The sequence below is a fragment of the Eulemur rufifrons genome, chromosome 8, assembly GCF_041146395.1.
Source record: "Eulemur rufifrons isolate Redbay chromosome 8, OSU_ERuf_1, whole genome shotgun sequence".
In the NCBI taxonomy this organism is placed as follows: Eukaryota; Metazoa; Chordata; class Mammalia; order Primates; family Lemuridae; genus Eulemur; species Eulemur rufifrons.
Window position 1 is genome coordinate 35,010,346 of NC_090990.1, and position 72,089 is coordinate 35,082,434.

Here is a 72,089-nt window from a genome sequence, read left to right on the forward strand (position 1 = left end):
GTGAGTGTGCAAGGGTCTGGGCCAGGTGTGGGTTCACATCCCAGCTCTGAGGTTGTGGGCCTGTCAATTCTCTGAGCTTCAGCTTCTCATCCGTAAAATGGGATTGATAACTTCTAGGTGTAAAGTGATATCGTTCTTATAAAGGTGCTTACATTGGTGTCCTGTGTATAGCAAGCCCTTTGCAAGTGGAGGATCTCAGTGCGGTGATAAAATGCAGTCTGACTGCCTGGGTCCAAGTGCCAGCTCTGTCTTCTCTAGCTGTGTGACTCTGGGAAAGTTTAATTCCGTGCTTTGGTCTCTTCTATACAATGAGGGTGGTTGTGAGGATGACACCGGTTAATTCCTATAAAGTGCCGAGGACAGCGTCTGGCACGGCGGCGAGTACCACGTGAGAACCGGTTGTTTATTCTTAGTGCTGGCCTCTGATTCGCCTTCTGCTTGCTGATTTGGGCACCCCAGCCTCCCTCTCCTGGCCCCTCCCTGCTCTGGGAAGCCTCAGGTTTTCTCCCTCTCTTTCTCTTCCCCTGGGCAGACCTCCTGTCTCACACCCACATCCTCTCCCAGGTCTCAGGAGGACGGGTGCTCTGTGCATCCCTCTGCAGCCTGTGTGGAGGGATTTGAAGCTGACGGGGGACACAGCCTTTCTGGCCCAGCTCAGATGAGACCATGTAGGCTGCGCTCACTCTGTCTCCCGCTCCCTCTGCCTGGCGCTGGAGAATGGACCGTTCTCCTGATCCTACAGACCAAATGTCATTTCAGTGATGCATCGACTCAGGATTCCAGAAAGTCTGGGCTGAAAGGGGTCTCAGAGGGCACCCTGCCTGCTCTGTGCCCTGCCCCTTGCCCCTAGCCCCCTGTAGAAGGAACCAGACCTCAATATGGGACTCAGGATGGCAAGGCTGACGCAGTTTCCCCCTGCTGTGGGAACGATGCCCAAGGACCAGCAGGTGTGGGTCTCACGGCTCCAGGCCTGGAGAGGAGCCTGCTTGTCCAGCCACAGATCCCGGTTGGGCGAGCCGGTTCTGAGCCCTTGCTATTTGGAGGGATGTTTTGATAACCTCTTACCACTCCTCCCCCAGCCTGCAAAGCCTCACCTGATCACCCCACACTCGGGGCCTCCTCTTATCTCCTCGCTCTAAGCTCCCATCCATTACTGTCGGCTGGCAACACTAGTTTTATCTGAGCCTCCATGGAATGAAATTGATTTCTATGAATAATTGGAATAGCTGGCTGGTGACCCAGTATTGCTGCCACCAAAGTGGTTGGGACTTCAAAGCCCACGTCCAACTCCTCTCTCTCTCCATTCCTGTGGCTGTTGTCTGGTGCAGACCACCCTGACCTTCTGCCTGGGTCACGGGAGCAGCTTTCTAACTGCTTACCCTGCCGGGCTTCTCTGACCCTTCCCCACTACCCCTACTTCTGCCCCGCCATCTACTCCAATCCATCCTCCCCATAGCAGCTAAATTGATCTTTAAAAGCTCCAACCTTCCTTCCCTTGGCCTGTCATTCAGGGGCCTTTCTGGTTGAATTCCAACTTAATTTTCCATCCCTGTAGGTAGAGATTCATCTTCATGTTTCCTGAGCACAAATCAAAGGAGGCCTTTGCCCAAGCTGCTCCCTGGGTGTGTGCTCATTCGTCTGTCAACTGCTGTCGAGCACCTACCTGCCCAGGCCCTCTGCGGGGCACTCGGAATGCAGACGGGGATGAGGTGCAGACCTTGTCCTTAGGGAGCACATGGACGGGTGGGTGAGGCAGATTCATAAGCAGATCATTTGAGATGGAGTGAAATTTGTTTCTAGAGAAGCACAGGACTGGAGGGGGTGGAGAGTGGGCTGTGAGAGCCCAGAGGGTCCTCACCCAGCTTGAGGTTGGTGGGGAAGGCTTCCTGGAGGAGGGGGCATAGAGTAAGGCCTCGAAGGATGAGAAAACTGGCCAGACAGGAAAGGAGACTTTACCTATAAACAAAACTGACCTCTTGAGCCATACCAATTCAAATGCTGCTTCCTCCAAGAATTCTTCCCTAACTGGCAAGACCCACACTGCCCTCCCTCCAGGGCTGGCTTCAGGGGTGTGCAGCTTGTGGAGTTGTGCAGGGCTCTGTACTTGGTTTAATCCTCTACTGTAACTGTCTTGAAATTTTTAGCCATTTTTGACCAAGGGTCCCACATTTCCATTTTTCACTAGGCTCTTCTCAGTTATGTAGCTGGTCCTGCCTCCCTTCCTTAGCTCTTAGTCACTTTTGACCTTGTATTCCATTTGTCCACCCAATGCCTTATCTTTTCCCTGGGGAGCACCTGCAATTCCAGGTGGGTCTGACTCATCTCTATCCTCAGGGTCCACCCAGCACACAGGCAGGCACCAGAGAGGCATCTGTGACGTGTTGGTGAGTGCAATGAGACTCTGCTGGAACACGGCCTTTTAATCAAAGCCAGGAGAGCATCCCGTGGGAGGGGGCGTGGCCCAGCCTGCACAGGCTCCAGGAATTCAGGGAGGAGAGATGGCTCTAGCTGGAGGCAGCAGGAAGTGTTCCTTGGAGGACCCTCCACTGCTCTTCTCTTGTCAAAGGGCCCTGTCAGCCCAAAGCCCTTTCAGACGTCTACTCCCAATTCCTCTAGCTTCAGGGATCCCCTCCCCTTCCTGCTGGGCTCCTCCCCAGGCCTCTGGGCATAGTGGAGAGAAGCTGGGAGGTAGGATGACAGCATCTTAATTTCCCTGCTAATTACAAGTGCTGGGAAGAGGGGTGCTAAATGCCAGATAATTACCCAGGAGGAGACACGTGCCAGAATCCTGGCTGCTCCCAGCCCCAGGAATTCCACTTTAATGGTTTTCTTTTCTTCTTTCTTTAAAAAAAGAAGAAGAAATAAAAAAAGTTAAGAACCGTGGCCTTCTCTCTCCTTAGACTTAGAAGGTAAAGAAAGTGTCCTTTGCCTAAACTTCTTCCTGCTCTTTCCTTATCACGGACCTAGATCCAGACCCTCAGCACTGGGTCTGGGGAGAGGGTCTGAGCAGTGGCAACCTCATTTGCACTTGAGTTAGGCTGAGGGTGTGGGTGGGGCAGGAGTGGGTGAGGGGGCAGCAGAGCCCCATCCCTAGACACACGTGCTCACACACACACACACACACACACACACGCACCCCCACAGCTCCACTTCTGAGAATGGGAAACTGGTCTTGTTCAGGACTGCAAGGCAGGAGGAGGCAGGGAGGGGTCCCCTCTGTGGGCTCTGCTCCCCATCCTGAGGGGCAGGGGCAGGGGAGGGGACAATGTCACCCAGTTGCTTGGCCTCACTCCCGTACCCTGATGCCTGCCAGCTTCAGGCACAGCTTGAAAGGCTCCCAACAGGAAGCTATTAAGTTGATGAGCATTCTTGTGGTCCCGGATTGATACAGCCACGCTGTGTTTCGTAAAGCTGTTGTAATTTCCATAATAACATTTTCCTCTTCTTAAATAAACTTGGACTCCAGCCTGAAGAATGTGGCTGGCTTTGCCTGGGGAATTCAGGACCTGAGACTACGGAGGGAACACCCCCTGGAAAGGTGGGCAAAGGAGGGAGAGTCGCAGCTCCCTCAGCCCCAGGGCTGGGGCTCAGACGGATCAGTGGAGTCTGGATGAGCAAGAACCCCAGTGGGCTCGGTAACTTAGCTCTGGGCCTGGCCAGGGCACCTCCATCCTCCTGGATATATCCCTTTTATAGCACAGCCGGGCAGCCCGGGACAGTCGTTGAGATTATGGACTCTATGTTTTGATTGCAGGACCATTGTGAGCTACTTGTGTGATCTTAGATAAGTCACGTTACCTCTCTGTGCCTCAGTTTCCTCATCTGAACAATGGGGCTAGTAACAGTGCATAACTTACAGGTGCACTGTGAGGACTAAATGAGATAATATATGTAAAGCAGCTCATGCAAAGCATCTGTTTAACACGTCTTTAAAAGAAATATACACAGATGACTACATCTCAGAGAATTTTATAATTCTAAGTCTCTTAGTTTCTAGAATCAAGGAATAATAAAATCTTAGCATTTTTGAACCACTGAGTTAAAAAAAGTCTTAAGATCATGGAGTAATGGAATCAGATAATAATTAGCATCATGGAATCTTAGACTATGAAACAAAATGATACGTACAGGTTAAGGCCTTAAAGGTCAGCCCAACACTGGCCGCCCGGCATCTGCTCCCACATCTCCACGACCGAGAGTCCTCTACCTCCTAGGGTGGCTCCTGGGAAGTTCCCGAACACAGAACCCACATCTGCCTCCGTAGGCAGCCCCTGTTGGGCTTGTCTGTCTCTGGGCCACCAGAGTGCACCTGCTGCCTCCTCCTGTGAGAGACGGGGGAGAGCTGGGGCCAGCACCTGCTCTTCTCCAAGCTGTATTCTCCCAGAACTAGGCTTTCCATCGCGCCCCTGTGAGCTGCCTGGGTTTGGCCAAGACCTACCTGTGAATGTCCCAGAGTGAACATGACATAAATCCACCCATGGTGGGGCCCAGAGGGATTTTCTGTCATTCTCTGTGTCTTTTAACCTGATCCGAGACCATACTCTTCCCGGCAGGTCGTCTTCCCTGGGACTCAACTCCTAGAGCCATTTCAGCAAACTGCTCCAGGAGTGTGCATGTGTGTGTATGAGCGTACATGCGTGCGAGTACCCATGTGCCTTGTGTAGAAGGTTGGGAAGGGAGTGTTGAGGCTGAATCTCAGAAGAGTACCTCGTCTAAACAGGGAACAGGAAGGAAATGAAACGGCTGAAGCTCTCCCGATGGGAGACCGGCCCCGCCCTCACCGTGAGGACACCTGCTAAAGTGGCGAGGCGGGCAGCAGCTGGCAAGGCCCCTGTCCTACATACCCCCCAGCTGGTCTGCAGGTCACCTGCAATCCCCAGTGTTGTCTCATCATGTCCCACAACACTTCCTTTTAGAAGAAGCAAACAGCCTGCAGGTGGGAGGCCTGTTAACCCCTGATGCAAGTGTGCCAGGGAGTTGAGGCCGTTTCTTCCACATATAGCTGGCTGGGCATCTGGCTGGAGGTCGGGAAGGGTCCCTATGGCTGTGTGGGTGTGTCCTGCACAAAGGTGCCCGGCTGAGGGGCAAGTTGGGGCTGAGATCCAGCCAGAGCTCTGCTCCAGATGTATGCCCTGGCCAGGGGCTGCCTCTAACCAGAGGAAGGGGCACTGTTTTATAATGCACACGTAGATGTCCCAAGGTCTAGTAGCAGGCAGGAGGGTGGAGTAGGTGATAAAACGAGGGAAAACGCCAGCCCAGGGATATAGGAAGTAGGAAGGGAGGGATCTAGCTGGCCTTTTCCTGAAGGGTCCTGTGCTTTAGGACTCTTCTGGGCGACAGAGGCACAGGACAGACTTCAGAGCTCTGGTCTGATCCAGGAGACAGACACCTGACAGCCCATGATGAGAGACTGTGGGGGCCCTGGATGGCGAGGTGCTCCAGGGGCTCCCCAACTCTGGGTTGTGAAGGATGAGCAGGAGTACATCAGGCAGGAGGCTGGGAGGGGAGACCTGGGCAGCACGGTGGTGCCAGGGGACGGGGAGCGAGTCTCGCCACCCCGCACAGGGCTCGGCTGAAGCAGGCCACACACACTCTTGATGAGTGCATGGGGGCCGGGTGGCGGCGGGGAACTGGAGGGAGGTGGGCAGGCCCCGGGCTCTATATGGAGATGCTCAGACTGTTCTCTGTTGGTGACAGGGAGCTACTGAGCGAGTGTTCAGATTGCTGGAATGACCACTCTGGCACAGTTGTGGAGACGGCTCAGAGGGGTGAGACGGCAGCCTGGCTTCTGCCGAGTATGTTGCTGTGGCTCTGAGGGGAGCCCTGCACCCTGAGCAGGGCGAGTGCGCCTGGGCAGAGGAAGGCAGAGCTATATGGACGCAGAGGCACCCCGGGTGTTCCCCGGGATTTCCTGCCCAGCCCGTGAGCCTGCAGGGCAGGGGCAGCATCTGAAGTCTCTCCCAGGGTGAACATGAGCTTGGAATCCGGGGGCCATCTGAGTCTCCACGTCAGCAGCTCTGGACCCCAATCTGAGAGGGAGGGCAACGTCACGCTTGCCGGGTTCTGTGGAGGCAGAGCTGGAGGCCATGGGGGCACCTGGAACAGAGCCCAGGTGGCAGAGCCAGCAGTGGGGTGAGGCAGGGATGGGTGCTGGGGTCTGAGGAACAAGAGGATGTTGTATGAGCCCAGCTCTGCTGTGTAACCGTGGCCAGGGCAGCACCTCCAGCCCCCAAATTGGGAGAACTCAAAGAACAACCCAAGGAAGGGGCCCAAGAAGCCCTGCAGCCCTTTCATTTGTCTGATGGGGTCTCTGAGGTTTCTAGCCTGCTTTGGAAAAAACATGCCTGGAAAAGGAGAGTGTCTGAAGCCCACAGAGGGCTGTGCACACCGCGAGTGAGGAGGGGGCCTGCAGTGTACAAAGGGGGCAGGAGCCAGTGTGTGTTCTCTCCTCTGTCTTTCCTGCAGCCTGGCATTCAAGACCCTCCATGATTCGCCCTCACCTGTGTCTGTGGCCACCTCTCTGCCCCAAGCTCCCCTCCCCACCCCGCCCAGACTGCAGCTCCCGCTCTTCTCTGAGCAATTCCCTCCCTCTTCTGCTGCTGCCTGCTGTGCTTCCTGAGTCCCCTCCTGTATGGTCTCCCACCCGTCTCCAGCTCAGGTGCCTCTGCCCTGTCCAGCATCCCTTGCCTCTTTGCCACCTCACTTCCTGCTTCAACTTCCAGCCTGAAGCCATGTCTCCCTCCATCTTTTAGAAAACATTGCGTCACCTTGAATCTTCCTTACCTGTGCCCCTGTGATTGGGGTCAGAGGGCCTGGTCTGAAGAGTGCTGTCAGTTTGGGTGTGGTCCTTAGCTTCCCAAAGCCTCCATTTCCTCATGTCTAAAATAAGAATATATACCTTCTAGACAGGGTACCCGTTTGCCCTGGCTTGCCTGGGACAGCCAGGTTTATGCCTGCTGCCACCGTGTCATTACTAATAGTGCCCCCTTCCACTCCCAGAAGTGTCTCAGTTTGTATGATAAATCACTTGTTCACTCTACTCCTAAAGCTCTTATGAAGATCAAATTAGATGATCCCATGAGATAATCCACATCAAGTTACCCAGCAGAGTGCCCGGCATAGAGTAAGCGTTCATTAAATAGTCACTTCTGTTATTTCTTTCCCCCACAACAGGAGCTCCTTGAGAGAGGGCCTGTGTCTGATTCAGTTACAGTTACCAGATGAAAATGGCCAATTATGGAGAACTGAGATACAAGCAAGGGCAAGTGACAGTGCAGTTGAGGGCGACTAGATCTCTCACGACTCAAAAGCACGACAGCAACATTATCACTCACCTCCTCTTTGCCCTGTGCCTTGGCTAAGGGCGATGAGCGAGGCAGCCATGTTTCTGTGCACCTACTATGTGCCACTGAGTCCTCACACTCACCCAGTGAGTTAGGTCTGGTGCTAAAGGACTATGGCCATTAAAGAGTAGTTCTGCTTTAGAATTATTAGAAACAGGGCTGGGAGTAATGGGAGATGAGGCTGAGGAGTTAGCAAGGAGCAGATGGCCCAGGGCTGGAGGGCACAGGGAAGGAGAGTGTGCTGCACTCCGGGGGTGAAAGCCAGGCAGTGACACGGGTGTAGCCAGATCTGCGTTGCAGGACGATCTCTGGTGATGGAGTAGGGGAGGGATGTTAGACCAGATGGGAGATGACCACAGCAGTGATCCAGGTGGGAGATGAAGGGGACAAGGGGAGCGAACCAGAGAACTGTCTAAGACAGTGTTCTCATAGGGCAGTGGTCCCCAACCTTTTTGGCACCAGGGACAGGTTTCATGGAAGACAATTTTTCCACAGATGGGGGGCAGGGGCTGGGGGGGATGACAAGCTATGGGGAGAGGCTGTAAATACAGATGAAGCTTCGCTGGCCCACAGCTCACCTCCTGCTGTGGAGCCTGGTTCCTAATAGGCCATGGACTGGTCCTTGGCCTGGGGGTTGGGGACCTCAGTCATAGAGAGAGCTTAGCACAATGCCTGACACACATTTGTTACTACTATTGTTTAACAGCAGCATTCACCATGAAGATATTAATAGCAAGAGTATTACAGTGCCTGTTTACCAATCACTATGACATGTGGTAGAAAGCACCTTGCCCACATTATTTCACTCAATCCTCATAACTATCCTATGGGGTAGGTGCTGTTACTATCCCCACCTTACAAACAAGGAAACTGAGGCCCATTGGAATTAGTGTTATGCTCAAGGTCACACACAACTAGAGAGAGACAAGCTTTCAAGGCACAACTGTCCAAGTCAGAGCCTGTGCTCTATTGAAGCCACCACACTAAGTGCCTTGGAGGAATTTCTCGACATCCTGGACACTGAGGAGAGACCCAGCAGGAGAAGCCCGTGTCGGGCTGGCCCAGGAGGGGAGAAGGTGGGGGTGGGTTTATCGTGGCATGGGGTCTCTGAGTGACAAGAGCTCCCACGGAGGCTCCAGTGCAGTCTCTGTCCCTGGAAGTTCCCTTCCACTGATACGAGCCAGGGCTGACCTGGGGGAGGCAGAAGCAGGTAGGATAGGGCACCTGGCACCCGCCACCCCAGGTCTCAGTTCCCCGGTGCTCCTGGGATCATCTCTCTTCCGGTCCCAGCTCCTTGCGGTGGAGCCATCCTGTTTCCTCTAGAGACCACCATCTCTCTTCTAATTGGTGGAAAATTGGTTGCTAACTGTCAGGAAATTGCCGATTTTCCATCCATTACTGGGGGACCAGGGCTGTGTAGCTGTGGGGGACTCTGGGTGGGAAGCAGATGCTGATTAGGCCTTGCAGTTAACGATCAGGTTCGTGGACCTCCTCAGGCAGTCCTCCCAGACTGCTTATTAACTCCCTGTGAAGACGGTGGGTAGGAGATATCGGTTAAATGGCACGCAGAGCCACAGAGTTACTATTCATCGGGCCTCGGTTGTGGGGAGGGGGGACATGGGGAACAAACTGTGGCCTCAATCCAGGAATGTTAAACAGCCTCATAAGTTGGCAGAGAGCTTTATAATTGCTGCTATTAAAATATATGTATTTATATAGGTGATTTGTTGGAGGAAAGAATTTCGGCATTCGGGTGAGATCCCTGCTCTGATTTCACCCAGGATTAACTTGTTAGGGACTAGATATTAATTAAGTCTGAGGGCCCCAATCCCTTCCTAATTAGCTCATGCAGTGTAATTTGCCCGCAAATGCTACTGTTAAGATTGCCTTGGAGCTGTCTGGAGCTGTCCTCTGGCTGCTTTGGGTGGGCAGAGGGGAGAGGGCGGGAGGCCAGGATTCCACTCCCAGCCCTCTCCTGACTCTGGAGGAGGGGTCTGTCTGCCTCTGGTTTCCTCACCTGCAACGAAGGGGTCGTTAAGGGAAAGTGATGCCATGTGTCTATGCAGCCCGTCTCAGGTGGGCCGTGCTGAGACCCACAGAGCTGGTGAGCAGTCAGCGCAGGCCTGAGCACGGAGGCACACTGATGCCTGAGTTCTTCTGGGTTCTTCACAACCCGAGAAATCCAAAGGCCTTGCCCAGGGGAGACCAGAGAGTGCTCTTCCTGGGCTCAAACTCTGGCTGTCAATAGGGCTCCTTTCAGAAGAGCAGGAGAGGAGGGCATTTTTCAGTCTCTGTGACAGGCAGAAACGTGTACCCAGCAGTTCTTGCCTGCTAGCGGACCACACAGGTGAGCCCCTCGGTCCTCTGACCAGTCCACCTCTTTTCCTTGAACACTATGTGGCCATCTCGATTTGTTCATGCTTGCCACCTGCTCCAGAAATTCTTCTCTTCTGCTCACCAGCTTCTCTGCCTAGCAAACTCCTAGCCATCCTTTAGCCCTTGGTCCCAATGCCCCTTCTTTGTCGATCCCTTCCAGATTGTCCCAGGCAGGGCTAATTAGGTCCTTCCCTAAACTGCTTTTCATGTGTCCTCTGTTCAAGCCTTTAGCTCACCTTGCTTTGCAAGATGGCTGTTTATGCCTTGGTCTAACCTAGCGGACAGCAAATTTCCTGAAGGCAGAGACCAGACTTTGTCTCATTCAACTTGAAATCTGCAGAACTCAGATCAGAGCAGGTGTCAAAGTTGGTTGAGTTTAGTTTATGTTTTTGGCTTGTGCAGTGTCTTTGGGAAAGGGACCCTGGTCCTTTGCCCTTGCTGTGAAGAGGAAAATGGGCTTTGAGGACAGATAGATGGTGTCCTGGTTCTCGGGTGCTCTCTGAGGCTGTGGGGTCCAGACTCTGTTCTCAGCCCTAGCACAGGTGGCTAAGAGGAGGCCTTAGGTCCCCACCCACCCTGGGCTTCTTGAGCTTGAGGAGGGGAGCAGGTTGAGAAGGCAAGGCCTATACCATCTTCTCTTTCTTCCTGAGATCCCTGGCACAGACCTGGGCGTACAAATGGGTCTGTGGGGAGGAAGTGAGGCCGTGTTGCATTGCACCAGTTGGTCATGCGGGAATCCACACAGGAGACTGAGAATGGCTGTTCAAACCCAGGCCCCTCGGCCTCCGAGGAGTTTGCCTGCAGCTCCCTGGGCTGGGGCCTCGGGATCAAAAGCAAGGGAGGCGCTGCTGACTGGGAATATAAACAGGTTCAAGAAGGGCTTAAAGAAATTCCTAGATGACAGATCCCTAGCAGGTAACAGGTCATTAATAACCATGAAAGATGATGATGATAATAATAATAATTAATAACAATACCTCCAAAGGAGCTTTTATACTTTTAAAAGCTTTTTTCCTGCCAGTGTCTCATTAGATGCTCAGCACCGCTTTGGGGAGGATGTGGATGCTCAGAAAAGCGAAGGGACTTGCCTGAGGCCACACAGCTTGTTCAGGGTGGAGCTGGCACCGCTCCGGGGCATTCCTGACTCCCTCCCCAGGACTTTCTTAGATGGTGGGGGACTTTCTCCAAAGGAGGTGTTGGATGTGTCCTGAGCCTGGAGCCCCTCCTGTTCTTCTCTTTCCATTTCAGTGGCCCCAGTCCTGCATTGTCACGCAGCTCTGGCAAATTCTTCATCCCAAAGTGTGCAGAGTGGACGTCGGACACGACGGTCCTAGCCCTTGTCAGTCAGTGATTTGCCACGTGACGCTGAGCAGGAATCTTCTGCTCTCTTCAGTTTTCCCATTTGTGCAAGGTGTGGTTGGGTGTTCTGGGAAGTTAGCCTCTCGGACACACTGTTGCCCCTTGGTAAAGCGGGGTGGTAGGAAGCTGCCACAGGGAGTGATTGACACAGTGCACGTAACCAGCCTAGCGATGTGCTTGGCACAGAGTGAGCTCACAGCAAATGTCAGTTTCGGGCAATGTCTGAGAAAAGTAGACCCTGAGGTGAGACACGCCAGGCTGATGTAGGACGGGCTGCGGTAGAATTGCGTCATCTTTGGGTTGTTAGTCTGCTGTTCTTCTGCTCCGGGCTTGTTGAGCTGGGTTCTGTGGACCCTGGTGGGCTTCTGGGGAGTCTATGTTGCGTTTCATGCACTCTTTGCAGTGGCTCCTTAGGAAATTTTTGGTGATGTGTAGTATCTTGCTAGAATCCTGAGGGGGCTATTTTACAAGTAGAGTGAGGCTATGGAAGTTTGATGAATTCATAAGACGTGTTACATTCTAAATGAGTGAGTATATTTTTTCTGAAGCTGGTTTATCTTAGTCTGTCCTTGCATTACCCTGTTCTTTGCTCTTAAGAGGAGCACTTGTTCTCAAGCGAAAATCAAGGTCCCCGTGGGGAGCAAAAGGGACCAGTGCTGCCACCTACAGACAGAAAAGTGATTAGATTCATTTCATGAAGATCCTTGTTAAAGGGCAACAGAGAGAGATCAGTTGCCAACTCCAAATGTCTCCCTCACTTTATGACCCTAATATCTTTTTTTTTTTTTTTGAGACAGAGTCTTGCTCTGTTGCCTAGGGTAGAGTACCATGCTGTCAGCCTAGCTCACAGCAACCTCAGACTCCTGGGCTCAAGTGATCCTCCTGCCTCAGCCTCCCAAGTAGCTGGGACTACAGGTGTATGCCACCACACCCGGCTAACTTTTTCTATTTTTAGTAGAAATGGGGTCTTGCTTTTGCTCAGGCTGGTCTTGAACTCCTGGCCTCAAGCGATCCTCCCACCTCGGCCTCCCAGAATGCTAGGATTACAGGAGTGAGCCACACGCCTGGACAACCCTAATATCTTAAAGCCTATCATTGTTTACCACTACTGTCTTCAGACATCCCACCTTAACAGAAAGCTCTGGTTGCAAACCAGGATGCATATGGTGCCATTTCCATTTGGGACCATCACTGGAGCCCTGACACCATCGCAGTGCCTTGAATAAGGTACAAGGTATTTGGCATCCATTTATTGGCTGGTTCATTATATATTGCATCATTGTTTTGGTATTAGATCAAGGTTTGTGAAGGTCCTGTAGCTTCACAGCGTTTCCAAAGCTTTAGCTTAACAGATCCCATTGAGATGCGATGATCCGAAGGGAGGTACCAGAAATGACCAAATGGGGAATTTTTATTCTCGTGGATCAGTGGGCTTGGAGGAGCTTCCTCCAGATTTGGCTTAGGCCAGTGCCCAGACACAATCTGCCCAGTGTGGGGAGCCAGGAGGAGTGATCCGAGTCCCTGAATTCTATTAATAGGGATCATGGTGGAGTTGTGATTTACTGCCAACTTTCTGTGACCACAGAGATCGTGAACAGTAAGTGAAACTTGCATGGCACAACATGGGAGAACAGTGCTGGTATAGACTGTGAAGGGCAAACATAATAGACCATTCTTGGGACAACACCTTCTAGAGCATTGCAACCCAGTAGAACTTTCTCCATTTACCAAAGGAGGAAATGAGAGCTCAGAATGCGGAACTACCCTGCCCAAAGTCCCCCAGCAGGTGGAGAGTGGAGCCAGGACTAGACCCCAGGCCTCCTGGCTCCTCACCCGGCTTTCCAGGAAGACTTGCACAGAAGGTGACTTCCTGGAACAGGACCTGGCTCCCCACCCAAAGCTCCCTTTCCCTGAGGGCTACGGAGATGAAGCTTAATCTTTAATGAACTGGCTTTCAGTTTAACTGCTCGCTTGGCAATGATTAATACCCAGTGACCTAGTCTGGCACTTGGTGAACCTGACCAGGACTGACCCATGGGAGTGTTGGTGGCCACCAGGCCCAGGCGTGGGTTTATAAGCAGGTGGGTGAGGTTCTGTGGGTGCTAGAAAGGCCTCCTACCTAAAAGGATCTCTGTGCCGGGAACTTGGTCATCATGTTGTCACTCCTCAGAAATAGGCCATCACAAATGCCCCTGGTCAGGGGAGCTTATAACATCAGTTTTGTTTATTAGTAAAATACTCCTTGGGCTCTTTTGCTTTGACAGCTCTGGTGTCCGGTAGCTCAGAGGAATTGTAGAACTCATGACTTTTACTGAAGGGTCAGCAAGCTGATGTGATGTCACTGGGTCTGCGGCACACACTGGGTCTATAAGCTTCTCATGGACAAGGACAAGGGTCTGGATGGCAGAGATGTGTGGGGAGAGAACAGATTTGGAGCTGGAAAGGCCTCAGCACAAAGTCCAGCTCCATAGTCACCAGCTGGGGGGCCGTGGGCAAGCCTCTTAGCCTCAGTGTCTTTGTCTATCAAGTGGAGAATATAATACCTCTCTCTAGACTCTTCTGAGAACAAAATGAGAAAGTTTACACAAAGTTTCTGATTATTACAGAGGCACAGACTAGATGTTGTTTCTTCTCCCATTTTCTCCCCTCTTAACCTTGCTTTAGCTGAGCCTTTGCAGTGAGGAAGAGAAGACCTCTTGTTTGTCTGGGCTGGAGAATTTTTCTCAGGTACCCTGGGATTCCTGCAAGGATGTTCTCTCCCTGTGAGACCAGGTGGTTAGCGAGGCATCCGGGCTCCATCCTTTCCCGCCCCTGGAGGCGGCTGGAACCACTGAGTAGGGCTGGATCTACCACCCTCAGCATCTTCCTGCCTCTTCTGAGGATCGTAATCGTTGCAAACTGAGGAAGCCCCTCAGTGTGAGCCCATCACACTTTCCTGCCTCTGTTTTGCGTCTCGGCACCGCAATGGGTCTGGCAGCGGTTCCGTCCCTCTCCTGCCTGATGGATACTCTCGAATGCCGGCATCTCCAGCCTGCTGCAGAGACGCGGTATCTCAGTCCCCCGGCCAGTCTGCGGTAGTGCTTGACCCTTCATCCTGAGAGGCATGGCCGGGGGACCGCCAAAAGGAGCCGTGCTATTCCTCCCGCTGTGCCCCAGCCTCGTGGGGCTGCCTGAACCTGCCGTCCTCTTTCACGTTTCCGTGTCTTCCTCTTCCTCTTCCCTCTGCCTGGAATGCCTTTCCCAAAAGTTCTGTCTGGAGATCGGCTCATCATTCAGCTCAGGAGTTGCTTCCCTGGATCCCTAGACCCTGGGCCCCCTCAGGCTTGGCCTCCCCGTCCAGCTTCCATCTATCTACCTACCTGCCTGCCCATCCCTCTGATAGTCCGGAGGCGCCACAAGGAGTTCCCAATTCCTGGTCGGGGGTTCAGCGCTCAGGACCGTTTTCCTGGGACTGCTGAGATGATGTCCTGTGTGAAGGCAGGAGAGTAGCTTCCATGACCTCCCCAGTGAGAATAGGTCGGGAGGCCTGGGTTGGAGGTCAGGCAGGCTGCAGCAGAGGACCCTGAAGGCCCCAGCGGAAGTCACGGCTCCTTCTCTGTTTGGTTTTGGTTTTGTGGGCTTTTCATTTCAGAAGTTAATCTAGTTAATGCCAACAATGTCATTTCGTCAAGCCAGCAATTTCCTTTTGCCCTTTATTTAATGAGCCCCCACCCCACCCCAATCTCTGTAATAAAAGGCATGCAGGTGGGTAATTACAGAGGTGTGAAATGGGGGTGCTGGGCCGGGGCCAGCGGAGCATTCTGGAGCATCCATTGGGGAGGGTCCTGGGGAACTATCCAGCCCCACTGCTCAATTTCAGGTAGGGAAATGGAATCTTAGAGAGGGTGACAAGGCTACAAAGCAAGTAGAAGGCAGAGCCAGGACAGGAATCCAGGTCCTTAATCCCCAGCTGAGGTCCTTCCCACTACTCGGTGACAACTTTGTCCCCTTACATGTATCCTGCGGAGTATCCCACAGCATGCCTGCTGTCCATCCACCCATCCATCCATCATGTATTTGATAGGCACTTATCGAGGGCCTCGGCACTGTGAACAGAGCAGTGACCAAGACTATCACGCTCCGTCCTCGCAGAGATGAGCATCTCAGATCACGGTCTCACACTCCACTGGATGGAGGCACGATGTGTGCGCAGATGATTTCACCGTAGAGGGGCAGGTGCTGTGTCAGATGCAAGCGTCAAGCTGCTCGCCGTGAGGCACCGAGAACTCAGAGGAGGGAACATGGCAGTGTCAGTGGGTCTTGCAGGATGGGTGAGGGGTTCCAAAAGGTGGTGTGCGGGGGTGGAGGGAGTTTTTAAAAGAATCTGGAAGGATATTTACCGAAACGTTAGCAGCGTTCATCTCTGGGGAATGGGATTTGCAGTGTGGTGGGTGGGAGCGGGTGGAAGACAAATTTTACTTCCTACTTTCCAACTTCAGTATTGTTTGAATTAGAGTGTGTATGCATTAGCATTTTAATAAAAAGATATTTCTATTTTGAAAAAAAAAAATAGTATGGGGTATTTAGGGAAAAATAAATGCCCCAGTGTGACAAGTACAGAGTGTTGGAGGGAGAGGAGAATGTGAGGCTGGGGAGGTGGCCTGGGTCTGTCCAAGGAGGCCCCGAAATGCCAGGCTGAGGGGTTTGGACTTTAACCCACAGCTGCCATGGAAGTGAAGGCAGAGGCCATGTCCACAGAGCCTGGAATGCCTGGCACATAGCAGGTGCTCAGTTAATCCCTGCCTGATGTTGAAGAAAAGGGAACGGCTGCCCAATGTGGAGCCACCTAAGGTGAGGGTCGTGAAGGTGAGGTGCTTTGCCCCATGTGCTGGTGGCCGAGGGGAGCCCACTATGGGAAAATGTGTACCTGCAGAAGTGGGTAAAGTGGTACAGAGAATTCTATAATACAAAGAGAGAAGAGAATGCTCTGGTTTCTTCTCAGATCAGAGGAATGTGAAACAGGTCCAGATCCAGGGACCTTGGCAAAAGCAGAGAACCGTAGAACGTACTTTTTTATTATAAGAAAATCCCCAGAACATAGGCCTTTCCAGACTAGAGAAGAGTTTTTTGTGTCTTTTGTGGCTACAAACTGATCAAAGCAGGTCACCCCCATCTTTTGCTCCTGGATAGTGTCTTCTATCCCCCCCGGCCTGCCTTCTATACATCTTCAATGCTCTAATGGGAGAGAGCTTCCTAAGACGCAGTTCTGACCATGTTGGTCCCTTGCTTGAATCCTTCAGGATAGGTTCAGTCCCCCTAACTTGGCCTAGGAGACCTCATTGTTCCTTTCCTTGCTTATTTCTCCAGCCTTATCTCCCATGATCTCTTCCCCAAACCCTACTCTGCAGCCAACTCAGTTGCTCAGTTAACTGGGTGGCTTCGTGCCCCTCCCTCTCTTTGCCGAGATCAACTCTTTCCTTCTCCTTGGAGCATCCCATCCTTCTGTTGTCTACCTCTCACTTGTCTGATGAATTCCTCTCCCTGCTCTCAGGTTCCATTCTGGCGTTATCTTACTTCTTTAGCCTTTTCTGACCATATCCTCATTACTGCCCATACCCCGCTACTTGGAGGGACACAATTATTCCCACCTTGAGACTCTGTGTCCACAGTGCTCTGTACTATTAAATATATGTCCTATTAAATATACCAAACATATTTACTCCCTAAAGCAGCATGACACCTCACTGAACTCAGTATTTATATATCTATCTCTTCTCTGTCATACTGTCCACCTCCTCTCCTCCCTGACTATAAGCTCCTTGGTGTCAGATACTTTATTTTGCTATTCCCAGCACCTGGAACAGCAGCTGGAACATACTAGGTGTATAGGTGTTACGTACCTGTAGTCCTAGCTACTCAGGAGGCTGAGGTAGGAGAATCACTTGAGCCCAAGAGTTTGAGGATGCAGTGAGTTATGATGATGCCACGGCACTCTAGCCAGGGCAGTAGAGGGAGACCCTGTCTCAAAAAAAAAAAAAATCCTATCACATCTCTACCTTCTCTCCCCTCAAGGTGCCAGGAGGGTCTAACACCCCCTAAAGAGACAGCCTCCTGCACTGGAAAGATGCCAGAGGGGGAAGCAGGGGACTAGAGTTCTAATCCTGATCCCTCTGCCCTTGAGCAATCCTCTGCCTTTCTGTTGACCTCAGTTTCCCTGTCTGTACGGCGAGGATAATAATCCCAGTGCGACTTCCCCATAAGAAATGTTGGTCAAAGGTGAGACCAAAACCGCTCACTGTACAAACTACAGAAAGGATTAGAGTCTTGGCCGCATAGACATGGTTGTCTGCCAAGGCCATGCCTAGGCTCTGGGGGCTCCTCTCCCACCGTCGGTGGGTTCTGCTCAGAGACTCTCTCCGCTTCTCCAGCTCATTCATGTTGTGAGCCTCAGAGAATGTTAATTATTAGGCCCCAGCCCACCTGGAGAGCCTCAGATGAAAGCAAGCTCAGAGTGTAAAGTCTAATCAATGCCTCGCGCCTGGCGTCAGGGCTGCAGCTCGCTCTGCCTAGAGATGGATCATTAATCCAGACACTCCGACCCGAAACACTGGACCCAGGAAGTCCCAAAACATTCCTGACCACCCACAGCTCAGCCCGTGAGCCCCAGGAGGCAGCCAGCCCTGCCGCTGACTCGCTGAATTTTATAATCTTCAAGTTAGATGAGACTCAGGGAGCAGCCAGTGCAGACGCCCAGCAGGGCAGGAATCCAGGCTGAGTCTGTGCACTCGCTGCTGGCCAGGAGCTCATAATACGGAGAGGTGTGCTTGGGGGACAGCCGCGGACTCGGAGAGGACAGGTCCGCGTGGCTTCGGGCCCTGCCTTCCCCCTCTGTGAAAGTGGGATAAGGCTGTCTCGCAGGACTGATGTTAGGAATAAATTAATTTGCTTGGAAGTTTTTTATTTTGAGATTTATAACAATGATACTCACATATGAGCTGTTATGACCATCGTTAACGTTATGAGTGCCTATCCCTGGGATGTATTGATTTCTTCATCCCCAGAGTCATCTTCAACAGACAAGGTGCTGCTTCTCTGGTTGAACACTTTTATGATTGCTGGGGCCTTGCACCCAAGCCTCTTCAGCCTGTACCCCCATCTCCCCACTTAGCCGAATTTCCCCACCCTCTGACTCCCAGCCACAGCAAACTGGCCTGGCAGAGCCTGTTAGCTCAGTGCATCGAAGCACCTCTGCCCTTTTCTCTGGGTGCATTTCTACTCGTCTTTCAAGGCCCTGCTCAAATGTTTCCTCTTTGAGAAAGAAGCCTTCCCGATTCCCACCACATACCTCTGGTGAAGTTAGTTGTTGCTTCCCCTGGCTTCTCATGCCATGTGGTAGCTCTTGCTACTCTGGCACCAGAGTGTATTGTCTGGGTTTTAGCCACAGGCACCAGATATGGATACTTCCTAGAGAAGTGCAGGTCTGAGCAGAGAGAAAGGCTGGGGGATCTCCCTGCCCAGGGACACTGAGGCAGGCAAGATGTCCCGAGATGACGTGGAGCAGCTCACAAGAAGGCATCAGGAACTCCTGGGTGGACACAATGTTTGAGAGAACTCTGGGGTTCCTGACCCTTTGTCCTGTGTCTGCATCCATGACTGTTTCTTCAGGTGGGCCTTCAAAGAGACTAGCTCTAAACTCTGAGATGGACAAGGACCTTCAAGGTCAGGCTGTCCACAGGAAACTGGCAGTCGGGAGGCCAAAAGTCCTCCCAGAAAGGGGCCTGGATGATCACGATGGGGATGGAATTCTAGGGCCAAGGAGGGTAGCAGGCAGCGACATACAGGAAGGGAGAAATGCGAGGAGCAATTTAGGAATAAAATGAGCTTTGTGGGCTGCCCTTACCACTGTCTTATTGTAAGCTCTCAGGGGACAGGACCGTGGCTCACTGCGGCTTAGAGAACAGGACATGGGGCACTTCACTGCCACCGTGGGCTTGGCATCAAGCTTTGCAAATACTGGATGCGTGATAAACACAGCTTGAACTCAATTTCCCCTCTTCCATTTTACCGTTTTATTTTAAACTCAGATCTTCCTCCTCCAGATGGAGTTCTCCCATCTGGTTACAGAAACTAGATCAGTGGAAGGAGAAATCCTAGGATGCTGGAATTTCAGGAACGTTCCAGGATGCCAAGAAAAATAGCTCTGTGATGAACCAATGGCATCACGATGGCAGATCTGGAAAATACATTTGACTCTGCCTGAGCCACAATTGCACAGGATCACAGAGACCTTGAGGTCCTCCAGGCCACCCCATGATGTTACAGAGGGAGCAGCTGAGGCCCCGGCAGGGCAGGCCTTGCTGGTAGCAGAGATGGAACTGAAACTGAGAGCTGTGACCATTCACCCCCCTCTGATCAGATGCCAGGCTTTGGCCGCCGGGCTCTTCTAAGAGCTGTCTGACATGTGTAGCTTTGCCTTATCAGCAGGAAGAAAAGATGACAGCGGGCAGTCTTTCCTGGCCAAGCATCCATCAAGACCCACATAAATATTTTCCCAGCGTCTGCATGGCCGGCATGTAGTTGGCTAGGTTCCAGGGGACAGTAAATAATTCAGACGACTGGTTGCTTCCTCACCACTTTTTTGGGTGTGTTTTCTGACAACTATGATTTTTTGGAGTGAACGTTGAGGAGACCTTGATGAGGGCAGTGGGCCAAGCCCTTCCTGGACTCTCTGATGACGTTTCTGGTCGGGAAGAAAGTACCCATGGGGTCTTGATGTCAGTGCCCCTGGGGCAAGAGATCACTTTCACTCAGTCTGCAAGGCCTTTCATGTGAGGCCAGGAATTAGTTTGAGGGTTAGGATGGGGTGAGGTTAGAGACGTTGGGACTAAAAAGTCAGAAGGACTCAGCTCAAGTGTGGTGCATTGGGTAAACTTGACCAAAGGCATGCTGAGGTCTTGGCAGATAAGCTGGTGGGGAGGACAAGGATGGTGTTGGAGCTGGCATGGCCTCAGGCTATCAGAGTGACCAGAGCTCGAAGTTCAGGAGGGGGTGGGGTTTCAGGCCCCAACCATTCTGATGCCACATCTGGGGCCCCTGAGGGGCGGGCGGGCTGGCAGTGGGAATCTCAGGGACGTGTAGGCATCCTGGAAGTCAGGTTCTGGATGTCCTGCCTGGTCTATATAGTGGGACTTCAGCTGGTAATTTGAGGAAACGAGAACAGAGGAGAGGGAAGGGAACATCTAGAAGGAATGGCAGGGCCAGAGAGTCTCCTTGCAGTTGAACCTGAGACAGGGCTTAGGAGAATAAGACAAATTCCAGAGCCCGCCCTCTGGTGGGAGGGGCTCGCTAGTCTCTCCGTGTTTGGCTGGGCTCAGGGTCCGAGGTGTGGGTCAGAGCTACAGCCGAAGGCCTTCAGTGCCTGCACTGTCCAGGCTGAGGGAAACCAGGCTGACTCTGACACCGAGGCCCAGCCTCCTGTCGCTGAAGGAAAAGCACACTGTCCCAGAGAGGATGAGGGCATAGAACCCCAGACAGCTGGAGCTGGGAGGACTCCTACCCACGCAGCCTTGCTCAGCCTCACAATGAGGCTCCCCTCCTCCCACGTTCCTTGACTTCCAGCCCCCAGCCCCACGTGGTTGTTCTTGGGAACCCAATGGAGACCATGGTGGCTCTACCTCCGGAAAGGGTGGGGACTGGGATTTAGGCAGCCCAATCTGACTTTCTTTATGAGATTTTTGATGGGACCTTTAATCCCAGCATGGGTTTTCACCCAGGCGTTTGAAAAAACGTTTCGAACCAGCCTATAATCTAAGGCTACACATCCTCTAGGGATGGGAATTTATAAATTCACTTCATCCTAAGCATCCTACATGTGCAAACACATTTGTCCCGATTCTGGAAGGAAGGAAATGAAGAATTGTTGAAAGACTGTGGGTGCTGGACTCAGATGACTTGGGTTCAGGTGCGTGTGGAACCAACTGCGTACGTTTGGCCACACCGTTGAATCTCATTTTCCTCACGTGAAAAACAGAGAAATGGTCATGGGAAGACTGAAATGAAATAACGTGCATAGTGTCAGGCACCATTCCTGGCACAAAGCGGATGCTTAATAAGTGATTATTGACTTACTCCATATTTAGTTTGAATCAAGTAAGACCTGCGTTCTCATCTCAGATCTACCAAGGTCAGGCTGGTGTCTTTGGACAGCTACGTTCCACTCTGAGACATAGTTGTCTCATTATGGAGGAAAATAATGCCCACCTCATAGGGCTGCTCTGAGGTTTAGTGAGATGCTTGTAAAAACTCCCAGACTCCTACTAGTTCCCAGGTTTAGGGGAAACTGCGTCATTGTGTAAAATATTAACAAATGTGAGCCCACCCTCCACATCATAATGGAGGCAAAAGCCTCCAATTCCAGGCTAGAAGCTTTCTTCTGTCCATTCTTTCCTTTCTTCACCCCTCCCCAATCCAGGCCTCACCCCCTCTGACCTGGACGGTAACACCTGCTGCTCCCAGCTCTCTCCCCTGCAGTGTCTCTTGGTCCAGTTGATTTTCTCCGCAGCAGAATGGCACATACACAGCAGAAACCAGCCCCCTCTGCCCTCCTGCTCAGATCATCCTGTTATCCTGACATTCAGAGCCCCCATACACGAGCCAGGCCAACATTTTCAACCTGCTCCCCACCCCCATTCTTCCCTATAGACCCTTCATTTACATTTGCATTTTCACACGTCTTCATTAGGAAAAGATGCTTAGGCCCCGAAGCAGCTGATGTGCGCTCTGGTCTTTGCTGGACGCTGGCTCACCACCTACACACTGTTTCAGGGGTGAAGAACCTGCCGCCTTTTGAGTCCAGGATTGTTCTTTTTTAAGCACCAAAGGAGGCAAGAAACGCTTCATTTTTCTCTGCTGCACCCCTTTCAATAAAAGGATTTGTTTTCTAAAATTTGGATTCAGTCAAAGGGCTGGACTTAAGGACAGGGCCTGGTACGGTTTGAATCGTGTGCCCTCCAAAATTCATGTTGTGACTTAAGCCCGAATGCAACAGTACTGAGAGGTACGGCTTTGGCGGGGGGGGGGGGGGGGGGGGGGAGGGGGGCGATTCAATCAGGAGGGTTCCACCCTCGTGAATGGGATTGGGCTGGAGGGAGCGCTGTCTTGCCTTTCCACCTTCTGACTGCCCTGTGAAGACACAGTGCCCGCCCCCCCCCCCTCCTGGAGGACCAGCAGCAAGGTGCCATCTGGAAAGCAGACAGCAGCCCTCACCAGGCACCAACGCCTTGATCTTAGGTTCCCTAGCCTCCAGGACCCTAGGAAATAAATTTCTGTTCTTTATAAATTACCCAGTCTGTGGTATGGTATCATAGTAGCACAAACAGACGAAGACAAGGTCTTTCAGCTCTGAGATATTTTAACAAAATTTTATGAACTCTAGGGTGACCAGGAATTCTTTCTCTCTTTTTGCCTCTCACCACACACAAGCACGTACACACAAACACACAGATTCTCAAACATTCTCATGCAAACTCTTAGACAAGTCCACACGTCCTCATATACACGGGCATGTATTTGCATGCACACTTCCTCACACGTGTAAATTCTCCTTCATTCACTTAAGAAATCATGCTTTCTTATAAACACTCTCACATACATGCAAACACTAGTCTGTCTTGTTCACTACTAAACCCCCAGCATTTAGAGATCAGAGAAAAATCCTCAAAACTCGTTTGTGGCATGAATGAATAAATGAATCCTACCCCCGATGTTGATGCAGGCGTCCACACACGCCACACCTACACACACAGGCAATCAGATGTGCACACTCGAGGGCACAAGCGCACGTGACATACAGTAAGGATGCCCAGCACACTTGCTCCTACCCACTTCCCACATTTTAGATCCCCTTCCCGGAGCTGAGCTAAGAGAGATCGTTTCTCAATGTTGCCCTGAAGGCTCCCTTGTTATTGTCAGATTTGACTCCAGGGACACCCAGGGACCGTGGTCTGGGCGTCAGAGATAACTCCACAACCTTATTTGGACAGTGCTTTGTAAAAGTCAAATCGCTTTATCAGATGACATCCCACTCGATCCTCTCAGCAGACCCGAGTGGAGCCTCTGAGCAGCGGTTATTCTGTCCACGTTGCAGACAGGGGAGACAGAGACCTGGGAGGTCAGGCCATCTGTCCAGGGTCAGCCAGCCAGCCAGTAAGTGAATCACCCAGCCGGAACCCACACCGCCCCCATCCAGGACTCTCTCCGTTGCCTCTCCCGGTGACTGTTTTAAGAGGATTATTTATTCTTCAGTTGTTTTCTCCCCCTAATTTCTTTCTTTATCTTTTCTTTATCCCCTGTTTCCGCCCGCAAAGCGTAGGGTTTCAGCAGGGAGTAAGGGAGGCCAAGTTCACTGTCAGAAGAAAAATCTAAAAGTGAGTTTTCCTTGTAAACCCCAGCCAAGATTCCTGCCAAATAAAATGAGAACTTACCACACTTGCACACATCCACCTTAACAAAGAACCGACTTAACTTGCAAAGGGGAAAAAAGTTAATAAAGTTAATATCTACTTCAGAGAACAGAGGAAGGCCCCTTTGGCCATATAATTTGCCAAGTAATTAAAAAATTATTCACAGTTTTATAATTTAAAAAAATTGCATCCCTTTTTATTTCTTGGAAGGAACTGGTAACATGCAAGCCTATTCCAGTTATCTTGGCTTTGGGATGGCTGGTGCATGTGTGCGTCAGTCTGGACTGGTTCTTTTCCACAAAGATGGCACTGTGGGAAGTCTGGGGGCTCCCTTTGGGGCTATGAGGACCAGACATGCATGTAGCCCTGCTGGCGTCTCTCTTTCCTGGCTCCAGAAGCCTTGGGAGAGATGGGGAGGTAGTGTGACAAGACCACTGGCTTTGGAGTCAGGCTGACCAGTTCAAATCCTTCTCTACTCCTTAGTGGCTGTATGACTAGGGACACGTCACTTAACCTCATGGGTCTCAGTTTCCTCATCTGTGAAAAAGCTACTGATACTACTACCGTGGCAAGCTATTGTGAACATTAGGACTAGCATACATAGGGAATCTGGCATATAGTAGATGCTCAATAAATGGTGGATATCATCAGATTAGCCAGCCCAGCATTTGATTCTACCCTGTCTTAGATTTTGAGGAGGAGAGGGTATGGAGCAACGAGATAGATAGGGAAGAGGGAAAGAAGAGAGCCAATTTCATATCTGGCTCTACAATGGATTTGGGGAACTCCTACCCCTCTCTGAGTCTCTGTCACTCCATCTGGCTATCTCCAAGGGGCTTTCCAATCCTGTAAACCCTGTGTGGGTCAAGGGTTCAGACTGGATCTTCTCCTCCCTTCTCTACCTCTGGGCTAGAGTATAGGTCAGATACACAATAGCTGCTCAAGGACAACTTAGCAGTTTGACCTTGCCCACTGCCGGTCAGCCAAGCCCAGAGACATGGCAGAAGCAACTCAGACATACTCAAGGCCAGCTCTGTGTGAGGGATGACATGTGTTATCTCATGTAACTGTTGCACTGAATAAACTAGGCTCATGGGGGTATGATCAAGAAATAACTTTCATCCGTCATTCTGCAGGGCTGAGTCTCTTTTGTCCCTTCGAGGAAAACTAGGACTTGTTCCACAGCTCTTTTCTGTTTTCTCTCAGGTAATACAAAGTTCCTCATTTGTTTTAAATCACAAAACATTGTTTGTGTTCAATCATTAGCATGTCTTTTCCAGAATACTGCTATTACTACTTTTCTTAGTCCATTCTGTGCCGCTGTAAAGGATTACTTGAGACTGGGTAATGTAGAAAGAACAGAAATTTATTTCTTATAGTTTTGGAGGCTTGGAAGTCCAAGACTGAGGGGCTGGCGTCTGGTGAGGGCCTTCTTGCTGTATCATCCCATGGCGGAGGGACAAAGAGAGAGCTAGAGATTGAGCTTGCTGCCTCAAGCCCTTTTATAACTGGCGTTAATCCATTCGTGAGGGTGAGCCCTCCTGGCCTGATCTCCTCTCTTGCAGCCCCACCTCCCAACACTGTTGCATTGGGGATTAAGTTTCCAACACATGCTTTTTGGGGAACACTTTCAAACCATAGTACTGCTGTTGGCAATAATAGCAGTTACAAACTTCAAACTTCATTTAAAAGCAACACTTTTCCTCACTGCCTGCTTGGACCTGGAACTGCTACTGGCCAGTCTCCTGCAGAGAAAGGGGCTCAGGTTCCTCTTTCCACTTCTCCTTCTACGCCTTGCTAAGCATTGTGGATTTTCGATCTCTCCGTTGTCAGGGATGGGAAGAGGGAGAGAAGGAGAGAAGAACCAGAGTTCTTACTGGACTAGTATAGAATTGAGGATCCAGGCCCTCTCTGAGCTTGGCAGGCATTTAGCCTTACCTGTTCTTTCATGGGTGTTTTCGTACGTTTTTGGGAGAAGGGCCCCCGTCTCCTGACCCAGACAGGTGATCCTTGATGCAAGCGCATTTCTATTCCAGCTGGCTCCTTCAGACGCCTTCCCAGCCCCTAGGCCTGAAGCCTTCTGTCCCTCTAGATGGCATGGTCTAGGCTGACTTAGACCATCTGTCTCTCGTGGGGTCCACACCTGGTTTGAGAAAACCCTTCTGCCTTCTCTACCTTGGCAAACTCTGAGAGTGCAGGTCGTTCCCCGTGCAGCAACCTCCCTTTCCTCCGCTGTTAGAGCAGCTGGTCAGCCGGCCTCCAGCCTTTACACTTAGCAGTGGGAGTCAGATTCCAGTTCACTGTATCCCCTACACATAGGGAAATCATCACGCTCTCCAACAATCCCATTAAAGCCACTTTTCCCAGGCTTGAGTTAAGGGAGGGAGTGGACAAAGACACACAATGTATTTACAGCTCTTTCCAGAAATCCCTTGTCTAATCCCCCACTTTGTTCTTGGCCTCTCCCACCTCTTTTATATGCCAGAGTTGGGTCAGCAAAGAACCACAAGAGCAGTTTTCAACACCACCTTTTGCAGCTCTCGCATGGTGGTCTCGCATTGCACTTGGGGATGTGTTGTCCATTATCTTGGGCCTCACATGAAATCTGGACAAACATAGTTAAATTTTAAGATTCTTGGTAGATATTGCTATCTCTATTTAATGGTTGAGAAAACAGGTTCAGAGGAAAACTAGGTTAATCAGATTTCTAGACGTGAATTCTTCTTCATCCTACTATGAAGACTGAGGCTTTACCTCTGTAGTGGCAGGATAGCATAATGTTTGAGGGCCTGTCACACAGACAAGTTGGGCATCAGCATCAAAATCTGGTGTCTGTCAGCTACTTGTTCATCTTAAAGCACGTTCCTATCCTCAAACTCATTTGATGGGACGTCATGCAGGACGAGAGCCTTCCCAATGCCCAGTGTGTTGCTTTGGAAGAACGTAGCCAATGAACAGTCTCTCCTGTGCTTAACTCCAACACTGATTCTCTTTATCATTTTCTCTGCAAAGATTTTATTTAATTTTTTGCTTTCTTGATTCTGCTGATTATTATATTGGAGAGAGATCCTTGATTAACTTGATTTGTCATCACCAGCAACATATATTTAAAAGGGTTAATTTGTCTTCAGCATCTGCCTTTACCTTGTTCTTCTCTGTGTTTGCAACAGTCTTAGTTCACATTATTGCTCAGTTGAGGCTAGTTGAATAAATTCATTGGCTGAGCAAAGTTAATTTAAGTGTGGGTTAGGAGTGGAGGAAGGAGAATGAGCAGGAGGGAAACATGTACCTACGGGGGCTGCACCATGAACCAACAATGGCTCGTTCTCCTGGTCCCCTGGGCAGTCCTGAGTGAGTCACCCTCTGTTAGTTTCAGCTTTCCCATCTGACCAATGGGATAAGGGTCCCTGTCCTGTCAGCCTCACCAGGAGGATAAGATGACCCTCCAACAAGATCATAGATGTGGAAAGGAATAAGAAAGTATCCAACGTGTGGGTTTGGTCTGGAGAAATGAAACTTCTGACTCAGCCTGGGTGTCTTCAGACAGTGGGCTGGGAGGACCCGGAGAACCACCCTGGCCTTTGTGAGCTGCAGAGGCCTCTACATTCTGGGATAAATTATCGACAGGCAGAGGCGTCAGGGCTGTCTGCTCCCTGTCTGGCCTCCTTGGCCATCTCACTTCATGAGACATAAATCCCCAAGACTCCCTAGTCATTTCTAATCTCCATCAGTGTTTATTTTTTAAATGTTGTCCCCCCCTTTTTTTGTCTGCTTGCTATTTTATAGGGCTGTGGGCCAGGAGGGCAGAATCTGGCTACAAATCTCACAGCGCTTGCTGCAGAGACGGTGGGACAGAGGGAGTGAGGTGCAGTGGCCTGAAACATGGATGCCCCAGGAAGCTCCACCCAGGGCCAGAGGCACTGCCTTGGGGCCCCTTTCCGAGAAAGTGCGGTTCTGGGATTTGCTCTCTTGGTGTGCCCAGGCCTCCGAGTTGAGAATCGAGAGAGAACGAGGAGCGTGCTCATGCAAAGAGGATACCAGGTGTATTATACTCATCTCCATCACTTCTAGCAGGGTGACATTGACCAAGCTACTGGTGCCTCAGCCTCATTTTCCTCTTCCTTAATGGGAATGACAAGAACTGCTTCCTAAGGTGATGGTGAGGATCGAGTGGGATGCTCTCGGCCAGTGTGTCCAGCATACTGCCTGCCACGGGAGGCATGCAGGACGCGTGGTTTCCTCCTCTCTTGGGCCGTCCAGGATTGCAAAGTAGTGAATTCATCATCTCATCTTCTCAAGAACTTCTTGAACGTGAGCTCCTTGAGGGCAGAGTCTTTGTCTAGCTTGTTGGCCTCAGGATCCCAGCACCTAGTAGAATGCCTGACATTTTATCTGTGCTCCATAAATATTGGCTGAATGATGTATGAAACCCAGTTCTCTATAGGAATTCTGTGGTACAGAGGAGTTTCCATATAAGAGAATGTTGCCACAGGGACTTACAACATTCAGAATCAGAAGGGGCTTTGGAGCAACACGTAGCTTCAAGTCTTCACAGCTGCGAGGAAGACACTTAGGTTCAGGAAGGGAAGAGACTTGGCCAGGATCACCCCCGAAATCAAGGGCAGAGCCAGGGCTGGAACCCAGGCATTCTGGTCCTCATCTGATGTTCTTTATATTACTGCTGTTAGTTGTGTCTTTAAGGTAGAAAAGAGAGGTGGAGAACTAAGAAAATGGCAAACTTAAGAAAAAGAGAGCTAAGGGAAAGAAAGTATTTCTGCTCAAAACCAGAAAGAGAGAGAGAGAGAGAGAGAGAAACAGACAGTCAGACAGACAGACATGGGGAGAGACAGAGAGACCCAGGACTAGGACCCACGAAACACACCATGTTCCATGACAGCCGAAGTGTTTCTTTAGAACACTGAGAACTCTGCCCTCACTGTGGGCTCAGCCCTGCACTTGACCTTTATCCATGTGGGTCACAGGAGGGAGTAACATTGGTACAAATGGGGAAGCCTCAACTTCTGTTAGAAGCCAACCCATACTGCCTACCTGGACCTGGCCGGCAAGACTTTGTTTTCCTCATGACCTGCACAATGATGCTGTTACTGCCAGCACTACTCCGTCTGGTACTTCTGTTACTACCACACAAGTTAGTATCTTCCGAATGCCTATTATGTGCCAGGCACTGTCCTAAGTATTTACACGAATGACCTCAGCTATCTTCACAGCCACCCTCACTTTGCAGAGGGGGAGAACGAGGTTAAGTAATCTGCCTGTGATCACCGCGTTCGTGAAGGGAGGAACCAGCACAATCCGTCCCCATGTCTCACGCTGGCCTTTCTCCTGCTACTTCAGACATCACCTTGCTTCCTCGAATCTGAACAGGTCCTTCCACTTCATTCAGACATGCTTTAACCACACTCCCCACTCCTCCGTGTCCGCAAATATCCTAAGTAACGTCCTGTTCCGGGCCCTGTGCTAGCAGCTGGGCATACAGATATGAGCAAAGGTGCAGTCCAGTGGGGAGGCTGACATTAAATGGAAGCTTGTAAAATGGGGTTTTAAGTACTACAGAGAAGCACGACCCCAGCATGTAGGGAGTTAGAGCAGGATTAGTGGAGGTGGAGGAGAATTCGAGCTGTGTCTAAGTAAGCGAGCGCCAGAAGCCAGAGAGGGCATTCCAGCCGAGTGAGCAGAGTGCAGACGGAGACGAGCCGGTGCGGTGTGGGGTGCTGGAGGACCGACCCAGGGGTTCACATGGAGAGGGCCAGATGTGAGACTGGAGAGGGGCTTGGGTCAGGCTGTAGAAGATTTGAGAACCAGGCTAATGACCGGCTTTACCTAAGGTGTCAGCCTGAGTGAGGCCTTCACGAATCACAGACCTGGCTAAACCCCATGTTGACCAACACATAGTAGGTGCTTAGAAAAACCAGCTGATTGGGTGATAAAGGCATATGTCAAAACTTCTCTGTCACATCTGGAGTATATTGAAGGCCTAGCCCTGCTACAACAGAGAAAACTCTCTTTTTGTCCTCAGTTTCCTCCAAGCTGGGACTTCCCTGCTCTGGCTGCAAATGGTGCTCCTGGCTCTGGGATGTGTCAAGAATTTCTGCCAGCCTCCTGGGCTTCTTATGAAATTGGAGGTTTGGGCTGGGCCCCAGTCAGTTTCCTGACCCATGCCTGGATCACTTCCACTGTTCTGAAGCCTCTTCCACCTACCCACCACTCACCATAGCCAGAGAAGTCCACAGCCAAGCTGGGAGGGTCAAATCTCCAAAACTCCAAACCCTGGGAGATATAGAGGCTGGGGGTCCACCCTCAGCCCTGGAAGGAGAACTTCCCAAACGTACAGCCATGAGCAGCTTTAATAACTCTGGGGCCTCTGCATGGACATAAACTCTCAGTTTTATTTCGCTATTTATAGTCACCTATAAAATAAATAACACACTTGATTGGAGGCTGTTAAGTTGGTGCTCACCGCTTGCCAGGGGCATGGGAAGCCCGCTGGGGTGTGACCACTCTGGGAATTCTACAAAGAAGCTCCATTGCTCTTCCTTCCTCCCTGGGTCTACAGCACTCTTTCCACATAGTTGTGTTCACACCTGAGGCCTGTTACTCCCTCCTGCAGCCTCTCTCAGAGCAGCTGAGGCCTCCTGGCCTGCCTTCATCCCAGAGCCTCCGAGAGGCATCTTCCATTGTCTCAGAATCATAGTATTTCAGAATCTAAAAAGTCTTTCAAGCCTAGATTATTAATGTCCAAGAGTAGTCAGATTATAAATTGTGAGGAACTCGGAATTCCAAACTATCTGAAACTTCGGAATTAAGAGTAGTGAAATCTCAAATGGTAGGAATATTAAGAAGCAAGGCACTCAGCTAGAGGCCAGGCCTCTGTCCTCCGCAGGGCTGTAGACAAGGCTGGACATACTAGCCAACTGGCGTGGGGGGGGCGTGGGGGAGGCATGGGGAGTGGCCAGGTGTGGCTTGGCAGGAGGCAGGTGCACCTGGCAGAGCAGCGGGACTGGCAGAAGCAGCAGAGAGGAAAGGAAGGTGCTGCCTTCTTGGGGGACCAAATGTGTTCACAAGGACAGGAAAGATACCTGTCGGGAATTTGGGGCCCTTGGGGGCAGGATCCAGTGAAAATTTGAGTGATTACTATTGTATAACTTCATTTAACTCAAGTTATACTTAGAATTCTGGACTCTTATGGCTTTAGAATTTAGGACTCAAAGCCTTCTGTAATTTTAGACTACCAGATATTTAGACCAGAGTCTAGACTCTTAAAGATGTAGATTATCAGCATCTTAGAATCCTAGAATTCTGGGATGTTATTACTTGAGGGGTCTAGGAATGTATCTAGTTTGGTCTCTTTCCTGGGGGGATAGATTGGCATCTGGGGAAAGTCCGGGGCCAAAGGACCCGTGGAAGCGGCTGCAGCTTTTACAGAGATTCACAGCATCCAAAGCCTGAGCCAGACCTGGGCAGCCGTGAGGGTGTAGAGCAGGAGCACGTGGTTACCATTAACAGTTGATGCATAGACAGGGTCGCGATTTAACACTTCTCAGTGCAGTCAATGTAAAATTAAAAGAGATGCCCAACCTAGTCCCTGCTTTATGTTGGGGAAGCGGAGGTCCAGAGACAGAAAGTGATTCATCCAGTCTGGAGTAATCAGTTAGTGACAGATCAGATTTGGACACGGATCCGTGGTGCTTGACTTCCAGCCAGCTATTTCCTTTCCACGGGTCTGCTTCTCCTGGGCTGAGGTCACTCATTTCATCCTCTTGACAGCTTTATGGGCAGCAGTTAGTATATCAGCGGCCTGTTTGGTAAATGGAAATATAAAGGACAATGAAGAGAGGAAATGGATTGTGCGGTGGGAGCTCTGGATGAAATCCACAAGTTAATTCAGAGTAAGGCTGGGGCTTTTAGCCTTCATTAGCCCAGTTCTGTTTTCCTGTCACAGACCAAGTCCTGTCCTTGATGGGCTGAACCTGGACCTTGGTCACCAACTGAGGCCTCAGCCTAGTTACAGACCAACCTTGGCCTTGGCCGAAGATTGTGGCTTGACTTCAATAACAAAATAAGACAAAGCATTTACTTAATGAGAAAGTGAGAACCCAGGTCATGCTTTGTACTGAGAGGGGTACAGGCCATTTTCTATAGGGATCCAGGTCTTCCGCACAGAAGAGAAGAGCCGCACAGAAGAAACTGTGTAGGGAAAGTGTGCAGGAGAACGGCAGCGGGGTCTGGAGTCCCCCGGAGCAGAGCCTCCTCGTTCCCTGAGGAGGTGGTTTCTGAGAAGATTTTTCTACTGGTCACATTTCAGATTTCTCTGCCCTGTAGATGAGAAGTGACTGATCTGATTGGTAAATGTGGGCAGAATTTCTGGGCAGATAGAGCTCAGCTCTGCTCCTCTCTTTCTCTCCAGAACTGTCTGCCCACAAGAAGCACTGTCTGCTGTCACCCCTGGGGCTCATCCCTGCAGGCGAGGGTGACCCTGGTATCGTGCTGTTGCCTGGTGGTGTGAGTGTGTTGGCTCGTGGGGATGATTTCGCAGTACTAGCCCAGTCATGATAGGCTTCATTTTGAACAAACAGCTCCAAATTGCAGTAAAAGTTAGCTTCTCGCTCACGTTGCTGTCAGATGTTGGAAGGGTGCTCTGCTCCGTGCAGTCACTCAGGACCCGAGTCTGTTGCGTTGTGTGGCTCTGGGGTCTTCTTAGGGCAGTGGTTCTCAGCCAGGGATGCTTTTGCCCCTTGGAGGCATTTGGAAATGTCTGAAGACATTTTGTTTGTCACAACTGGGGAGTGGGAAATGATACTGGCATCTAGTAGGTAGAGACCAGAGATGCTGCTAAATCTCCTGTAATGCACAGTACAACCTCCAGCAAAGAATTGTCAGGCCTAAAAAGCCAGTAATGCTGAGGTTGAAAAATTCTGTTCTAGGGTCTTCTTGGATCATTCAACCAGCTGATGGAGAACAAGAGGGGCAGCAGAGAGTTGCATGCGGGAGAATGTTACGGGTCTTGCTGGGAAGTGATGTATAACACTTTTTTCCACGTTTCGCTGGCTAGAACTAAGTCACATGACCACACCTACCAGGGACCAAGGCTGGGGAGCGTAGTCCCGTTGATGGTCAGGGAGAAGAGGAAGCAGGTTTACAGAGCATGTCTCCAGTCTGTGCCCCAAGATCCCTCTGTCTCCACCTCTAACCTGTAAAGGTACTATTTTGGCCTCTGTCTACATTCTTTTTTATTTCTTAGGTCATTCAGATTCAAGCAGCCTTGGATTCAAATACTGACTGGGGAAAACAGCCGTCACGCTTTGGTCTTCTGTTTGCCAACCTACAACACTGAGTTAATAAAACTGACCTCACAGGGATTGTGGTGAGGGTTTCTCCTGCTTTGTCTTTACCTACACTCTGAAAGGGGAACCCTCCTTTCAGATAAGACTCTGAGATGCCCCATTCCCGGAAAGGAAATTTCATCCTGATCATTGCACTCAGTTCTCCAAGAGAGGAAAAGGAACAAGTCTGCAAGTTTCCATACCCAATCTTACTAGAAGCAGGATTCTGAGAAATCTCCCAGTGACTCGGAAATTTTCTCTGAAAATAAAAGTGGCTGCAGAAAAGGACTCTTGACTGAGAGGTGGGCACTTGGCTTCTAATCCCAGTCCTGCCTCCCAGTGGTGTGTAGCCTTGGACGCATCCCCTTTCTGGATCTGAGGGCCCTTGTTACAAAGTGGGCACGGTGACTTTTCTTCTAGCCCTAAGATTCAACGTGAGCTTATCTGCTGCTTGTGTTTCCCCATGTTGGTCCCTCTCCCCCACCAAGCTAACCTCTTTCTTGGCATCAGTATCCACTTAGAGAATGGGGTCTTGTTTGTAAGGGAAGGGCTCAGTGGAGGTGAGTGGTTTAATGACCACCTCCTCTCCTGGGGACCTCAGTTGGCAAAGCAAAGTCCTCAGGAGGTTGTCATAAATAACCATTATCCTCACTTCCTCAGAAGGACGTCTGAGCAGTGATGGATGTGGCCCATTGGGGCAAGGCTGGGAGCTCCCTGGCAGGCCTGTCTGTAAAGTCTCTCATTCATCCCAGCCTGGTAAGGAGCCTGTGTCTCCAACACCCTTGTAAGGCTTGCTCAAGGGTCTCAAAGATGGGGCAGAGGATTTCACGCCAGGTGAGAAGTGAGAGGTCAGTCTGTGGGGATGGAGAGTGAAGAATAAACTCTAGATAATGGTTCAGAGAAAGAACTTTCTAGAGTTTCCTATGGGATCCTTACAAGGATTTGTTTCCCCTTCTTTTTCCCATCCCTCCCAGAATATCCAGAAATGGACTCAGCGTACAACAAGGCATCATTCAAACCTACTTAAATTGACATGATATATACATGATTTGAATATTTAAATTATTTTTGATCAAGGCTAAACAATTGTGTGTTAAAGATTATATTCGTAGTGGAAAAGCATTAGATATAAGAGTTTTCTGTGTCTCCCCGGTCAGCAATGCTGTATGCTGGAAGGAGGAGCAAAGCAGGGAGGAAGAATGTGGGGGAAGAGCCTGAGACAGAGCTCTGCTGACTTCAAGCTCTGGCTGACCCCACTCTTAATTCCCCCAAGAGAAAAGTCATTACAGATTTGTTGACTTAGCTCAATATGAAGCTTGAAGCTTTCTGGGCCCACGGCTTCCCCTACCCACTCCCCACTTAGAACGCTTCCTCCTCCCAACAAGGCCCCAGCCAGTTAGCAAGACTCCTTCCCTCCAGCTCGGCCTCTTGACTTTTCCAGCTGAGCAGGAGGTCGCCCTGCTGCTGCTAACAATTGGGGTCAGATGCCTCCTCCGGAGGTAAATAAATGTCCCAGCCACGCCTAATCTCCACTGCAGCTCTGAAGAACCCCACCCTGTCTGCACAAGAAGATATTAATAGGTCAGGAGAGAGACGGAAAGTTGTCATCGTGGTCGTGGGAAGGGGAGTGTGCATAGAGAGGATACTCCCTCCCCCCTACTTCTCTGCTAATTTAATCTAAGTGGGAGAGGAGGTTCCAAGAGAGGGACGCTTAGAGCCTGGGAGCACCTGCAGGAAGGGGACAGGCAGAGGCTCCTTCCCTGGTCAAGTGCCTGCTGAGGTGCTGAATCCACAGGCCCATCCCAGACCTTGTATTAGAGCGTGGCGTGGCGGGTAAAAGGGAAGTTCCAGGAAGAGGTTGGCCTATTCCAAATTCACCGGAATTTAAGAGCACACACAAACCAGAGATTGGCATTAAAAAAACAAACAAACAAACAAACAAACAAACAACTTATTGAGGCATATTTGACATTTACACATATCTAAAGTGTACAATTTTATTAGTATTGACATATATACACACTCCTGAAGCCATCACCACAATGAAGACAGTGAACTTAGGGACATCGTCCCTACATTTCTTTTGTAAAAGTTTTCCTTGTGATTATTCCCCGATCCTCCCTTCACCCACCCTTCCCAGGCAACTGCTGATCTTCTTTCATAGTTATAGATTAGTTTGCATCTTCTAGAGTTTTATATAAATAGAACCATTCAGCATATACTCTTTTTTGCCTGACTTCTTTCACTTAGCAGACATATTTTGAGATTCATTCATATTGCTGCTGTTTCGCTAGTTCATTCCTTTTTATTGCTGAGTAGCTTTCCATGGTATGTCTATTGAACAACGTATTTATCCACTCACCTGTTGATGGACCTTTGCGTTGTTTCTCGCTTGGGGCTACTACAAATAAAGCTGCTATGATCATTCACGTACAAGTGTCTGCATGGACATATGTGTTTATATACCTTCGGCTGGAATGGTTAGATTATATGGTAGCTGTGCATTTTAAGAAACTGCCAAACTGTTTTCTGAAGTGGTTCACCATTTTATGTTCCCATTAACAGTGTAGAAATGTTCAGTTCTTCTGCATCCTTGCCGACACTTGGCATGATCGGTCTTTTTAATTGTAGGCATTTTAATAGGTATGTAGTGGTTTCCCATTGTAGTTTTAAAACTATTGATGATGAAGAGCACCTTTTCACGTGCTTATTTGCCATCCATATATATTCTTTGGTGTAATGTCTGTTCAAATATTTTGTCCATATTCTATTGGGTTGCTTGTTTTCTTTTTATTGAATTTGAGAATTCTTTATAGATTCTGGGTACAAGTCTTTTATCAAACATATGCTCTGCAAATATTTTCACCTAGTCTGTAGCTTGTCTTTTCATTCCCTTAGTAGTGTCTTTTGAAGTGTAGAAGTTTTAAATTTTGATAAAGTCCAATTTATCAAAATGTTCTTTTATGGATTATACTTTGATGTTGAATCTGTACAACTTTGTCTATCCTAAGATCATAAAAATTTTCTTCTAAAAAGTGTTGCAAAATTTATGATTTACATTCAGATCTATAACCCCACTTTCAGTTAATCTTTTTACATATGGCATGAGTTATGAATTGAACTCCCTCCTTTTTTGTTTGTTTGAGTTTTGTGCTTATGCATATCCAGTCATTCTAACAATATTTGTTGAAAAGACTGTCCTTTCTCCCCTAAATTATCTTTACAACTTTGTCAAAAATCAGTTGTCCACATAGTATGTAGATCTATTTCTGAACTCGGTATTCTGTTCCATTGATCTGTTTACCTATTTGGAGTCTACTGTCACACTTTTGATTGTAGCTTTATCATAAGTCTTGAAATTGGGTGGAGTTATTCCATCTACATTGTTCTTTTTCAAAATTGTTTTTGTTATTCTAAGTCCTTTGTATTGTCACATGAATTTCAGAATAAGCTTATCAATTTATGTAAAAAGCCTGCTGGAATTTTGATGGGAACTGCATGAATCTCTGCACCAATTTGGGGAGACTTCTTAATCACGTTGAGTCTTCTGACCCATGAACAAGGCACATCTCCACTCATTTGGATCTTTACTTTCTCTCGGTGATGGTTTGTAGTTCTCAATGTACACGTTGCTCTTATCTTTTGCCAGATTTACTCCTGATTGTTTAGTTTTTTTGGTGTATACTATTGTTAATATATTTTTAAAACTTTATTTCTATCATATAGAAATACAATTGACTTTTGTGTATTGACCTTATTGTTCAACTTACTTATTAGCTCTAGCTGATTTTTTACACATCCCAATATTTTCTACCTAGATAGTCATCTGGGAATAAGAACAGTTTTTTTCATTCGTTTCCCACCTGGATTCCTTTTATTCTTTACTGCTTGCACGAGCTAAAACATTCAGAACAATGTTGAGAAAAAGTGGCGAAAATTATGAAAATCCTTTTCTTAATCCTGAAATTAGAGGGAAAACATTTAGTCTTTACTGTTAAATAAAATGTTAGCTATAGATTTTTGGGTTTTGTAGATAGTCCTTTTCAAATTGGGGAGTTCTCTTCTATTCCTAGTTTGTTAAGAGTTTTTATCTGGAATGATTGGATTTTACAAGTATGTTGGATTTTGTTAAATGCATTTTCTTGCATCTATTGATATGATCGTGTGGGGTTTTCTTGGTGTGTTAATATGATGAGTTGCATTGACTTTTAAAACATTCTTAATTGTGGTAAAAAAAAAACCACACATCATAAAATTTGCCATCCTAACCATTTTTAAGTGTACAGTTTATTAGTGTTAAGTATACTCACATTGTTTTGCAACAGATCTCCAGAACTGGCATTGATTTCTGCATGTTAAACTCACCCTGCATTCCTTGGAAAAACTCCACTTGGCCATGATTTATTATCCTTTTTATGTATTGGATTTGATTTGTTAAATTTTAATATGGATTTGATTTGCTAAAATTTTGTTTAGAATTTTGCATCTATGTTTTTGAAAGATATTGGCTTGTAGTTTTCTTTTCTGGTAATGTCATTATCTGGTTTTAGTATCAGGGTAATGCTGGCATCAAATAATAAGCTGGGAAGCATTCCTGTTTCAATTCTCTGGAAAAGTTTGTGTAGAATTGGTATTGCTTCTTCCTTTAATGTTTGGTAGAATTCACTAGTGAGGAAACCAGAGTTTTCTTCACTAGTGGGAAAGTTTTTTTTTTACTACAAATTCTATTCCATCAATAGCTACAAAGATATTGTCTGTTTCTTTTTGACTGAGCTTTGGTAGTTTGTGCCTTTTAAGTAGTTGGTCCATTTCAGTTGAATTGTCAAATTTGTAAGTTTAAAATTGTTCATAATGTTCTCTTATTAATTTTTAATATTTGTGAAATCTGTGCATATGTCACCTGTCTCATTCTTAATTTTGTAATTTGTATCTTATTTCTTTTTTTCCTGATCAACCTGGCTAGATATTGGTCCACTTTAGTGACCTTAAAAATCAGCTCTTGGTTTCATTGAGTTTTTTCTACTGTACTATTTTCTACTTTGTGGATTTCTGTACCAAACTTTATTTTATTTCCTATTATTTTATGTTTAACTTACTGTTTCTTTTTTTATTGCTATGTCTTCTAGTTAACTGATCTTTTCTTCTGCCAGGTTTAATATGCCCTTCATCCTATTCAGAGTATTTTTCTTCTAAGACATTGTAGTTTTCATCTCTAGGTTTTATTTGAGTCTTTTTGAAATCTTCCATGTCTCTACTTAACTTTTGAACATATAGAATACAGTTATAACAATTATTTTGACATCTGAGCCTGTTAATTTTAAAGCTGTCTCAGTTCTTGGACTATTTTGATGGATTGATTATTCTCCCTGTGTTTTCTTGTGCCTTTGCTTGCCTGGTAATCTTTGATTAGGTGCCAGAAATTGTGACTTTTACCTCAATGGGTGGTGAATCTTCTTTATGCCTATAAATCTTCTGGAGCTTTGTTCTGGGATGTATTAAGTTAGTTTGAAACAGTTTGATCTTCTTGGGTCTTGCTTTTATGACTTGTTTGGCATATCTGAGTAGTCTGGGGCTAATTATTCCCCACTACTGAGCGAGACCTTCTTGAGTACTCCACCCAGTGCTCATGAATTATGATTTCTTTCAGCTGGCTGGGGAAGAAGCAATATCCTAAGCCCTGTGTGAGCACCAGACAATGTTCTCTAATCTTTTCAAGTTATTTTTTCCCTCATCAAGTGTTTTCTTACATGCATGTGCTAGTAAGTACTCTGCTGAATATCAGAGGGGGGCCTCTGCGGGTCTTTGGGGTTCCTTCTCTGCATGGCTATTTCCTTTTATTACTCTGTCCGTGAACTCTAGCCCATGTGGTCTCCCCAGCTCCCAGCTTGACTGCCTCCGTTCAAGGATCCTACTGGGCTCCACTCCGATTTCTCTTCCTTGTCCCAAGCCTGGGAACTCTCTGATGGCAGTAACCTGAGGCAATATTGGGGTTTACCTGCTTGTTTCTTATCTCTCAAGGATCACTATCCTTTGTTGTCTTATGTCCAGTGTCTTGAAATTGCCATTTCTGACATTCTGTGTTTATGTTTTGTTTTTGTTTCAGGAAGGAGGGTAAATCTAGTCCCTGTAACTTTATCTTGGTCAAAAGTGCAAACCTCCTGGCATCCACTTCTTACCGCAGATTTCTGATGACTGGGAGCTTGGCGGAGCAACCCGCTTCTGAAGGGAGAGAGGCGCTTCTAGTGAATTTTCCAGGGAAGGAGAAATTGTTCTGCTCTGTGTCCACCTCACCAACTTCCCTTCTGCCCTTGGAGAGTGAAGAAGACCTCCACGTCTATCAGGGCTCCACTATAAGGAGAGAACAGAAGGTAGAGGAGAAGATGGAAGCTCTGATGGCTGTGGACCAGACGAGGGCACATCCAGCCAGAGGGGAAGCTGGGAGCACAGATCACTACTAGGACAGCCGGAGACAGAGCTATCCCTCTGCAAGGTCCTCAGTGATGGAGGGGACTGGCATAGAGATGAACATTTGCCTCCCAAAACATATCACTCTATACACCACTTTCTCTAAGAAGAGACCAACACGTTGGCAGAGGCCGCCTACAACAGAGGGAAGCAGATCACGCCAGGGGAGGGGCCTCTTTCCCCAGTGACAAGCAGCTACTTATTTAGGGTGACCTCTACTAACTCTCTTGATTCCCTTTCTTCCCTCAACATGAGAGGCATTAGAGCCAGAAAAGAAAGGAGGAAGAGTCAAGACCATACCCCTTCCCACTCTTGGAACGTGAGGTGCAAGTCTGGCCAATATTGAAGCAAGGAGAAGAGATGCTACTGACGTTAGATTCGAGACTGCAGTGGGGAACTGGACGGGATGGGACTTTCAGTAACTGCTACTGGCAGGAAAACAACGGAATCTGCCTGGAGGTATCATTAGGAGATAAGACTGAGCTAGAACAAGTTGCGGTTAACTGCAGTGGCCGGAGGAAATAAATTGAACTATTTACACTCATACTCCAACACATCGAGGCTTCTTAGTAAACTGGTTATATCTGATCTGCTAACACCAGCTTGAGACAGGCACTGTGCTGAGTGCTGTACATACACTATCTCACTTGCTCTTTACAACCTATAAGATATGTACTAATTTACAAAATTTCCTCCATTTTAGATGAGGGAAACCGAGGTACCATTGATTTGCCTAAACATCGAATATAGAAATTTCACATGTATCTCTCCAGTTCATGGAAAACCCCATTCTCTTTAACTCCTTTCCTCTTACTCTTGCTTATGTAAACATTTTTTCTGTGTTCAGAGTGTTTTCCATTTCCCTAAGCTATTTTCTGTCAGTCCATCTCCTAAGGAGGCAAGGACAGTTTAGCTGCTGGGATGGAGGTAGGTGAGGAAGGGGGACATTACAGGATGACGTTCGTTTTACACAGGTGAAATAAATGTTGGCTCAGCTCACAGGACCATGTCCAGGTGAGAGGCATCAAATCCATCACTTAACCTGGTGCTTTAGCTTCCTTGCAGGTAAAGCGAGCATCATGATCGTACCTATTTTCTTGGGTCGAAGTGAGGACCAGCGTTAACGTAGAGGAAGCCCTTGATCAGCGTGTGGCACGTGTCCTGCTCTATCTAGCATTAGCCATTGTCATCATCTGCCCTTTATCACTCAGTAAGTTCTCTTCTCCACTGGAAAAAAGTCCAAACAAACCCAAACATAGGCTTTTCTTTTCTCCTCCACGTCTTTACTGCCCCCTCCGTCATTACTCTATCTCCACAACCACCCCAAGAAATATATCTTTTCTTAGCAAAAAACACTTTCCCCATTCACAAGAGAAAGAAGAGGAATAGTTTTGCTATTCCTGGAGAGAACCCCCTTTTGACTCTGGATTTCTGCCCAGCTTTTTTCTAAGTACGCCTCTGGATACGTTGCTGGAGGTGTCAGGGGGAGGATTTAAGCCTGGCTCTGTCGGACGCCTGGGTACCCAGATGAGAAATCCCGGAGTCCTCTTCCACCCCGTGCGGTGAGCCGCGTGGCCCCGCGGGGGCCCTGCAGTACCTTCTGTGAGCACCAGGCGGCAGGTGCCGCTTCGGAAATGCAGGTGAGGCCGCTGCGCAACCGGTTCTGCCGGCGGCTCTGAGCACCAGGCTCACCTGGGAGAGTTCTAAGACCACGAATGCCCAGGCTCCTCCTTTGAGATTATGATGCCTTGGGCTTTGTGTGGGGCCCAGGGAGACACATTTTTATAAAGTGCCGCAGGTTATTACCATTCTGCTTGTGGCGGGGATCTGCGTTTGGAGGCCGCTGCCTTAGGGTGTTCCAGAGAATGGCAGCCGCACGCAAGCACGCACAGATCCCCGGCTGGGCTCCTGGAAATCAGAGTGAGGGGTCTTGCGGGCGTCAGAGTGGAGAGCGACCTCAGGGCTCACCGCTCCAGCATTGACGACAAGGAGCCGGAGGCCACAGAGGACTTGCTCACAACAGAGCCCGAGTTCAGGCCTCCTCCCTCCTCCCGGCCCTGCTGACCGCAGCTCTCTGTGGTTGTAACACTGTCATTTCCCCTCTAGCCCAGGGATCTGAAAATACTTTTGGGGAAACTACGGGAAGTTTCTCTGAGTCAGTGCCTTTAGCTGCTGTTGGAGCAACTCCAAGCCCCAAATAATTCAAAACTGTGCGAAATGTCGTGTTTTGGGGGCGGCTTGTCTTCAGAGGCTGTCTTCACTGCCTGGCGACGCTGCCTCCCTGCCATCCCTGACTGTGACCGTGAGGATGCTGGCCCGGCCTCCCAGCTCTGGTGTGTCCCTGTGCCCTGTGCTCCTGTCTTCTAACAGTCCTTGGACAAATCAAAACTCTGAGCCTCAGTTTCTCTTCTGTGACACAGGGATATTGATCATACAAGAAAATGTACAGAATTTCTGTGTGTCATGGTTGGAAAGAATGAGTTTCTCTTTTCCCCGTTCTCCCTCTGCCTTTTAGCACTTTTAAGCTGGACTCTAGCTTCACAGAGGAAAATCTGTAGCCTAAACCCCTAACTTTACAGCAGGGCAAACTGGGCCCCGAAAGCTGAGTGATTTACGCAGGGCATCAGCGTAGGAAGAGGACTAGCATCTAGGTGTCCCCGCTCCCAGCCCCCTGCCTTTCCTCCCTGTCTCAACCAACCGCACCGTCCTGCGGCCCCGTCCACAGAGCCTCTCACTGTGGTTGTTCTACACAGTTCCGACTGCTGGCGAGCGTCTCCCCTCCCCCTTTCCTTTCATCAACATTTAGTGAGCACCTGTTTTATTTTGGGCCGTATATTAGGTTTCTGTTAGAGAACCTTACCCATAGTAGGTACTAAATACATGCTTGATGGTGGTTTAATTACTCACAGTTATTCATGTATTTAGCAATAAGCACTTGCTTTGTGCTAAACTCCTTTCAGGGAGGTTATGAGGAAGCCAAGAGGAGCAGACAGTGACAGGATCCACAAAGCCCTCAAGGAGCCCACAGAGTTTGGGTGGAGGGACAGTCCACACACATGCTCGTGCACACACACATACACACACATGCACACACCCCATGGCGGATAACCAGCATCCAGGAGAAGGCACAGTGGGTGTCGGTGCTGCAGTGTGCACTATAGTGGCAGGAGGTGACTTTGGTTTGAGGTTGGAAGTCTGAGAAATTAGACCTTGAGGCTGCTTCTGATGTTCTGCCCAGCCCTGTGACTGCACCTTCTCAGTCTAATCCCGTGACTACCCTTCTCTTTCTACCTCTCATGTGACAGGGTCCTCAGACTTCTGTCTTGGAGTGTCTTTCCTTCTCACTCCATGTGGTCTCTCTGGAGTATTTTCTGTTTTCCTGCTTTGATGATTGTCTATGTCTTGATGGCTTCTAAATCTATATCTCCAGAGGAAAGGGTTTCTGTGAGTTTTAGACCTTTACATTCTACTGCCTCCTGGACATCTCTGATCAGACAGCTCAAATGCCACTCGTCCCCAGTGGAACCCATTTCCCCTCCAACCTGCTCAGTTACTCAATCAGAAACCTGAAGTTGTTCGGGCGTGGTGGCTCACACCCGTAATCCTAGCACTTCGGAGGCTGAGGCAGGAGGATCACTTGAGCCCAGGAGTTCGAGGCTGCATGAGCTACGATGTCATAGCTCACTGCAACAGCCTGGGCAACAGAGTAAGATGCTGTCTCAGAAAAAAAAAAAAGAAAGAAAGAAAGAAACCTGAAATCATTCCTGACCACCTCCCCTCCATCTCCCTTACTCCTCCAACATCCCAGTAATCACATTCTTTAAATCATAGGATCTTGGCCCTTTAAGCACTCATCACAGATTCCTTTCTCTCCAACTCACACTTTCTGTTACTGTCAAACTTCAGGTATGATCAAGACTCACCTGGATTACTGCAACAATGTTTTACTCACCTGGGCTTCCTACTTTGTTTGGATCATGCTCACCAATCAGTTCTCCACATTGGACCCAGAGGAGTCTTCTTAAACAAAACAAACAAACCAAACCACTCCATCACTTGCAGCCCTTCCCTCTGTTTGCAGAGTAAACTTCATACTGCCGAAGGTGGCCTCTGTAGCTTTTACAAACTGAATCCTGTCCCCCAGAAAGGTACGTTGAAGTCCTAACCCTTGATACCTCAGAGTGTGACCCTATTTGAGAAATGAGTGGTTGGAAGGTAGTCACATAAAATGAGCTCATCCTGGATTAGGGTGGGTTCTTAAGCCAATGTGACTGGAATCCGGATAAGAGAGGGAAACGTGGACAGACGCAGGCATAGAGCGAGGGTGGCCCTGTGAAGTGGAGGCAGAGATCGGAGTTATGTTCCCCCAAGCTGAAGAACACCTGGAGCTGTTTCCAGATGCTGGAAGAGTCAAGGAAAGGATTCTCCCCTCCAGGCTTTGGAGGGAACAGGCCCCCGCCAATGCCCTGATTTTGGATTTCCAGCCCCCAGAGCTGGAGACGATACACTTCTGTTGTCTTAAGCCACCCACTCTGTGGTCATTTGTTATGGCAGCCCTAGGAAACGATCCAAACGCTCAGTGTCTTTGCAGCCTCGTCTGAAGTCGTGTGTCCCCGTTCCCCTGCTATCTCAGGACTCTGGATACAACTCTCGAAACACACCCACACCTGCCACCGTTGCTCACGCCGGGCCTCTGTGTGGAAGCTCTTCATCTTCTCCGCCTGCCCACCTCTTCTCCCCGGCTTTTCCCCTCTGTTACTGCAGCACCTCACACATAAGCAACGATCCCCTGTCATGACCTCCTCAAGGGCAGGGACTCTGCTTCTCCCGTCTCTGTCCCCCGGGGCCTTGCCACGGACACCGACCGAGCACAAGGCTACAAGAACCTACATGAGTTTGGTCACATGTCTTCCCATAGTTTATGATCCTGGTGGGTGGTGGGATTCAAAACACTCCTTCCTTGCTCCTTACTGGGGTGCCAAAGAGGATGCCACCCTGATTTCCAAACCCACCTAAAGGTAATCAACCACAAGGCAGCCTCTTCTCAGAAACCCCCCAACTGCCAACTCCACCTTCCCCGGCTGTTGCTGAGGTTCTCAAGCAGGCTCGAAGGAGGGGGACGCAGAGAAAGGGATTTTGCATGTTCCTTTGAGGCCAATGCCTAATCACTGTCCCTCTTCAAATGAAAAATGGGGAAAACACTGGCCAACTCTTGTTTAGTGACCCCAACCCCCACCCCTTTAAAATAAACACTCTTTTCAATTAGGAAGATTTGTCACTGGGGACAGTAATTCCGTGTCCTACCAAAACAAACACAGTTGTAATTAGTTTTATCCAGGAAGAAAATTAACTCTGTTTATCTTAGCATAATTAATCATTGACCTCTCTCTGTCCGGGCAGCCTGGGGGAGGGTACAGGAGTGGGGGGTTGTGATCTACAGCAAAGGGGCATTCCAAGATCCATCTATCTCTCCTCTTGGTTACACAGCTGTCTGCATGAATTATTTGAAATCATATTCCTAGCCAAGAGTTGTGAAGCTGCCTCGGAGTTGGACTTGGAGAGACACTAAATAAGGCTACGGTTTTATGGCTTCGGTCTGTGGAGAGTTTTAGATGAGTACCTATCAGATGGGCATTACGGCGCGCTGCAGACCCCGAGGCTTGCCTGGCCCCTGCCGTGCCTTTCTCCCTGACCTCCACGAGTCCTGGGAATGGGGAAGGGTCTGCAGGCAAAGGGGTTAGTTCTCGGTTGTGGAGGAGAGGCTGTGCGGTGCCAGGGAGGGACAGGCTTTGGGGTTATAATGCCAGTCCTGACTCTTGATATCCTCCAGCTGCACGACGTTTGGCAAGATACCTTGTCTTTCTGAACCATAGTTGCCTCCTAAGTGAAAAAAAAAAAAAAAAGCAGTGTGTGTGTGTGGGGAGGGGTCAGAGTTAGTGATCTGTACTCACAGGGATGGAATAAGGATTAGAAGGGAGGCGTGCAGGGCCCCAGCACGGGGCTGGTGCTGAGTAGTTATTCAGTGAACACTGGTGGGTTTTCTTATTCTTACATGAACTGACTGTGGCTCCAGGGATGGAAGGACACTCTGAATGTCTTCTCTCTTTATTTCAATAGACCCACAACTCACGGAGACCCTACTGTGTGCTGGGCTCCTCATTTGCCCTGGAAATAGAAAGAGGGCTCAATCATGACCCCACCGTCATGGAGCTCACAGCCTGCCGAGGACAGAGAGACAGAACTGGATATTCTCAGTGTGTTCCAACTAATGCTAAGCCACAGATGCGGGCATGAGACCTCCCTGGTGGAGACGCAAGGAGGGAGTCTGATTTCACCCGCTCTGGGCCATTCAGACTATGTGCAACACCTCACTTAATCCTCATGATAAGCTAAAAATAGGCACCAGGGAGGGGTCCCAGGAAGGGGTCCCAGGGAGGGGTCTTGAGGCTCTTGGATGGTAAGTCCCTGGACCCCAAGTGCATGGCTCAGAAATGTGCAGCTGGGATGTGAACCAGCTTTGCCTGATGCGGAAGCCTGTGCTTTGTCAGTTTCACCTCGAAGGTCCTGGCTGAGTTTTAGTGGCTGGTGTCCTGCCTCAGGACCCCGAGTCAGGGCCATTAAAGCAGCCTGGCCCCCAGCATAGGTGTCTGGAGTCCCCAGAGTTAGCATTGCAGCTTCTTGGGCCTCACCTCGGGCTCTTCCAAGTCAAAATCTTGTGCAGGGGGATAATTTTAAACAGCTACCTAAGGTAATTCTTAGGTTGTTATCATCTGTCAAAGTCATAAAAATCTACCTTCTGCTCGTGATGTTGAGACGGCTACTACGAGACAAGTGCTTGCGGTGGGGCTGTGGGGAGCGTTTGTCCTCTAGAACGGAGAAAAGAGAGCTGTGAAATCAAGGAAGCCCCTGTCCTGAGCTGAGGGGGATGGAGAGGGAAAAGGTAAGGTGGGTCAGGGCCCCGTGAGAGTGCCTCAGGGGCTCACACCTGGATGAGTGTCTCCAGCTGCCAGAGGCAGAGCCATGGACCCCACACCTGCTTTGAGCACAGGGTGCTCACTGCCCACAGGCCTGGAGCAGCGGGTTTCTGGAGCAGGAGGGAGCTGCACGGGTCATTTCCAGGAGACAGCTCGGGCTGGGAGGCAGCACCTGCTCGATGCCCACATGGAGCAAGGCAGTCTTTACTGATGCACGTGTTGCCTGCACGACATGGGGCTTTCGTCCTCCCCAAACCTATTAGGAAACCGAGCCAGGAAAAGTCAGTTTTTGGTGCAGAGGACTCCAGGGAAGGGAGCAGCCACAGATTCTGAGGACACCGAGGCTGGTTTTTCCAGGCCATGGTGATGCCTGGCCCTGCAAGGGTGGGCACCCAGGTGGCAGGGAACCCCACACATCCTGAGAAGTAGCAGAGTCTGACAAGTCAGATAGAATTGTATCTAGTGTCTCACCCCTGCCAGTGGCACGCTGTGCAAACTTGGAAACTCCCTTCCCTCTCAGTGCCTCAGTTGCCTCATCTGTAAAATTGGGATAACAATATCTATCTTGTAAGACTTTTGTGAGGGATAAAAAAGTATGTTACACATATTACCTCACTTAATCTTCACAACGAGCTTTAAGATACGGATATAATCATTCTCAAATTTACAGTTGAGTGAGAGTGAGGCAGTTTGGGTGACTTGCCCAAGGTCACATAGCTTTTTAGTGACGGAGCTGAGATTTAAAGCCAGTTTCTGTCTGATTCTAGACGCTTTGCTTTGACCGTATTTTGTAATGTCTCTTTGCTAGAATAAATGAATGAGTGTGTGTTCTGACATGTATTCAATGCAGCTCTGAGGTGTCCCTGACAGCCACAGTTGTCCTCTTGAAACTGGGCTTGGCTCCTGTGACTCTTCCTGCCGCAGCACGTGGACCTGCTGTCCCGGCTGTGCTCAGCGCGCCCCGGGCCCTCTCGCAGCTGCGGTGCTGCAGGCTGTGGGCTCCTCGGCTTCACGCACGGGCTGTGGAGTCAGGCAAACCTGGGTCACAGCACTGCTCAGGGGACCCTCGGGCGGAAGGACTCTCAGTGAGACAGGCACTGCCTGAAGACGGGGTTCCCCAGGACGCCATGTGTCTGGGGGCACACAGGGAGGCCAAGGAAGGAGCAGGAAAGCTCCTGAAGAATTGCCTGATAAGGGACCCCCTCCCCCGTAAGAGCCTGCAGCCCGGAGGTGAGGGGCCACACCACTGGGCTCAAGATGGAGCATGAGCTTTGTGGGAAAGGAAGGCAGGAGGGTCTCAAAAATGGTTTTGCAATGTAAAATCTTCTACCTAGAACTTTCTTTCCAGGATTTAACCAGCAGGGAACACAGGACTCATTTTTGTCATTGCCACTCTAAGTAGCTGTGATGGCTGGACTGGCTCCCCTGCGGCTCTGCTCAGGTCAGCATTTATTGAGCACATACTGGGTGGCAGGCACATCGCTGGGGATACAGGAGTGAAACAGGGACAGTGGCCGTGCCTGAGGAGACTTAGCTGGGTAAGAAGGCTGTGTGTGTGTGTGTGTGTGTGTGTGTGTCTATGTCTGTGTGGTGTTTGTGGGTGTGTGTGTCTGTGTGAGGGTGTATGTGTGTGTGTCTGTATGTGTGTATATCTGTGTGTCTCTCTCTCTCTGTGTTTTGTATATGAATCTATGTATATGTGTATCTCTGTGTGTCTCTGTGTGTCTGCGTCTTTGTGTGTACCTGTCTGTATGCATGTCTGTGTATGTCTCTATGTATGTGTGTTTGTGGGTATGTGTGTTTCTGTGTCTTTTGTGTATTTTGTATGTATGTCTATGTGTGTGTATCTCTGCATGTCTGTATGTGTCTCTGTGTGTCTATGTGTTTTTTGTGTGTGTCTGTATGTACTGGGAGAGGGGAGAAAGAAGGGTCAGTGTGAAAGGTGTGTCCTCATCCACTGCCCTGGGAGGAATCAGTCACTCCACCTACTGGTCAAGTCCAACTCTGGTGGTGCCAGGCTGAGGGTAGGAACATGGCTTTTCATTTGAGAAATGATTTGCATTTCCTGAAAAATAATCTAGGAGTTGGAATCTCAATAAGTGGTTTTTGCAGGCTGAGCCCTGTGTGACACCAACCTGCGTGCCGGGAAGAGGGATGGGGAAGCGGCAAAGGGAATGGGACATTGTGTGGGGGGGGGAGCTGATGGAATTGCTTTGCCTTTATGCCCAAACCCCCAGCTATAAACACCTGTAATTCAGGGAGCTCAATCTTTTGCGCCATTCATGAGGAAATGATCCGGGAACCAGAGAAGGCCACTGGGTGGAAGGGAAAGAACAGGCTGACCGATGCTGTCATGGCCACAGGTGTGCTGTGATTCAGACCAAAGCTCGTGAGCGTCCCCTAGCCCTCGGCCCTGGTCACCATGCTGAACCAGGCATCTTCAAGCATAGGGGCTACAAATTGGGGGAGACCTCACCAAGGTGGGCAGGGATTAATTGGTTAAAATCTGAAGGAGCAAAGACTGAGGGGCACATCTCTGGCTCCAAATCTCTGAAGGGCCAAAGAAAGAAGCGTCAGGGGAGAGCCAAGTTTCAGCTTAAAACAGGGCCAACCTGCCTAGCGGACGTGGGCTCCGGACCTGGGATCGCTCAGCAGAGACCCGGGGTCTGGGGCTGGGCGGCCAGGGAGGGAGGGGAGGACAAAGTGGGGACACCGCAGGTCCGCGGGGCCCCTGCTTCAGATGCCCTGACCAGGGGCTTATCTGGGGAAGGGCTGGTGACAAATGGGGCCATTTGAGGCCGTGTCCATCTCCTAACTGGAGCACGTACAGATTACAGTTTGACGTTGACAGGACGGTCCCTGCAGGGAACGCTACATAATGAATTGCTTACCCTGGGGAGGTGCGGCTACTCCGTGGCTCAGGCTCTCCCTGCAGCACATGGTTTGTACGCGGGAAAGGAAAGAGGCTGGGATGGGGACGAAAGCAAGCGGGAGGGAAGGCAGGGGAGGGCCGTCAGGAGACGGAATCCACTGCTGATGGGGCGCTTGCTCTAGCCCAGGCACACTGTGTACTTGGCCTAAGGGTATCCACACACCGCCGAAGGTCACGCCAACGCTCAGCCAGTAAGGCCTCAGGTGCCTGCCCGGAAAGCCTGCTTTATTCACGGTCCCCATGGCCTCCTTTAGGTGGGCAGCCCAGCATCCCAGGCCTGCGAGGTCACTCAGAGGTCAATGCTTACAGTCCTCAGTTTCTCCCTGAGGGCCTCCTGCAACCTGCGCGCCTGCTCCGTTTGCCCAATCTATGGATTTATACAGAAAAGAGGGGGCTCTTGGCTCCCTCTTGTGGTGAGATTAGTCAGAAGTTCGTGGCAGGCAATGCCTTTTAGGAACGCTAAGAATAACACTGCAGTGGAAAAGGTCTGGCTGCCCCAGGAGGTAGGAGGATGTTCCAGGAACGGGGTTTCCTGGCATATAGTAAGTAGGTGCGCCACATAAGTCTGATGAGCTAGTGAAAGAAGTAGAGACCTGGAGGCGGGGGAAGAGGAAGCCAAGGCAGGGAGGTACCAAGGCGTGGCAGCCAGGCAGGAAGGGGCCCTGGGGCAGAACCCTGGGGTTCCAGGCCAGGCACTGACACTCCAGCCGCCCCAGGAACCCTGCACCAGCTACCCTCCGCTGTGGGGCTCAAAGCCTCTGCCTGTGCAATCATGGGGTTGATGGATACCAGTGGTGCTCATTCCATGCTGCACGTATTAATCACCTGCGAAGTTTTAAAAAACACTGACAGCTGGACCTTATCCCTAGAGATTCTGACTTAATAGTTTGAGGTGGAGCCTGTGCATTGCATTTTTTTGAAAGCTTCCTGGGTGATCCCAGAGTGCCTCTGAGGCTGAGAGTCAGGCATGGCTTAGTTTTCTGGACCCTTCCTGCTCCTATTGCCTGTGATTCAGAGATTATTTTTGAGGAATTTCGCTAAATTTAATTGGTATCCTGTAGTAGTAGATGATGTTATTTCACCATTAGGACAATGGGCTGATATTTGTCACCAATAAACCTGAAGATAGATCTCGATGTTTGCATCCATAAAGGGATCCCAACCGTAGGCAAGGGGAATGTGATTTATTCCCCATGCCTCTAATGTAATTAAGTGTGCATTATAGAGAAAGCTGCACTGTGGAGATGCAAATTAATACTGGCAGTTTACCTTCCAATTGCCATTTTGTTAAGGTTACCATTGTGTTGTTTCAGCACTTAAGAGCGCATTATTCTTGTAGCAAACACAGGAAGTCCACTGGGAGAGAAAGTGCAACACACATAAGAGATGATTCGAGGCCTCTGGATTTTGTCATACCCCTAAGAACTATTATTTCATTCCCTTCTCTGTTCGTTCTGCCTGTTTTCTGTGCAAGAAATTTAACACTGGCGTGGGAAAAATAAAGTCAAAATAACCTACAGCTTGAGTAGCTACTCCTCAGACATGCCACTTAGAGCAAGTTGCTCCAATTAGAAATGTCCAAAAGGCAAGCATCCTATTGAGGCATTTCTCTGCTGTCTCCCTGCTGGGGAAAACTAAGAACTGAAAGGGAGGGTGTGTGAAGAATATTTTAGAATTATGAGTTGTGTCTGTCCTGGTGGCCTGGCCTGGCCACCCTGCCCTGCAGTCTCTCCCTCTGCCCTCCCGGGCTCTGGCTTTGCCACTGAGTGAGCACTCACAGAGAAGTTGCTAACCGAGCCCAGACGAGACTGCTGCCAGATGACACGAGCTCTGGATTGGATTAGCAAGAAACCACGTGGAACGGTAATACCAGTAATAAGAACCACCGCTGATTGAGTGCTACCATGTACCAGATGCGATGCTGCACACGTATAGCTTGAATGACCCCCTGGATCAGTCCGAGGCATAAAAATGGGTTACATCACTTTTACTTTTCATTGCTCAGGGCCTACCTGCCTATAGTATCCACCTTCCTTGACTTTTTCATGAATATTGTGTAGTGTAAAGCTCTTGGTGATGTTTTCAAATGTACTCCATCTAGCAGAGAAGATCTAATCTCGATGATTGTCAGAAGGGAAGAGATTGGCCCGACCCTGTGCCAATTTAGCTCTTTCTCCCAAGTAGCCAAATCTTGGGACATTTTGCAAAGGACAATCTTTCGTAAGCATTAAAGAATCCTGTGACAGCTGTCCCACATCTCAGTGTGTACCTGTGGTCTTTTGTTTGCAATAACTAAGAGATGAAACTAAAGTGTTGAAGGGAAAATCAAACATCTATTAAATATTTCAAGATGATAAAACCATATCTGTCAGAAAAGAAGCCACCAGCAGGTTCTCTTGATGAAAAAAAAATTAAGTTCTGTCTTGCCTGGCAGTCTATCAGACATGTGCACATAATTTAATCCTCACAACAATTTTGCAAAGTAGGTAACTTAATCTCATAGTTAGGATTTTTATTATCATAATGATAATAAAAGCATACATTTTCTTAGCATTTTCTTTGTTGTGGGAATTGTGCTAGGTTGTATATAAATAATAAATACTATTGCTAATCCTTACGATGATATCATAGGTAGGTATTATCATTTCATTGAAGAAACTAGGAAATCTAGTCTTGGAGAAATTAAGTAAATTGCCCAAGTTTCAGTAGTTTGCACATTTCATAAATGACAGAGCCAGGATTCAATAGTACATCCCATTGACTTCCAAACCCATGGTTTCCACTGTAAAATTTTTGTGCCTGCAAACATTCACCTGTCTTAGAGACGGTGGGATGTGCTCTTCAGAGAATCTGGTTCTAAAAAGGGTAGGGAGCACATTTCAGAGACGGGGTGTTCCTGTCATGGGGAGGGAGGGGATGGATAATGTCCCTTTCAGTCGAGGGACTAACTTGTGAATCAGCAGACAGTCTCATTGCTGACCACAGAGTCTGGCACAAAGAATATATCAAGGAAAGTACGTGTTGAAGAGTGAAAGTGCTCTGACTTGGCACTGGTTAAATGTTAAAGAAAATACACTAGGATCTGTCAGAGAAGGGGAGATTACTGTGATCTGTAGTGGTCAGGGAAAGGGGTGGCAGATTTTGACTCAGGATGTGAAAACTTGTTTACTGCCAGGCATTGACTGTAGGGTAAGATCCATCAGGCTGTGATGATAAGGTTTCCCATCACTTAAGGTTTCCAAGAGCAAATTTCCCGCTGTAAGAGCAGCCTTTAACAACGCTGCAGTACTGGTTTTGTCTCTAGATGGCACTCCTGTACTTTCACAGCTCAAACTGCTTGGCTTCCAAAGGAGCACAACTGGTGGTCTGGCCAACGTCCACCCAACTTCTCTTCATCGTGTTTCTCTAGGTCTGGGTGTCCACTCATGGTTAATAAAATACCAGACGACAAAACATTTTTATTTTATTTATTATTCATTCGTTCATGTATACATTCTCTCAGCTTAAAAAAGATTTGAGGCTGAACTACCAGGCTGGCATCCTGTGTCACACATATTTGAGGCAGACAGCACAGATGCCTTTGAGACAGGACTTCTGATGCCGGAGACACAGCTCTCCTGTCTGGATCTTTGCACAGAGGGTCAGGCTTTGGATTATAAGTCCATGAAGGGACAAAGTCCAGGCACAGTCCTGCCCTGGGGTAAAGAACAAGTTTTGTCTCAAGTGACAGGTAGAAGAAATTTCTCTTCAATTTCATATTTATTACTCTTAGTTGGCTCTTACCTATTCTGTTTTTCTGAAACATACGTATGTAGACAGGTGAGAAACAGTGAATCCGAAATGTACCAAAGAGATATAGCAATTAACAAACCAGGAACATAGGAACTGGAGTTGAGGCTAGGGTCGGTGATAGAGAGACCATATCCTCTTATATTTTCTAGACTTGGGTAGGGACAAATGAATTTGAGTTTTGAATGAGGAGAAGTTCTGGGAGTGGGGCTGATCCTGTGCTAGTTGAACTTTGAGTTGGAGCTGAAGCACCTTGCCTCCCCGCCCTGCCCGGTGTCTTATGATTATGTCTTTATTCAATCAATATCTGAGCACCTCTCATGTTACAGGCATTAGTAGAGGCACTGGAGAAATAGCTATGAAGAGACAAACAAAATTTCCCATGAGCTTACATTTTAGTAGGGGAAGTAAATAATAAAGCAATAACAAAGTCATTTCAGGTGGTGACAAATGCTATGAAGATGACAAAATAGAAAAATATAATAGAGAGTGAGGCTGAAATGGGGTTTCTTTAGATAGCGTGGCCATGGTAGACTTTTCTAGGGTGACATGGGAGCTGAAACCTGAACAATGAGAAGGAACCAGCTCCCTATTAGCATTCTCAATTCCAAGGAAACCACAGCTGAAGGCAGTCAACTTCCCTGGTTAGATTCTAGAAAGGCCTGAGACTGTGCTTAACAAAGAATGGGAATTAAAAGTGAGGTAGATGACAGAGGAGTTGAAGTTCTGTACATTCAACAGTCGACTTGCGCCCCTACCCTTGTGTGCAGAATGGCCTTTAGCCAGTCTTTATAACTTGGCAAAAGCCAACCAATCAAACAGACAACAAACAAGCAAAATAAAACAGAAATTTCTTTTAAAAGATATTAAACAAGCCACATGCGGAAATCCGGGATAGGCAGTGTCTATCCTATATCGTCTACCTATGTAAAGCCTTCTATATCCTGTGCCCTTTTAAGGGAGAAGTGTTCCGGGAAAATGGCTGGTTTCCCGGTGGCTGACAAAGTTTGGTTGTCCACAAGTGTCACTGCACTTGCAGAGCTCTGACTTCACCTTAATAGCAAACATAAAAGAAGAGAATCAGAGAATGGGATAGAAGTAATATGTGAAGAGGTAAGGGCTGAGAATTCCCAAAACTTTATATAAATGGCATCATGCAGTATGTACTCTTTTTTGTTGTTGTTGTTGTTTGGCTTCTTTCACGCACCGTAATTATTTTGTGATCCATCCATGTTGTTTTGTGCACCAGTTGTTCATTTCTGTTTATTGTTGAGTAGCGCACCACTGTGTGTATATGCCGCAGTTTGTTTCTTCTTTCACCCATTGATGAACTTTTGGGTTGTTTCTGTTTTATGGCTGTTACACATGAAACTGATATAAATACTTGGTTTTTAAAAAAATTGTATTTTAATAGATTTAGGGGGTATGAAATTGTTTTTTGTTTCTTAGATGAATTGTATAGCAAAGTCTAGGCTTTTAGTGTGCCTGTCATGTAAACGTTTGCATAAATATACCCTTTGTTTTCTTTTGGTTAAAAATGTAGCAGTGGCCTAGCTAGATCATATGGTATGTGTATGTTTAACTTTTTATGTACATTACCTTCAGCAGTGTGGGAATCCTCCACTTGCTTGCCAAACCTTGATGTAGTGAGCCTTTTTAATTTTAGCCATTTTAATAGGCCTGTAGTGGTATCTCATTGTGGTTTTAATTGACATTTCTATAAAGACCAATGATGTTGAACATTCTTCATTGCTTATTTGGTGAAGTGTCTGTTTAAACCTTTTGTGCTTTTTTATTGGGTTTTCTTATTACTTTCTTATTACTTTTATTGGGTTTATTGAGAGTTCTTTAAATGTGCTGTCCTTTATGAGCTCTATTCTTTGCAAATTTTTCTCCCAGTCTGTAGTCTGTCCTCTCATTTTTTAAACAGTATCTTTTGAAGAGAAATTTTTATCAAGTCAAAATTATCAATTTGTTCTTTTATGGATTATACTTGTGGTTTCATAGCTAAAAAATCTTTGCCTAATCCAAAGTTATAAAGGTTTTCTTCTAAGTTTCCTTAAGAAGTTTTATTATTTTACATTTTTTTATTGTAGTAAAAAACACCTAACATGAAAGAAACCCTCTTAACAAATTTTTAAGTGTATAGTACAGTATTGTCAACTGTGAGCACAATATTGTACAGTAGACCCCTAGAACTTTTTTATCTTGTAGAACTGAAATTCTATAGCCATTGAACTGCAACACCCCATTCCCTCTGGCAATCACCATTCTATTTCCCGCTTCTATGAGTTTGACTAGATTAGATACCTCATATACATGGAATCATACACTATCTGTCCTTCTGTAATAGATTCTTTCACTTAGCATAATGTCCTCAAGATTCATCCGTATTGTTACACATGACAGGATTTCCTTTTTCGTAAAGGATGAATAAAATTCCACTGTATTTACATACTGCATTTTCTTTATTCATTTATTTGTCTGCAAAAATTTAGGTTGTTTCCACATTTTGGTTACTGTGAATAATGCTGCAATGAATATGGGAATGCAACTATCTCTTTGAAATCCTATTTTTAATTCTTGTGGATAAATATCCAGAAGTGGGATTGCTGGGTCATATGGTAGTTCTATTTTTTAATGTTTTGAGGGACCTCCATACTGTTTTCCACATGACTGCACCATTTGACATTCTCACCAACAGTGCACAAGGGTTTTAATTTTTCCACATCCTCTCCAACTCTTGTTATTTTGGTTTTTGATAATGGCCAATCTAACAGGTGTAAGACAGCATTTCATTGTGGTTCTGATTTGCATTTGCCTGATGATTAGAGCAGTGGTAGTGGTAGGATTTATGCCCAACCTGCTTCCTGGGAGAGGTGTTCAGGTGTACCAGGTGGTGGATTGGGTTGTGGAACCCCCAGGAGTCTGGATCCTACACTGTGCCTTGGGAGGGAAAGGGAGCTGAAGCTGGGCAGAGCTGGACTGGGCAACTTGCACTCAGGGACCCCAATGGCAGGTACACAGGGGTGGCAGGGCAGGCCTCAGGCCTCTGGCTACGTGCTTGGGTGAAGGACATTGAAGCTGTGCTGAGGTCTTAGCACCAGGAGGGAGAGAACGCCCCAGCAGCTACGGCTTCAGCCAATGGGAGTGGAATTAGCTTCCCTCTCATGTCCCAGTCTCTGCAGGTCTTCCCCACCATCCTGACTGTGGCAGCAGATAGGACTATTCTGTCAGACTCAGCAGATTGCATCTAGTCCTTCAAGGATCCCTGGGCTATGGGAGATGCTACCTGACTTAATATCAAGCCTCTGGGAGAAATCTCCTCTTGTTCAGTTCCCCGGGGTGGGTGGGGGCAGGGGAGAGTCTAGTTCCAGTACCAATGGCTGAAGCCCACAACATATTCATTTCCCAGTTCTGAATGCAGGAGCCCATCCCCAGCCTGAGTTTCTCTAATACCAAAGACTGGCCCCAACACTGGATCCAGGAACCATGCATAGCTTGTTAAGAGCTAGAGCTGGGAATGGTATCTTACTGTGTCCAGGTCGTTCTGGGGAGTGCATGGGACAATTCCTGGGGCAGTTCCTTCTCACAGTCTCCCGGCCACTCCCTAAGTTAGATTCGGGGCTTGGGAGAATCAAGGTGGTCTCCCATGGCCTGGATGGCACGATTCCCCAGTGGGAAAGTGAACCACAGGAGGATACTCACTCATCCTCTCCTGTAATGGGGATTCACTCTTGGCTTTTGGCTGGTCCCACTCACGTGGGCTGCCTGTTTCCTCCTCCTTTCCAGAATGTGGAGTTTTCTTTCACTTATCTGTTGAGCTCCTGTATTCTCTCTTGGATAGTATATTCAACGGGTAATTGTCCACACAGTATTTTGGATCTTCTAAATGGATGAGGTATGGTGGAAATACTTCTAGTAGCCATGCTGGAAAAAAAAGATGTGTTTTTTAAATATTTGCCCACAAGAAACCCACTTTAATTAGAAAGACAAAATTAGGTCAAGTAATAGGGTAGAGAAAGATATACCCATCTATCACTAATCAAAGGAAAGGTCAAATGGCTATATTAATAGCAGACAAAGCTGATTCTAGAACAAAGAATATTACCTAGGATAAAGAGAATCATTACACAATTGTGAAAGGAATGTTCATCTAAGAGACACAAGAATTTTAAATATTTATGTACCTAATAACAAAGTTTAAAAATATACAAAGCAGGTACTGGTAAAACTAAAAGAACAAATAGGCCAATTCACATATTTATCTGGATATTACAAAATTACTTCTCTCTATAATTGATTGAATAAGTAGTCAAAAAAGTTGTAGAGGACTTTATCAGCACTGAGACTCAATCTAACCTGGTTAATATTTACAGAAGACTCCACTCAACAACAGTAGCAGCCATGTGATATGTGGATCATGGGCTTTCTGCTAGCAGCCACTTCTGAGAAACTCCCTCCTGCTCACCCTTTCTGGTAATGGCAAGCCACTTCCATAGAACAGTTCGATCCGTCACACTCTTGCATGTTTAGCCTTCCTGGATCCTCAGCAGTAATGGACCCCTTCAAAAGACCAGTCATGGCCAACTCCTCTGCCACATTTGCTCGCCTCTGGCAGAGTGCACGTATCTGTGGTAGCCATGCCCTATTCAAGGAGCTCTGAATCTTAGCCTTGGAGCAGGGCACTCTCTGACTCCCTAGTTCCTTTATTTTCCATTATTCCTCATTCCAGAGATAAAACCTGCTCTTTCACCCACTAATTCTGAACCCCAAAGAGTTCACCAAGTAATTAACCATCTTCTATGTTTCTAGGCAACAATAGTTTTATGTTAAATTTTCCCTGTTTGAACATCTGGAGTGGTTTTTGCCTCCTGACCTGCCCCTGACTGATACACCCTAATGCATCATGGTGGCAATCGTACACGTCTAAAATACTGTGATCCCTGGTAGCATCTCTTGCAGAAAAGGGGTGGCAAATGGGATGTTGGGTGAGTTTAGAGGAAACTTTTTAAAGAGGCCTGAGCTTGCTGTCAAGTGCCATTTAACCTTTCTCTTATTTTTCATTCTTTGTGCCTAGAAAGAGAACATAATGGCTCAAGCTCTAGAAGTCATCATGCGACCTTGAGGATGAAAGCCAAATGCTTCCAGCACAGCAAACAGAAAGATTAAAAGGTTTTCATCACTAATACATTAATGGAGGCCCCATACTACACCTGGAATTCTCTGCCTCTCAACTTCATGTCATAAGGGAAAAAATGTCCTGTAAAAGAGAAATACTTACACTATGGGGATGTGCTATCAGAGCATCTTAAGTTGTTTCTAAAACCTTAGCATTGTAAATACTGTAATTAACATCCCCCAACATAACTTTTTGTCCTCAACCTTGATTCATATTCTAAGAAAATTAGGGAACATAGAGAATAAACATTTTAAAGTTTTGATATATATTCTGTGAATTGTTGATTTACATTTTTTTGCAACATAATTCTAGTTTGTGCATTTTTCTTATTGATTTGCAAGCATTCTTTTGATGCAGAAAATATTACTACAATCTTAGCAGCTCAAAACAGCATACACTTATTATTTTACAGTTTCTGTAAGTTAGGAATCCAGGTATGGCTAATGTAGGTCCTCTGTTTCAGGGTGTCATACAAGGCTGTAATCAAGGTGTCAGCCAGGGTGGGGTCTCATCTGAAGGTTTGATAGGGAAAGATCCACTTCCAAAATCACGTACATGACTGTTGACAGGATTCAACTCCTTTTGAACTGTTGGGAGCCTCAGTTCTTAGCTGACTATTAGCTGGGGGCCATCTTCAGTTCCTTGTTGTAAGCCTTCCCAGCATGGCAACTTGCTTCATCAAATCCAGCACGGAGAGAATGCATTAGCAAGGTGTGAGTCAGAATCTCTCATAACTAATCACAGAAGTGAAATCCCCTGAACACTGAGGCAGCCTATTGGTGCGAAGTAAGGTGACAGGTCAGTCCACACTCAAGGGGAGGGGATTACACAAGGGAGTAGATACCAAGTGGTGGTACCATCTCAGAGTTCATCTTGTCACCTTGAAGAAAAGTACCTTTGTTTTATTATATTGATTGCAGTGATTTCTTTTTTTTTTTTTTACTTTGAGAGACTTTACTTCATTAATGGTATTTTGGAGCAGCCTTACTCCCACAGAATTTCAGGTGCAAAATGTTAAGAAATACCTGAAATTTCTTAAGATAGATATTTGTGGTCACCATATGAAGATGTGCCTGCTGGGACATCTGTCTGCCCTGCCTGTCCTTCCTCCCAATGGGCAATCCTTAGGCTACATGCCTTGCTCCTGAGGAAGTAAAAAAGGAACTCCCTTGACAATGCCAAGGGTTCTCTGTCCTTTGGCAGTGGTCTGTGATGTGGGTGACAGAGCACTTGTGGACCTGTTTAGTGGATGTGGGACTTCAGGGCCACCATCAGTCCCCAGCCTGCTTTGGCTACAATACGAGGCACCTCATATCAACTTCTGGTGAAAAGATACTGGCCCAGAGAGGCCAGCCCCTTTGCCGGGCATGGACACCATGAAGGCTAAGTATCCTGGAGCCCACCCAAAACCCATTCACTGCACACTGGTTGGAAAGCTCTACCACGAAGACTATCATTCCATGTATAGAGATATCCAACAAGACCTCTCTCTACTCTTGTTACCCACTGAAAAACTGGAGTTTCTCTAACATATAAACCTGATTTGAAATGATCTGTTTTTGGATTATTGCCTTGTACTTTTAATTAGGTTTCCCAGTTTCACAAGGATAACAAAAACTTCCAACTTATCATAAAATGGTTTTGCCCTTCTTTTGGTTACTTTATGATCCTAAGGAAGCTGTGAGCATAATACAAAATTAAGAGAATGAAGAGCCAGCTATTCAGGATGCCAACCAATGTGAGGTGCTAAAAAGTAAAATGCTAGACTAAATTGAAAACATTGTTCCGTTTAATTCACAATTACTTTGTTTAATACCTGGTGAAATGCAAATTTCTCTTGCTCCGTCTGAAACAGGCAGTGTCTTGGAATAGACCTTGAAATGCAAATAACAAAAACAAAAAACACTTCCTGACTGTGCTGGCCCATTTCTGTCAACTATTAATAATATACTTTATCATGCAAACACTGATACCAGCCTACAGATGCTAATCTGAAGTTGGCAGTCTCAGCCATGGGAAAATCTGAAATTATATTTCATGGTGATGTTTTGCTTATCAGTAATGAGCAATTAGCTTATTGTCTAAACCTAGAGACCTTACTGTGCTTGCCAAGTATTTTAGAAATCCAAATGTAAACTGAAAGGAGAATAAGAACAACATAAAAGTGGGAAATGTTTAGCTGAGCTTTTACTGATATGATAAATGCAATTTTGTATATATATCCATGTAAACTACTTTTGCCTTTATGTGGCATAGCAGGTGCTGTCACTGTTCCACCCAAATGTCTTTGGCCTGTCCTGGATCTCCATGCCCACCCTCAGAGCATGCTTATCCTCTGGTTAGGGAAGTCCAGAGTTGTCAGAGAGTTAAAGCTCCAGGAATTTTCCCTAAGAAAATTAGTTGTTATGCGTGAAAAGATGCATGCACAGGTGGTTCATCACAGCATTGCCTCTAATCCTAAAAACTGAAACTAAGTAATTATCTAAAATAGTAATAGGAATTTAGTTGAATAAATTAAGGCACACAACAAATGGCTAGAAAAACCTATTTCTTCTCTCAGTCTAACCCCTATCTATTTCTTCAGGGTCCATTCAATTCAAATTCTACTTTCAGCAAGATGTACTCATTATTATAATATTCATTTCTCACTATTCCAAACTCTGGCTGTTCCTAATACTATGTGAATTCCTTTCATGTGTTATCTGATAGGAGTTTGTTTTCTCTACTCTCCAGCTAGAATGATTCTTCTTTACCCACCTACTTTCCACAATCCCTTCCCCTGGGTTGACACTAAGTTATTCAGGTGCGACTATTTCTTATGTCAAAAGACTGGAGCAGGAGAGGGATAGGGATGGGGATGGGGATGGAAACTGACAAAGAGAAGGGCTGCTCTTTCTCTGCCTGGTCAGCATCCTCTTTACCAGAAAAACACACAAATAGAAAGGTAGAACAATTCCTACTTGACTGTGGTGAAGTTACTTGCAGGAGGAAATCATAGTGAGATAGTTGAGGAACAGGGATGTTCTCAGCTCCATCTGACCTGGGATAAAGAGAGTTGGGTGGGGTGGGTCTCTGAAATCAGGAGACAGGTTAAATTAATTAGGAGACTCACAGATCTTTAACATATCTTGTTCACCTGTTTTGGATACATTTCTACCTTAGATTCAGTTATTTTAGATCATGTATGATTCAATTCATTTATTTATTCATTCATCAAACTTCTCTTGCACACATATTATATAACAGGCACCATATAAAAGCTGAGGATATTTTTAAAGGGTAAAGGAGCATGCTTGATCTCTGGAAATTCAACTTCTAGTGGAAAAGACAGGCAAATAAATGATTCATTATAAAACGGTGATATATGTATAATGACTAAAATTATACTTAATCAGTAGAAGGGAAGAAAATTTAATGAAATGATTAACATTTTGTGAAAGTGAAAGAGACCTGATGACCCCAGTTCATTCCCAAGACCAGGTCCTAGGTTTTGCTTTATAGAAAATAACTCTGTCAGGTTCTGAACCAAATGGTCAAGTCTATCTATAAAGTTTGACCCCAGGGAGCTATAGTTCCAAGGAAAAGAGGGCAGGAAAGTTAGAAAAGTAAACTACACACAGGTTTATGTCATCTGTGAGTAAAGACAGTTTTACTTCTTCTGTTGTAATCTGTATGACTTTTCCTTGCCTTCTCGCACAGGCTCCAGTAAAATCGTGACTAGAAGTTGTAAGAACGTACATCCTTCCTTTTTTCCAATCTTAGGGGGTGTCTTACTCAGTTCAGGCTGCCATAAAAATATGCCTTAGACTGGGTGGCTTAAACAATAAGCATTTATTTCTCGCAGTTTTAGAGGCTGCAAGTCCAAGATCAAGGTGCTGGCAGATTTGTCTGTTGAGGGCCTGCTTCTTTGATTGCAGATCGCTGCTGCCTGCTGTGTCCTCACAGGTGAAGAGAGCGATATCTCGTGTCTCTTGCTCTTTTGTAAGGGTATATATGTCACCATGAGGGCCCATTCTCATGACCTAAGCTACCCCTCAGTACCTCCCAAAGGCCCTACCTCCAAATGCCATCATGTTGGGCATTAGGACTTCAAAATATAAATTCTGGGGGGACACCAACATTCAGTCCATGCCAGGGGGAAAACATTACAGATAATATTAAGTACGATGTTATCTGTAGCCTTTTCTTTAAATCAAGCTGAGAAAGTTTTCTCCTGTTTCTTATTTGTTGAGTTTTTAATCATGAATTGGTGTTCTACTTTGTCAAATGCTGTTTCTATATATACTGAAATGATCATCTGGTTTTGTTTTTTATTCTATTAATATGGTGTACTACATTATTGTTTTTGTGTATTAAATTAACTTTGAATCCTACTTGGTAATAGTGTCTGATCACTTCTATGTGTTGCTGCATTCCATTCATTAATATTTTTAAAGGCCTTTTTATTTCCATGCTCATGAGGGATATTGGTCTTTAGTTTTCTTTCTTGTAATGCCATTTTCTGGCTTGGATATTAAGGTAAAACAGGCTTCAGAATGAACTGGGAAGTGTTCCCACTTCTCCTATTTTCTGAAAAAGTTTGTGTATGGTTGGTAGTATTTCTTTAAATATTTATAGGATTTATCAGGGAGGCCATTTGGGCCAGAACTTTTCTTTATAGAAATAGTTTTAATTATTAATTCAATTTCTTATTATTTGTCTATTCAGATTTTTTTTTTCTTTTTGAGTTACTTTTGACAATTTCAATCGTTCCAGGAATTTGTCCATTTTTAATTGGTGAGCAAAAAGTTGTTTATAACATTCCTTCATCATCTTTTTAATTTCTGTAGGGTCAGTAGTGATGTTCTATATTTCATTCCTGGTTTTGATAATTTCTATCTTCTCTTTTTTTTCTTGGTCAATTGGACTAAAGTTTTGTCAATTTTGTCAGTTATTTAAAAAAATAAGCTGTTGGTCTCATTGATTTTTGTCTATTGTTTTTCTGCTTTCTATTTTATCATTTTCCTCTCTGATTTATTTTTTCCTCTCTTCCAGTTGCTTTGAGTTTAACTAGCTTTTATTTTTCTGGTTTTTAAAAGTAGAAATTTAGATTATTCGTTTGAGAACTTTACCCTTTACTAATATAAGTGCCTAAAACTATAAATTTCTATTTAAGCACTGGTTTAATTATGTTGCATAAATTTTAATATGTTGTTTTTCAGTTCAATGTGTTTTCTAATTTCTTTTGTTATTTCTTCTTTCTTACAGCTTATTGAGAACTGTTTTGTTTAATTTCCAAATATTTGGGGATTCCACAAATTTCCTTCTATTGTTGATTCCAAATTTAACATTTTTATGTTCAGAGAACAAATTTTATACTATTTCTATTCTTTTAAATTTATTGAGACTTGTTTTATTGGTCAATATGAAGTTTATTATGGAGAATGCTTCATATGGGTTTGAAAATAATGCGTGTTCTGTAGCCTTGGGTAGAGTGCTCTATAAATGTCAGTTAGGTCAAGTTAGACAACAAAATGTTAAGTTTTTTATATCCTTTCCGAATTTCTGTCTAGTTGTTCTATCAATTATTGAGATGCCAATAATTGAAATGCCCAGTTATAATTATTGAATTTTGTATCTTCTTCAATTTTGTCAGTTCTTGTTTTGTGTATTTTGGGATCCCATATGTATGTACAAATATATGTATAACATTTATAATTGTGGTATTTTCCTGATGTACTGACCCTTTTATGATTATGAAATGTCCCTTTTTATAAATAATAATATATCTGTATTAATGACTATTTTGTCTTATATAATGATAACCACTTCACCTGTCTTAGGGTTACTGCTTGAATAGTACAACTTTTTAATCATTTTACTGTCAACCTTATTGTATCTTTAAGTTTAAAGTGTGTCTCTTATAGATTAAATATAGTTGGATCATGACTTTTCTTCCAGACATTTCACCTGATAATCTCTGCCTTTTAAATTAAATACTTAGTCCACATTTAATGTATTTTTGAAATGGTTGGATTTACATCTCTTAGTTTGCTATTTATTTTTTATATGTATCTTATATTTTTGTTTCTCTTTTCCTTTAAAAAATTTAACAGGTATATTGAATTATAATTTGTATACTATGTAATTCACTCATTTAAAGTGCACAATTAAATGGTCTTTGGATTATTCACAAAGTGGTACAACTATCACCTCAATCAATTATGGAATATTTTCATCATTCCCAAGGGAAATTATACTCATTTTTGTCTCCAGAGGCTAATTAACTTTAAAGGCACAAAAATTGACAGATTATTTCGTAACAGAACCTGTAAGTCAGTGATTTGACATCTAACAAGTGGTGAATAACCCATACACACAGACACATGCACACACACACACACCCTAATACAATTCTGTTCTATCCAGTAAAAATAATCTTCAAAAAATAAAAGTGAGACCTTGAGAGCTTGTTTGGAGGCTTAACAGAGGAGCACAGATACTTGTATGTACCCTATAAATATGTATAATTATTACATGTCAATTTAAAAAGTAAGATAAAAGAGGAAAAAGTAAAGGTAAAATAAAAACATTTTTAGATAAATAAAAACTGAGGGCATTTGAGTCAGCAGACTGCACTAAGAACAACACTAAAGGGATTTCTTCAGGCAGAAGAAAAGTGATCCCAGTTGTAAATATAAAAAGGCAGGAAAGAATGAAGAACACAAGATGGTAAGAATATGGGTACGTGATATTTACTACTCAAAACAATAATTGAAAGGTATTATATGGTATAATATTCATGAATAGTTAATATGAATGAAAATAATGGAAAATGTGGGAGGAGGTAAGCGAAATGGAAAGGTTCTAAAGTTCAAGCAGTATTGGGAAATAATAAAAACAATATTTTGTATTAAATTGTAATAAGTCAAAGATAAATGATATAATCTCTAGAATAACCACTAAGTGGCAATAGAATGTAAAACTAAAAATTTAAGAAAAGGAAAAATAAAATTAAAACATTTATTTAATCCAGAAGAAGTCAGGAAAGAAGAAAAAAGAAACATTGTCTAACTACCAAGTTAACAAAGGAACCACAAATAAAATAATAAAAAGTTGATAAATTAAAAGAAGAAAGGAAAGGAAGTAGAGGACCATAAAACAGATGGAAATAAACAATAAGTAAATCAGTGGAAAATAAATAGTAAGACAGTATATAAATAAATAGTAAGACAGCAAATAAATAGTAAGACAGCAACTCAACCCTATTAGTAATTACATTTCCCCCTTCCCTCTAAAATGTGGGTATATAAACTTCTGGACCCCACTGGGATATTGGAATATTCTCCCCTTGCGTAAGGTAAATAAATTTGTAGTATCTTTCTCTTATTAATCTACCTTATTGTGAGTTGATCTTTCAGCAAAACTTCCAGGATGAAGGAAAAGATTCTCTTCTTCCCCACAGCAAGCAGACCAAACTCCAGCTTGAGGAAAGCTCCCATAAACTAGGACCAGGCCATGCTTTTGAAGTCAATCGAGTCTGACTTGGGAGGAGTTGTTATAGCCTTACCAGGTTCATTGCCAGCCGCTCAAGAGGAAGCCAATACACTGAGACAGCAGGGGCCACAGCAGAGAAAGAGTTTAATATTACAGGCACCATGCAAGGAGATGGGAAGAATTTCTTAAAACCATCTCCTGGAGAATTTGGGAGAAAGGGTTTTTAAAGATAATTTGGTGGGCAAAGGGCTAGGGAATGGGTCTGCTGATTGGCAGGGGATGAACTCATAGGGTTGGGAAGCAGAGATTATCTTCTCAGTTGGGAGATTTCCTGGGCAGGGGGTCTCAGTGCTGCTGGATCTGTTCCATGCCTATCCATGGGTCTGGCTGGCATCAGCCGGTCCCATCGGAGTGCAGAGTCAGAAAAATACTTCAAAGACCAGTCTTAGGCTTTATAATAGTGATGTTATCTATAGAGGCAGAAGTTTTTGGGCTTTATGATGGCAATGTTATCTATACAAGTAGTGGGGGAAGTCACAAATCTTACACCTATTAGGGAGGATAGTGCCATTAAGCAGTAACCAGCTATCACAGTCAGGAAGTTAGGGAACAGTGGTTGGTTAACTTCTGGCGATATCTATACTTTTATACAAATCAGACTTTGATTACTATTTATACCTTATGGCTCTACATTATTTTAATATAGGTGGTTTTGTTGGATTGGCTGTCTGTTCTCGATTCTTGATGAGCTCTTGGCCAAAGAATGACCAGACACGCTGAAAACAAGGTAAGCATGAAACGAAGCTTATTGAGGAAGAGCAAGATAGGTTTATAGAGCAAGAGCAAGATACATTTGCCACAGATGATGAATGGGCCCCCTGTTGTAACAAGAGGCTCTGGTTATGGTCTGGGATCCTGTTTTATATGGTCTGGATTGGGCCCTCCTCATGGTTCAAACATCACCATTGAACCCCTTTGAAGGGCAGTTAATGGCATGATAATTGGCCTTAGGTTACTCTAGGTCATTTCCAGACCCTATTGTGGCTGGGCTGTCTGGCCCATGGGCTAGAGAATTTCCTATATTCTTTTTCAGATTGGCAGGGTGCCTGCCCTGTCCTTCTTGCCCAGGTGTGGCAATTGCTCGAGGCAGCACCAAGGTGGATACCCACCTTTGTCCTCAGGAGAACCAGAGTCCCTCACTATATACCCAATAGTCTCAGAGTGGACTGGGTGAGCCTCAGCATGTAAAGGAAAGAATAGAGTAGCATGCCCACTTGGATATCTCACAGACTTCTCAAATTAGGTAATGGAAATATTAAAGTGTGGGTGCAGGATTGAGAAAAGTCTGGGTTAGCTAGTACATTGAACTCAAGCAGCATGGAAAGACTCTAGTCTTTCTCAGGTCCCCTTACAGAGCTGAGGGCTTTCTGACCACAGGGGAGGGATTTTTGATGAGCTGCTGCTAATGTGATGTGTTCCTTTCTTCTCATGAGAGAAGATCTGTACCAAGAACTCAAAATGATGCTCCAGCACATCCCATTTCAATAGTGAGATTCAGTCTACTAACCTGCTCAGGCCATCAGCGCACGGGGGCTTTGCCAGCTCTGACCTTCCCTTGGAGAAATGTCAGTCCTACGGTGCCGCTTAGCTTTGTCATTACAGGCCACTCCAAAACACAAATTCCTGCAGTCTCTCATCTCCTGGATCCTTTCGTGCCTTTACTCTTTCATTTCTTTTTTCTACCCATTCTGTCTGTTGACAAAGGACATTCATCCTACTTAAATTCACTCTACCCCATATTTTCACCTTATTTATTAATGTAAAATTCTCTTCTTTCTTCCTTCCTGTGATGGGTAATTTTTTTTCATTTATAAACAGATTTATCGAAGTATAATTATCATACAATATTTTATTTGTCAATTTGGCTAGGCTGTGGTATTCAGTTGTTGGTCAAACGATAGTCTAGATGTTGCTGTGAGGATGGTTTTTTAGATGTGATTAACATTTAAATCAGTAGACTTTGAGTAAAACAGATTGCCTTCAGTAATGTGGGTGAGCCTCATCCAATGAGTTGAAGGCTTTCAGAGAAAAGGTTGAGGCCCTCTGAGGAAGAAGGGATTCTGCCTCCAGACTGCCTTTGGACTCATGACTGCGACAGCAACCCTTCCCTGGCTTTCCAGATCGCTGGCCTGCCCTGCAGATTTTGCCAGCCCATGCAATTGTGTGATGCAATCCTTTCAAACAAAGCTCTTTCTGCATATGCGCATCCTGTTCATTTTGTTCTCCAGACAACCTTTACTAATACAACACTCCCTTAAAGAAAACTTGACCCAGCCCCCTGGAAACCACCTCCCTTGTGGGTGTCACTAATTACTACTGCTTTTCCACTCCCACACTAGACAAAGAACCAGGAGGCAGTGTCAGCATTTTGAAGCTACCATTTACCTCCTCCAAAGTCACATTTCTTTTTTATCATGTAAAAAACCTTTCTTTGTTACTGATGCCATCCAGCCATGCAGTATGCACTCATTTTATGCTTTTTGCTTTTGCCATCTATAAACCCTCCTATCACTTCCATTCATTCTTTCAAGATAACAATGTCTGGCTTTATTTAGCCAATACAGCTGGGACAGTGGTACCTCTCTTGAAGGGTAATTGTCAGAATTAGAGCCAAGGTGTATAAAATACTTAACAGTCTGAAACCATTAGTAGGCACTCACTATGTTAGTTTGTTTCTGTTCAGTACAAGTTCTTATATAACCATATGAGGCTTTAGTGACCAAAGGACAAACCATCTAACACCCTAGTTGGATGCTGGATGTTGGCTGGGAGCCACTGTTTATTGCCGGTAGTGACTTGCCTTGGCTTGACTGGCTGCTGCTGAGCTGAGTCACTCACTGGGAGTGAGCCGGTTGCTAGTGCAGCTCCGCCCTGCACTGTTCTCACCACACAGCAACACTGGTACCAAGGTGATGTTTCTGGGAACGCGCACGGAGCAAGGTTGTGCAGAAATTTTGGATTGAGTAAGTGATATCCAGGTGAGTAATCTAATGCTTCTCTTCCAGTCTGGCTGTGGCCAGTTTCAGGTTCCATTCTATAATTAAAAAAAAAAAAAATCTAGTTTCCATACTATATTGGCTTCAGCTCTGCTTCAAGAAGAGAAGTTTGCTGATGGCCAGTTTGGGGAAGGTTCACAAAGATAACTACTTTGAGTCTCAGGATTAGTTTAGAGACAAATAGATGCTGGAAAAGGCAGAATGCAGAAAGCAAGTTTGCCTTCTCTTGTCAGATTAGTTGTAAACACTAATGAAAGAAGGAAATTTGGGAGAAGTGTGTTCAGGTTAAGGATAAGAGCAAGGGATACTCATTTCTTTCTAAGACAATGATTTATCCTGATTTTTCCCATGACCATCATCATTTAATCTGGTTTCTCTCAGCTTTAAAGAGCTGCCTTCTTCAGAAGCTTCGGTGGCCGGGTGACAATGGACCACAGTGTGACGGTGTGGCGGCAGGCTTCCACAGAGAGGACACATGCACACTCTACTAGTGGACGTGTACTTATTATATATTACAAATAGGAGCATGCTTCTTAGAACAGCAAACTTTCTGCTTAGCTCTGATCACCAGTGTTTCAACTATACTTTTTTATTTTACCCAGCCCCCCAAGAAGATTATGTGGAATATACTTGTAATTCCTCCCTAACAAGAGAAAAATAGGTATAGCTGGTACAGTCCTCTTTTAGTTATAAAGTTGTAAATAATATTTGTAATATTTGCCACTACCTGATCCAGATTCCCTTTTCTTTCAGCCAGCACCTCAGCAGACTTGGGTTCCTTATCTGGTGGGGAGAACTAAACCGTCATTTCTAAAGCATCTGGGTCTTTAGTGTCCCTGACTTTACTGTGTTACTGTGGTCTTTAGTTAACATCTACTACTGAACTTGAAGTAATCAGATGTGTCCGAGAGAATTCCCTGGATTTCAGGCGTAGTTCTCTCTGCCTCCATGGTGTCTAGTTCCCCTTGATAGCTGGAAATGAATCCGTTTTTATTTCCCTGTTGATTCAGTGACACTGGGAGCACAAATTGGCCAGGTGGCAGCCTCAACTTCCATGTCACCAGGACAGTGTGGCCTACTTGTGAAGTCATTCCTCCCCTGGGAAGCCATTTAGACTGACAGAGCTCTAAATTGTGAAAGTAAGAAGCAGGAGTGTAATGAATAGATTACTGGGTGTGATAGGGAGAGAAACTGTCTCCACTTTTGCTCTCTAGTCTTGAAACTATGCGTTTTGGCAATAGAATTAAAAAGGGCCACATACAAGTCATTGATGCAAGGAAAGGACTGCACCTTATGTTGCAGCCTTGCAGATGCTGCTTTCCAGCTAGCAACATAACTGAGTCTTCAACAGGCCATTCCGATGGTCCAAGAGCAGCTGCTCCTGTGTGAAGAAGTATTTGGTAAGATTGGTCAGTTCCGCAAGACAGAGCCGATTGCTGTACTTATTTTGTGGTAAAATTAGTTCCTTGATCAGAAACTATTTTGTGTGGAGTATCACAATGACAATAAAATATCTAATCTGTGCTTGATGTTGCTGGCAGAAACACTGCAGCCAAGGAGGGCAAACACATACACAGGATAATTGTCTAGGTATGGGCAAAATGCTCTTCTGTCTGTGGTGGAAGAGGTCCAATATAATCAATCAGTGGAGACCGGTTGCAAATCTGGAACTTAATATTCAATCCGTACCATTGACAGTTGGGCCATCAGCGGTTTCAGTAGGCAGAGAAGCCATGGGGAAGGAAAGTCCATTTTGTTGAGCTCATGTACAACCTTCATCTGACCACCATGGCTGTTTCAAACACAAGCCCATTAAACAAACACTAGAGTTGCTCAGAAAATAGGCTGATGGGCATTTGGCACCTAGTTCACTTGATCATTGAAGGCTTCCTTGGATGACTGTGTAAATAGTTCACAAATAAGTTCATACTTTGTGCTCATTCTGAGAGGTACATTCACACATGATTCCCAGACTGCCTGTCACTAATCTTTCAGCTTAGTTTATTCTAAGATTCTGACCTGCTGACCAGGCTATCAGCTGATGTTCATTAGCCACCGTAGATCTGTATGGTTGCTTAGTGTCTCATTATTAGGCATTCAGTCTCTACCACAATCCAGCAGCAAGCCAGAAATGGATTCTCCAAGGAGAATAGTTATTTACAGAAGGTTTTGCCTTTCCTCCAAATCCCTAGATATTTGCATAATGGTTCTTGAAAAAGAATTCAGTTGTAGAATCTGATTGTGAAGCTCAATATAAAATTACACCAATCAAGACAGTGTTCCATTGCTGTAAAGGTACACAAATAAATCAGTGAAACAAAATAGAGAGCCCAAAAGTAGACCCCAACTTTCTGCACTTTGCACCTTTGTCAAAAATCATTTGTCAGTACAACACTGTTCTTCTGACAATACGACACTAATTTGATTATTTTATTGATTAGTGTTAGGTTTCCAACTCTGTTCTTCTTTTAAAAAGTTGTTTGCATATTCTATACCTGAAGTTTTCCATATAATTTTATAGGTACTATGTCAGTTTCCTCAAAAAGCCTGCTTGGATTCTGGAATTAAATTTAATCTACCGATAAATTTTAAAAGTAGATTTATAAACAATGCTGAATCTTTCAATCTGAACATCCATTCATCTGGGTCCTCTTTAATTTCTCTAAACAATATTTTGTAGTTTTCACTGTATAAACTCTACACTTATTAGATTTATTTCTATACATTTAATTTTTGATGCTATCATAAATTGCATTTTTAAAATTTAATTTTTAAATTGTAGTTTGTACTATCTGAAATGAAATTTATTTTATTTATTGACCTTTGTTTCAGCAGTGTTATGAAATTCATTTATTAGTTTTAGGGTTTCTTTTAATTTCAGAATATTATGAGGATATAAATGTTTTGATTACATGTTTCGCTTTTGTACAGTTTGAGTCAAAGTTATAAGTGTGTCCATCACCAAGGTAATGTGCATTGTATCTGTTAGGTATAAATTTACCCGTCCATTCCTATCCCTTCCACCTACTTGGTTTCCGTTGAGTTTTACTACCATATAGGCACATGGATATTGATCGATTAATTTCAATTTAACAGTGAGTACATGCAGTGTGTGTTTGTATAGCCAAGTAAACAATCAATAGAGTGAATAGACAACCTAGAGAATGGGGGAAAATATTTGCATGTTATCCATCTGATAAAGGGTTTGTTTTTGTTGTTATTATTGGTTCCATGGGGTTTTCTATGTATACATTTATGCCATCAGTAAACAGAATTAACTTTACTTCTTTATTTTTGATCTTTCTACTTTTTCTCTTGCTTTCTTACATTGGATAGAAAAAGTGCACTGCTAAGTA